A 71,437-nucleotide genomic window follows, 5' to 3' on the forward strand; every position below is an offset into this window, starting at 1 on the left:
ATTTAATTTTGGATCAATTTTAGAAACATTAAAAGGGCTGTTTCTTTTTGGTAACTCTTCCAAATTAAATTCATGTCTAATATTTTATAACACTGAATCTAATAACACATATATTCAACTATTTAAAATGTGCATTGATCACTCTCAGGCAACTTTAATTTTTACAAGGCTTCTAAGCAGAACATGGCTGCATTTTTATCAGTCCTGTTACCAAAACTACCAAATCAACCATTTTAAAGAAATGGTTCAAAAAATACATGCAGGCCTTTTTTCAGGAAACTGAAACCTCAGCTTTATCAATGTTTTGATCATGTAATTCATTAAACAACTGGATAGTGATGGACCAAACATAATTAAAAGTGAACTGAAATTGTGGTTCATTTTTAATTTTGTAAGAAAAACAATTTGGTAAAAGGAATGAACACTGGCTAACAGGAATGTGCCTTTGGCTCTGGACTAACCCCTCTAGGCTGGAGAACAGCCCCATTCACTGAATGTTAATTCGCAACGACCAAAAGGGGCTTGAGCCATCCTCAGAATTCGTTTTTTTGACAAGTGACGCAAAGGTGAGATTTATGCTTGTGTATTTTGGTTTTACAAGAGAAACGACTCAAAAAACGAAGACAACTAATTGGTCCCAAACAGCGTCTTCATACCTACTCACTGCATTTTTACAGCTCATTAAAAACGCTCTGAAGATGTAAATCCTCTGGGACTTAAATTACTTTAATTACAAAGCCTGAGCAAGCTTGGGCAATATGACAATACTGACACTATATAAAACCCATTAAGGGATAGTCATACCAATCAATTATATCTACTGTATGTATCCTGTAATATTTCTGCTTTTCTTAAGCTACTTTGTGTGGCAATCAAAAAAATAAACTTGCAGAACTGCTAATTGGCAGGTATTCCTCAAGTATTTCTTTCAAAAAAAATGTTCCAATTGACTTGAAAATGTATTATATCACACTGTATATAACAACTCATTGTGAAATTAATTCTTTCAAGAGAATTTTATCCACATCACCCCCTGGCTGGGTCACTTAAAATATGTACATGCCTTCAACAAATTTCATGTTATTGCAATTTCTTAAACCGAAAAATTAAAATAGCAGCATCCTGCATAGCTTCAGGATATTGGCCCTTTACTCAGTCTTAATACTTATTCAGGAAAACAGTAAACCATTTTGGAAACCCATTTATTCACCTATTTGATTCAAGTTCACATGTTCTTTTTCTCCTGTGAATATGGGTTCAAGGCAGTGGACATCAGGACATGCCCAGAAACTAAACGCACAAAATGAACAGGGTTAAAACAAGAGGGCTGCAACAAATCTGAAAACAAAACAAAACAAAAAAATAAAACACATTCAGGAGACTTTACAGGTTTTCATTTAATCTGCAGGATTTCTGGGGGACAGCTGTAGAGGGAAGAGCTTATACAAACACTTCACTGTACATACAGTTTTACATTTGTGTGGGGACATGATGTATGGTCTTTCCTGGCAACCCCACCTCTGGATCGACTAGTATTCTGTACAACAAACAGCCGGAGGCCTTGCATCCCAACTCCACACCCGCATTGTGTTTGCATCTGTGAGGCCCCGCTGAGCAAGGCGGGTTTCAGATGGCCTACAGAGATGGGTTGGAATAAACCAATCACAGAGTGCTGTCTCATCTACTGTTAAGCTCGTAATACAATATACTCTAAGACTACTTATTACATAATAACATAAAACGTGGAATGCAGACTGCAGTGTAGGCAAACTGCAACACCAAATTATTTTCAATCTCTTCCAATGCAACTCGTCAGGCCGTGGAGCTGGGATGCTGACTGAACGGACAGCAGAAGCAGAAGAAGCTTTGCATCAATTTCATTTTGCAGAATGTTTTGCCATACTCCCTGCATCTGTTCCTCACATGGGGAAAAGAGAGCATGACAGCGCCACGCTTGTGGCGAGGCAGAGGGCCAAGCTGCCCACGTTTCACCAACATGTGTCAATTGATTTTGTAAAACCATACTTTGTTCTGATAATAAAATCAAAAGCATGAAAATAAAATGAAAGTATATATATAACTCTTTCAGTTCCATTGTATGTATGATTGGCATTTCTCCTCATTCGTTCTCATTCCTCTTCGCTCTCGTTCCCGTGCTCCATCTCTTCCTCTCCGTTAGCTTTGGAATCTGTTCTGCTGTCTGGATCCTCTTCATCGTCTGCTTGTTCCTCCTTGTCTTCTTCCATCGTCTCCCCCTCCTCCTCCTCCTCCTCCCAGTTCTGAGAAGGACCAAAAATAACCATCTTAGTGCTCAACTCAAAAATGGACAACCTAATAAAATGTGAGCAGCTTGTAAACATGCATTCCAGGTTAGCCAGTTCTCCCAACTGTTGAAGTGTTCGTTCTGCTAACTTCTTTGAGCAGACACTGGGATCTGCCTTGCTAGCCACTTTTTCATAACTTACATCAGAGTCGTCACCATCAGGAAGACCTTCATCACCGGAGGCATCATCTTCATCAGATGATTCTGTGAAGGGAACACAAAGGAAAAAAAATCCATCAGCTGATCCTGCAAATCTGTGTCCACTACATCAGTGCTGGCTCTCCCACACAAGGAAAAAAGTAGTGAGGGTAAAAAAAGGACAATACACAGACTTTTTGCTATGGCAATGCTGACAGGAGGTGCAGGAGGAAGGAATGTCACTGATTTGCTGAGGCTATCTGGCCCATCAGGTGAGCCAGGCACCATCTGCTGCCAACACAGTCACCAAGATACTTTGATACAGATGTTACTAAATATTCTACTGTTGTACACCATAACTATAAAAATGCTTATATTCTGTAGAACAGGACGACAAGGCAGATGTGATTTATCCAAAATAGAGACTATAAAAATGACAGTTTTGCGTAAACAAAACAGCCTCAGGGGAGTGGATACTGGTTGATCCTGGACAATAAGATATTACATGATGAGGCAAACTGACCTTAAAAGGCTATGTTTTTTTCATCAATACATGGCTGGTTTACATGATAGGTTTGCATGCATTTCCACTGAAAGGAAGAGAGCCAGGGATACTAAGTAGAGGATGAAAGATCAACTTGAGAGCATAGTGCCATTATTGTAAGATCTACCTATCAATTCTCAACTGCTGCATGTTGTGAGGGGGAAAAAAAAACACTGATTTTTTTATAACACCATGACAACATGCACAATTTTCTACCTGGCAGCACTATTATCTGCAGAATCTCTGGGTGCTGTACATTTATGAAGCCCAAGACTAATCCTGTATTCTGACAAATTTCTGCATATACTCTAATTATACCAGCTTACGCTACAGAATGGTTAATTACATTTTTTAAATTAGTATATAATAAATGTTACCCATACAGCAAAACAATTGTTTGCAAAGGGAAAAAAAAAAAATTTATCACACCAATTGTAACCACACATGCTGTCCACACAACCTGTCAGACAACTCTGAAGCTTCCCATCCCATTCCCATGCCGGACCCATAACAACATCCACACCGGACTGTAACAACTTCCTGTTCATCAGCTCCCTTTCTGAATGCTTTTTTAAAATGAACCTTCACATCCTGGACCACAGACAGGGGTATGGGAACTCAAAGCACAGCTTAATTATTTCCATGAAAGCCAATTTTCTACGTGTCTCAATAAAACGTTTTATACAGTAATGAGAAAAGACTGAACAGAGCTGGGCCTTGTTGTTCTTCTCAAAGGGGAGGATCTGAATGCTGCCAGTCAGGTTGCCAGGCAACAGGAGTCATGTTTGCGTGCTGTGCATCGCCAAAAGTGGCTGCATGATCGGCATCGTTGCCTTTATACATCTCAACCGATTCGGCGCAGTCTTCGCGAAGAGTCCCAGATGATTTAAGGTGAATTGACGAGCTAATGAATGCCAGTCAAAACAATGACAAAACAATCGTCTGATAGGGCAGTGATTTCACCAGAGGATAAGTGTGACCCGGAGCACTGCGGCAGCCTTAACTAGTCACTCCAGTCAATCAGGCATCTAAAATGTACAGCTGATGAGCTGGAGACCAAACTGATTTTCTCTGTGTCAGCTGCCACTCACACTGCTCAGACTGAACCATCACTGGGACTGATGGACTGCCTGAGGTTATGATTCTACACATGAGATTTGAAGGGCCTTCAGAATTGGCATTTCACTGAGAAAAAGGTTTTAACAAACAAAGACAGGGAAGCAGAAGATTAGTGAGAATGAACATAAACAGGGATACCACAAGAGGAACAAACACTTACCCTCCTCATACACCAGCTTTGCTGTGTGGTCAACATCCGCCACTGTGTTGCTGCTGTCACTTGTCGCCACCTAGTGGTGAAAGGGAAGATGGGTATTAAGAGATGCAATGAAGGATTTTGTGCAGACCATGATTCTGTTCTTTTTCATTTCAGATTGTTTTGTCCAAAAGTCACTGGCTGATTAAATGCATCCTTGCGTACAAAAAAAGGGCATGTTATACAATCTGGCGTCATGTTAAGTTTTACAAAGCATCACTTTGAAATCACACAACAGTCGCATAATGTTGCACTTGTAATATTCAAATGATTTGCAGCAGGATCAAGTGGAGCAAAAACATGTGTATTCTTTGTGAACGAAGAACAAATAAAGTTCCTGTGAAGTCCCATCCCTGCAGAGGCGCCTCCAACAGTGACTTCATTGATGCAAATAGATGGCAATTTACACATATCTTGTCAGAATGATGCATCACCATTCATGTGTGGTTTTATGCAGCAGGTTAATGATTCTAAAATTACAGTGGGATAATATACATGTGTGTCTGAATTCGTTGTCTAGATGAGGGCACACGGCCAATCTGAACCTGCAAAGAAGAATGTCTGTTCTCAAGCAGATCGCCTGCTGACCACTCTCCACACAACGTCTGTTGTGAGCTGTCAGCTGTCTGTCAGCTTTACATTTTTGGAACAGATAATCATCTTTGTAAAATCAGCAGATGCATCTTTGTCTCAATTTATTGTGATGGTAATGGCAGGGACATGGCTAGAAGCTGACAGAACCAGACAATGTGGAAAGACTTATTTGACAAGGTCACAAGTAGAACTCTGCATTTTTTGGACAGATCATTCTCCTTGTAGGACAGATGTGCTTGGGGACTGGGTTGGAGGTTTAAAATAAATACCAGTAGCAGACAGACAAATGTATTCAGTTTTAAAAGTTCACACGCATTTGTTGTACTATATGCTGTTTGCAAAGAAAGAATGGGCAGTTGTCGACTGAGTGAGGGCATGTGTGACTCTATAGATACCACTCTCCCTTCACTCTTCCACAGTCCCTGATTTGATTATCCCAAATGCAACCATCCTCTCAGCACACGCACAATGTCTTGGAGCTTACAGAACATAGTCAAGTTTGAAACCGTGAGCTGGGGGAGGCCTGGCATTTATAAAACAAAGATACAGAGTTTATTTCTGTACATCATTCCACCTACCTGTGTCATTAGGAGATACAGTTTCCCATGCAGCTTTGTTAGCTTGTGGAACATCTTCACCCTGCTCTCTATCATGTGATAAAGCACTCCCAGCTGGGTAACCAGGTCTGGCAGCTGTTGGATACACAGATGGATCAGTCAAAAGGTAAAGATGTTTCACCAGCAGAGAAAACTAACACGTCGATGAGGAGACCTCTGACAGGGTCTCACTTCACCCATTAACTATTGCTTTCATATAATGTAAACACAAGGCTATCCAGTAGATTTCACATTTAAATTGGAGTAAGGGGAAGACAATAGTTCATGGAAGTTTAAGGGTATATGTCCTGGGTTAAGGTTTCCTCTTGTTAAGATCAATCTGTACAGCAAATGTACTGTATGACCCAACAGAAAATCTGATTGATAGCTAGCTGACGGTTTCCTTGTATTTTGAGCATCAATGTGCACAGAAACTGGATTTTTAGCTGCTGGTTATGGAGATATTTTGGTCTTAGTCACACAAACTGACAGACTGTCTGAGTCAATCACATAATCTCTGCTGTGTGGTGGAGGTAATGACTGTAGATCTAAATAAGATTAAATGTGAATGTCGACAAAAGGGCAGAGATATGCACAGAAGGATGCTGGGTGGTTTTTTTCTTGTGTTATTTAAACTGCCGCATGCGGTGCTTAGTGCAATCACAAATGCATAGTGGGGAGGGCCTAAACGGTGCATCTGTGCAGAAGGCAGAACAGTACAAGTCAAAGAGGCATCAACAAACTGAAATCTGCTGGTTTAGAGCTGCAGTCCAGGCAGAATGTGACGTTGGTAAAGTGGACTTACCGATGCCAGGTATGATGTGTGCTGAATGAGTACAGCCTTGAGCCACCGTACCATTAAAACTGCCCTGTTGGAAGGAACAAATGTATCTGCTGTCAAGAGGGACCCACAACGGCCCGACTGTACATATCCGTGTGATGGGACACATTGTTTATATAATGCGAAGTAAAAAGCAGCAGCACAAACTCAAGTGTCTGCATTAGTGACTAATGTGTACAAAAACTGATCTTAAGCCAATTAAATCCTTAGTCAATCTCTCAAGCTTCAACTTACATAAAAGGGTGCCCTTGGAGCCTCTTTGTGATCTACAGAAAGAGAGATAAAGGTCTGATTTAAAAACTGTCAGTGTGACCGACGATCTGTGCAGGTTAATGCAGCTTAGAGAAAGACTGCTGTTTCAAACACAAAAAGGAAACTCATCCAAAAAATTAACTCTCACCTCTTCAACCAAAGGTAAAACAGCAGGGAGGGGTAACCGAGCAACTGTTTTCTTTATCACCACCTCCTTGCGAGTCTGAAAAACTTTCTGTAGGGGGGGGGGGGGGGGGGGGTTATTAAGATTTGCACATGCATAGTAGAAAGGTTAAGTAGTGCTCACAGCTAGATGAGCTGAATATCCAGGAGATTCAAGTCAACTTCCTTACTGTAAAACCTTTTACAGGTTTGAGCTTATGAAAGCCTAAACATTCACACTTGCTGTTTGGGGAGATTGAGTTTAAATGTTCACACCCAGATCAACTTTTTAAACTTTAGAATAGCAAAAGAGCACATGCTTAAGGGAAAACAAACTTGGGAAAATCACTTTTCCATCTAACTACACTGAATGTTACATTTCAGAGCCCGGACTCTGAGAAGAACACTTACATTTAGGATGTTGGCGTCGTTGCTCTCCAAGCCCTGCACCAGCAGCACTGCAAAGTTGTCAGTCTGTAAAGAGGCCGTCCCTCTAGGAGCTCCCTTCTCAGAGACTGTCGATAGATCAATTTCACCTAGTCGCTCCGCTATTGACATCTACAGGAGAGCAGAGATATTTACGCAGGTTTATTACATCACATACAACTAATCTGAAAGCATCCACAGCCCAATGGCAATATAACACCATGTTTACCATGTCCGCGTGTATAACGTGCATTGATTTTCTTTGTCAGCAGTATGTTTTATAAAGTCGCCCAAAAAAACGTGATTTCTTCACCTGCAATTCCATTTTTAGTTTCACTCACAGAAGTTAGTAAATGAATCAAGATATCTCCAACTACTGCAAAATGAAAGGAGTGGACTGATGCAGATATTTATTTGGTCAACGAGCACACTGCTCTCACAATTTAAAGTGTTCTTCTGATCAGTTTTAATAGATAACATATTAAGAACATGTACCGGCCCTTTATGAATGGTGTGACTCATCACTGTAGTGCTAACACTTCTACTCATTACGTTGTTTGGAGTCTGTGCCAAAAGGCCATGAGAAAGAAAAACCTGCAGCGAGCCTCTGTTTGGTGCTTCATCAACACTGAACCCACCTCTTTGGTGTCTGTATCTTTTTTCCTTTTCTCTGGTCCCTGTGAGGTTCCCTTGACCGGGGCCTGGTGACCAGGAAGCCCTGGGACCAACACTCTGCTCTTGGTGTTGACAATAGGTGTTTTCACCTGGAACAACACAATCTCACATTTTCATCTTCAGTCATGGTTACAGTTTAAATCAATCTACAGTGCGCATGGAGTGGCAAATGTGGCCATATAAAGTCTGGCGAACATGCCCAGACTGTGTGTATAGGTCTTCTTGACTCATATTAACCAGAGTACAACTGGATTGTTACCTTGGAAACGCTGGTTTCCATGGAAAGGGACAAGCTGGTCCGAACATCCCGGGTCAAACAGATGTGTCTCTCTGCTGTGTTGATCTCCTGTACAGATATGAGGGGCAAGCATGGCAGATAATATCGGTAATTATTTATCTGAAGCTGGTGACATTCAACAATTCACTAATAAAGACATGATTTATATTATGCTTTCTCTGTAGGCCACAAACTGAGCAGTCAAAACAAATCTTCATCTAACAGCTGACATACATTTTTAAATCATCGAGATTTAAATCATTTATACTGTCAAGCATTTAGTAATACTGTTTTTAATAATAACACTTTATCCCTTTATGTAGTAGCTTTGCACTAAGTTGTCAATCACAAACATAATGCCATACATCTCACTTGCTTCTCACTAAAACATATAATAGCCTTATAAGAGGATATGGAGAAGCAGCTTGGTGCAAAAACATGGCTGTCCAAGCAAATCTTTATCGCAGTTAAACCCAACCTCCTGTGTACTCACCACTTTCTCCATGACAGGCTGTAAGTGGCTGCCGTATGCCAGCAGCACAGTCCGTGTATCAGCTCCGAGGGCAGCAGCCAGTAGTGGGATTGGCACTGGGGAGTCCTTTGTGTCCGACATCTGCACTGTACATGAGGGTGACATGGGCTTCTTACAAGGCCTGTGGGGACAGATGTTTAGACAAGCCGTGAGCACATCAAGTACGCAACATTAAATAAAATGTTAATTGAGATCCAAAATCAGGACAAGTCACTAAACTGCACTAAAGTCTCCGATGAAGCAAGCAAAGGAAAATAACACCGCCCATCTCACCGACTGCATCTGATTGAAGCAGATGAAAGAAGTAAAGCATTGCTGCGCTAAAAAACAACACATTGTTCAATTGATAATATGGAATGCAGTGATCTATCGGTGACTAGTGATGTGACTTGCAAATAAAATGTATGGAGTTGTGTTAAGGTTTATCAGAAGAGGAAATAAACCGAAAGCCTAAAACTAATCGCCGACTTTGAGTTACATCAATTTCCCTTAAACATTTAGCCAATAAATCCTAAGACACTAGGATCATATTCTCGGTTCTTCAATAATGAATTCACAATAAATGAATATGAGATAAGAAGCGGACGTCGCTTCATGTGACGCTTCGGAGGAAAGGACGTCTCATGTCTCTAGAGACATATTTCCTCGTTCCTCCTCTCCCTGCTTGGTTTCCCCAGTGGGCGGGACTAAGACGCAAGTGAGGGAAACGTGGATGCAATTAAGAGACTTGAGGAGCGCCCATGGTTTGTAGGGATGCATTTTGTTCTCTTGGATTTTTCAGTCTGGGGAAGAAAAAAAAAAAACTGTACCAAGGGGAAAACGCTCCAAGTTTACAAACTCTTCACCTGATTCTGACCAGAGCAAACAAAGTATAGGTGTGAAACCGGCCTAAGAAGAGTGAACTGAAGGAAACATAAGACTCTTAATACAAACCGTCTCTTCAAATAAAATTAAGTGTTGATATATTTCATACAGCTATCTTACACTGCCATGTTTCCCAGTACAGTGTACAGTGTTTTAAGGGCTTACCCATTTAAAAAGTGCTCAAAGAGATGCAGCTGCCCATCCTTACACACCACTGCCAGCCTCACCGCCTGTGTAAAACAAAATACCACACAAACAAACATTTGCATATGGTAAACAGGTTATGTAAACAAACAATATGTCTGTAGGGCTCCCGACATAAGTACACCACATGAAGGAACATTATAGAGTGGCTTAAAGCGTGCTTACATCCTGAGGGCTTCCAAAATAAACATGGATGGATAACCCACAGTGGCAAACACTCTTTTTGCCATTTCAATAGCTCAAATTGGGTTCAACAATATGTTGAATAATGTAAGCAAACCCATATTCTTATTTCAGAATCACTATTATTAACCAGTTTTGCACAAGTCAATACAGACTGCAGTTATTCCATTGATGAAACTAAACTGTTCAGCACAAATAAATGCATCATTACACTCCTACTATAAACTAAAGCATGTCTCCACTCGGACCTCTTCCTTGCTGTTGGAAGTGACCAGGTCGATGTGTTGTGGCTCATCCGTCAGGGTGAAGGACACCACTGAATTCTTGTCTTTTCCGTCTTGTCGTACTTGCCTACAGTGGGGACATGAAAATAAGCATGGCAATCAAAACCAGCCCAACAGCAGTACCTTTTAAATGATGCGCGCGACTACGTGCCAACACTTTCAACCGAAATGAGCTCTGGCTGTTGTGTGTTTACTCACCAAACACTGAGCAACCGATCGTGCGCGGCACCGGACAGGAAATAGAGACCATTGCTGTCAGGAGGCCGCGTGGTGGCAAAGCGCAGGGTCGTCACAGCCGTGGAGTGGCCCGTGAACTTCTGCAGAGAGAACAACAAAAAGAAAGATGGTTGAGTCAATTTTGTTAGAAAGGTCAGTCATGTTTTCCCGGTCTTTAACCTTCATTGTTTCTCTGAATTTAGACAGGAAACTCACTTCATAGCGTAGATCCTTCACAAGTGTGGCTTCAAGCATATGTACATTCAATCACTTTAAAAATTGAGTAGGAATTTAAATCAGCTGTGTAAATAAGACAATCACCCTGTAAACCTCCTTGGTGTCCAAGTCCCACATCTTGATTATCTGACCGGCTGAAAGAAGCAGTTTCCCATCAGGGCTCACACACAGACTGGTCACTGCTGCACGGTCTGCCTTCCACTTACTGTGAAAAAAGAAAAAGAAAATTGTTTCTGTATTTTGGAGAAGGTTTAGCATGTTATAGGGCTCTATTTCTTCTCTTGTTGACATTATAGGATCAGGAGATCAGGTGTTCTCCATCATCTGATCCAAGTAGCACTTTACTGTATAATGTTTTCTGCCACAGCATGTTTTTCCCCTTTTTCAAATTTAAGTGAAGAGCCTGAAACTTTACAGATACATTTCACTTAATATTGCACTCGACCTGATAGAAGTAGGAAATGCACAAAACACTCCCACCACTCTCTCCAAAGCACTTTGCGGGCCACAAATGGGCTTTACTGAACATCAAGTGAGAATTCATGGCGACATTACCGTTGATGACTATACTTGCTGGCTGTGCTGCTAGTAAATCAGTCACATGAAAGAAGGTGTTAAAATACAGTTGATACTAAATGCATGATTGTAGAGCCTTCAATGATGTGAGTTGGTGTAGTTCAGTGCTTGCGAGTTGTCCTGATGTCTGTTGCAGAGCTGGCAATAGGTCGCATCCACGTGGGGAATGCGTCGGGGAGCCACTTTGATGCGTTATTTTATATAATTTTCCTCAATAACAAATATTCAATAAATGTTTGATTAAATTCATTTGAATTATGAACAAAGTTTTACTTTGTTGAGGAAAAAGGGACTGAAAAGATTTTATCATAATTGTTTTGAATCTTCTACCTCAGATTTGTGAAGTGATTCACAGTTTGGAAAGTGTAAAACCACAATTAACCATCTGGTTTCATCAACTTTCTCTCACGAGCAGAAATCTGCCTTTATACTTAAAAAAGAAATAACGATTTGACATTTATCGTGATAATTATTGACATCAAATGATGAACATTTTTTGCCATATCGCCCATCCCTACCCCCACGATGTGTTTCACATACTCTTGGAGTGTCACAATCACCCGATTTGTGTGAAATATGTTACGTACTGGTACATAACGTATAATTAGCAGGTGTATGCCGTCCTCACTAAAAGTTGTTGCAGGCAACGTGTTTTAGTGAGGACAGCATAGTAAAAGGACAAAGCCGTTTGGTGGACTTTAAGGCACAGGATTGCAAGGATTGTTAAGCTGATGCTTCCTCTAAGAGCCCATGTGGAAAAGGAAGTTCCTAAACTCTACTTCCTGTCATCCTGACTATTTACCATTAGCTCACTTCCTCTTTTTGCAACCACCAGTAGGTGGTGCTAAGAAAGTAGAAAATAAGCCTATTCACTGGTTCCAATACAGGGTATTTGTTCTCTACCACCAAATAGGGGACACAGGAAGTGATGTTTAAGTCCTTTGTGCAGCATCCAAAGCATTTGAAGATTCAGAGCCGTGTTGGCTGAGCTGCAGCGCATCACACAACGACACGTGTCAAGGTGCGAGTACCCATCCAACAGTTTTTTAAAAATACAAATACCGTCATACTATATACAGTGTTTCCTATTAATTAAAGAGACCATGGCAGCCCGCCACAGTCTTATGTGCTCCACCATAGTTTCAAAATGAACCAAAAATATTTTTACACATCTCACAACAACATTTCAGACCTCTAACGTGTGTTGTGGGCACTGCTGTTAAGCTCACACGCTCACATAATTTGGCATCCAACTCGAGACTACCACTTTTATTTTGAGGTAACTACGGTAACCGTGTGTTTCTGTCACTCATTTGTGAGATGACGATTATGCTAGCCGCGCGTAAATTTGGAGTGCACACGTATTCAAGCCTTTATGGTAAATCCACTGAAACGACAGGTTAGTGACTTTATCCTGTCAGTTTCTCTCTTTACAAAGACAAGTGTTGCAGTATGAGAGTCCTACCTGAAGAGAGGCTGTGAAGTCTTCATGTTACATGATACGAGAACCACATACGACAAATATTTATCAAATTGGGTCGGACTTGATGAATTTAGCGCGAGGATACACATGTGACAACGTCCAGTTTTCAAAATAAGGTGTCTATACAGGATGGAAATAAGATTAATTGAATTATATTCACAGAAAGTATAAAAACATATGTGTCCATTAAATGTTAAAAACAAACAAAACAAAAAAAAACACACAATAAAATGTTAGTGAATTATTTTCTATTCTTTGATTAAGGGTTGCTAGAAAAATATTAAATACATTTGTTGACTTTTGTTGCTGTTTACATCACCATTTGCACCAAAATAATGCATTTAACTTTTTCTCTGAGGGAGCATGGGCAAACTTTGAGAGTTGATGGTCTGACAATATGAAAGCAGCTGAAGGTTTACAGCAATGAGAACAAAATGACACACGTCATTAGTGTGATAGACACGGGTTCAATCCCCTACTCTGACACATCCCCCAGTGTGTCACAGAACTACACAAACCCTGTCATATTTTTCTCTATTTTCTGAAAGCGAAAGTAACAGTTACTGGCTCCACGGTGGAGGAGTTGGTCCCAAAAAGAGGAGCCCCTTCAGTAGAGTTGAAGTGGTTTCGCTACAAAAGATCAGATGTACAACCAACCACGGCAAGTTCAACGACACAACAAACTTATTTCACCACCTCAAGTAGAAGTACCCGTAGAGTACGAGGGGAGCTCGACAGCTAATGTGAGTTCTAAAGCAAATATATTTCTCAGTATTTTATCATATTGTCATTTCATATCATTATAGCAGAAATACACTGAAAAATTGTGATATTATTTTAGGGCCATATTACCCACCCCCCCAACAAAAGGCCACACATTTAGGGTGTGAGCATCATCTTGAAGTAATTCAATGGATCATGAGAAAAGATGTTGTAGGATCGGTCTAATTCAGGTCAGCAGGCGACTAATAGATCAATCACATCGTAAGGTTGGCTATGCTGTAATTCTTTAGAGCAGCATGTTGCAGTGTTGGCTCAGTCACAATCAAAAGGGGTGAAACAAGTCTTTTTTGCATATAGCTGTTTAAGGTTAGCAAAGAGCAATGTACAAAACATTTAGGTAGCAGGCCTCTCATTTGTAGCAGGCCCTGGCTGTTGCTTTCAACGGGTACAATGACAAACGCCACCGACAGCAGGTCATGTCATCTGTCGTTAACTCATTCTATACCTGCTAGAGAAGGGCGGATGATATCAACGCTTGTTTCAGTCCAGTGAAGCGCACTGTTTCAATACATTGTGTCAGAGTTTGTGTCAGATGTAGAATACCAGGTGCTGCCTCAGAGCGCCTCCTTCAGTTTGATGGGCACATAAGTTGCATGAGGGAATAATAGAGAAATATGTACACTAAAAATACATAACTATGACAACACTTCCACCTATTTTGTGCCAGCAAAAATATTTTAGATCTAGGTTTTATGGACAATGCATTTATTATTTCACTATAACATACTTCACTTCACTGTGGTTAGTGTCTGCTGTGGAAGTTCTCAGTCATTCAGGCCATAGTTATCCAAAGAAGATTAAAATCAAGGGTAACTGGACTCAATTATCATTTGTGATTTCAAAGTCATAATCAGTAACACCAGTTCACTATCGTGAATCAGGCCGTGTGTTTTGTAGTTTAGAGCAACAGACTCTGTCTTGCAACTCTTCTAAATTTTATTGTAATTTTCCCTAAAGCAATGTGTGCTTCTGGAATGTCAGAATGTCAGGGGTGGCGATGGCGCAATGGATAAGACTATGCCTTTGGTGTGAGAGTCCGGGGTTTATCCACCATTGTGTCCCTGAGCAAGACACTTAACCCCTCGTTGCTCCAGAGGCATGTGACCTCTGACTGATATAGCAATTGTAAGTCAGCTAAAAGAATAAATGCAAGTGTAGAACATATCCTCACAGTGGTAGTGATAAGCCAATTAATTAGGCCGATATCTGACATTTTTCAACAACTGTCTGCACTCGCCACACCGATAAACAAAAAAGCCTCGTCAGCGTGGCTGCTGTGGAACCACGTTAGTGCTCCCCTTTTATAAATTTTGGGAAGGTGGTGAAAAGGTTAGTTTGAAGCCCTAAATGTCCTCGGTCACCAACGTCCTTTCTAAATGTTTACATGTTTCTCCCATCCTAAATAACAGCAAATGTTTTCTAACACCATTACTGTCTAGCTTTAAATATATATTGTTATACTGTAGACAATAATGCAGTTAAATGACGTCACTTGTGACAAACTGAACCCCACTCTCCCTTACACATCAGCCCTGTTCTGAAATCTGCAGCAGAACCCAATGTGTTTTTCTATTTCATTAATTCACAAAAATTCTGTTACTGCTTAAGATAACCAATACTGTACTCATGCATGGATTAATGGAATTATAAATGACTATTTTTATTTTAGCATTATTTATCCCTGCTCTCTAAATATATTCCCATTTCATCTGGGTCTGTATGACAGACTATCTCACTCTTGCAAGTGAAATGTTAAATCTAACAGCATCCTATATACATTTTTATCAAAGCAATCAATGCGACTCAATGTGTTCTTTGGTTAGAGTCCATTCTGGCCACACATCTTATTCCCAAATTAGATAGCACTCTTAAATTATTTCCCATATTCATTTAAATGAATACAAATAAACTAGATACTGACCATCGCGCCTTGCCTGTCTGCAGGTCCCACTCGATGATGTGTGTATCATCTGAGCCGCTGTATAGTAAACTGTCTTCAGGGTGCCACTGGACACAATTCACTCCCCCACTATGGCCGCCATCCTGGCAGAGATGGAAAATGATAGTTAGCAGTGGCACCAAAATAATGTTCTTTTGACATACGTCATTTCCAAATAACAGGTCTCCCACATGCCTTGAAAATAATTTTAGGAAGTGTGTGAAATAACCTTTCCCAGTTACAATTACATTCTTAACATCTTATATTTTATTCCCCATCTATAGGATATGATAAACAAGCCAGATGTCCAGAGAAGGTTAAAACTCACCAGGGTACAGTGCAGCGCTCCCTTAGCTGTACTGTAGATGAGCACACTGCCTGCTGCTGTGCCCATCGCCAACAGGTCTGCCTTCTCCTCCACCTGCCCTGCCTCCGATTTCCTCTTCTTCCTCTGAGGTCCCTCCTGAAACACAGCACATTTGCAATGATAACGCACGTAAACATTACAAATAATGTGTGTATATTAACTGAGAAGAATGCTTGGTACTTTGGGGCTATATCTTTACTTGTATTAAAATCTCAGTCTATTACACCACCAATGACATTCTGCACCAGCACACTGACAGCTGATAAAACCAAATGCTGTCCTCTGACTGACTGCTCCTACTTGATATTTTACGATTTCACTTGTTGAACTACCTGCCGGAAAGTTATGCAAGTGGACACTAATACTACTGTAAAATATCATGGGCACATTCCGTGCAGTATTAAAAAGCATGATTATGATTCAGTATTCAAATGTATGTCCTAAAGTAAACAGTTCAACTTGAGAGGAAAGGTTTACAAGCTATAAGTAGTTACACCGTGGTAAAACTTCTGAAACCTCTCCTTTTTATAAAGTGTCATGGTGGCACACGCTTCCGAAGCTTTGGTGGGCTAATGCTAACTTCAATAACGAGTTTATATACCGTACTAACAGCCTAAATAAAATAAGAAATAATTGCTCAAGTTAATGGAGCTGCGACATGTATTCTTATGGGTTAGTTCAGCCCTGAATTCCCAAATTAAGACATTGTTCACGTTTTTTTGACTACCATGTGGGACTAACATGTGCGTCCTGCGCAGCTGTTGAAAGCTAGCTAACGTGGCTACCCTGCTAACCAAGTATGTGTCAGATACATAAAAGCGTCCGCATTAACGCATATCCTAAATTCCCCAGCTTTCAGAGCTATCTGCCTTGTGAATAGTGACACTTTTCAAAAGTGCGAACTTCTATAGGACACTATCACAGACAACTTGCTAAGGCCTTAGCTAGCTACTGTAGCTAACAGCAGAAATACCAAAGCAGTCTTACGCACCTTCACTGTCCGGCATGGTCCCCAGGCTATGCAGATACATGTAGCACTCAAATGGGCTGAAGGCACATATTCTTGGTGAAGTGTTTTGCTGTCTGTGTTCCAAACGCGAAGCCTGCCATCCTGGGCACACAACGCTAAGTACTGTCGTGATTTGGGTGAAAAAACGCAGGGTAGCTGCAGCGAAGAACTGGCTCCATCGGCCGCCATTTCTGAACCGCTGCTTGAGTCTGCGTGCGTGGTTTACACAAACCACGTGTGGCCCTCCGAGGACATGCGCGTTAGCACGTCAAAAGCACCGCCCTCCCATTGGCTGCCACCAGACAACAGGCAGGTTGATTCATGCTGCCTTCAAGTCTCCTCGTAACAGCCGAGGTCTGTTTTGTTTGAGGTTTACGGCAGTTGGCATCCCGTTGCATTGCTGTCTTCTCGGTATAGTCTTCCACAATTAAAAACAAACAAACAAAATAATGTATATATGTGGCCAGCTGATGATACACGGAGCAACTTTTAGAGCAATCGTGCAGGGCAACGTTGCCGTCAATGTGATTACTACCGTAATCCCCTTCCCCAACCACTCCGCCACCCAACCCACACCACTGCTACCCGTTTCAAAACATAGTCGGACTGGGCACTAGCAACATTGCCCAGCAACATTGCTCAAAAAGTTGCATAGCATAAGCTTAAGGCACACCTGTGCAATACCCATGCTGTCCGATCAGCATCTTGATATGCCACACCTGTAAGGGGGTTGGATTATCTCAGCAAAGGAGAAGTGCTCACTAACACAGATTCTGACAGATTTGTAAACAATATTTGAGAGAAATAGACCTTTTGTGTACATAGAGAAAGTCTTACATCTTTGAGTTCAGCTCATGATGAATGGAGGCAAAAACAAAAGTGTTTGCGTTTATAATTTTGTTCAGTGTGTACATATATACATAGGCTATATTTATTTCTCTAAAATGCAAAATGAAAAGAAAATATCCTCTACTCTTCCACTATAACTAGTACCAGTGGTACTCCAGTGTAAAAGATTTTCAATTACAAGAAATTACAAGAAAAAGACCTGCATTTTAAATATTACTTAAGTAAAAGTACAAAAGTATCATTAGCAAAATGTAGGCTTACTTGAAAATATCAAAAGTAGAAGAAGGCCCCATCCGTTCTGCAGAGAAATGGCTAGCATATCACTGAATATTTTATAGATTGTTTATATGAATTCATTACTGTGTATGCAGCATTTTACTTCTGTAATTGGTCAAGGTGGAGCTAGTTTTAAATACCTTATATAGCCTACAGTTAGCGATATTGTCCAGTGGTTTCCAATCCAGTGCTCGGCCCCTCCAAAGGGTCACAAGATACATCTGCCGGGGCTGGTAAGATGCTTATTGGGGTACGAAAGAAGAAAAAGCAAAGTTTTACTACAAACCTCTTGTAGTATTTTTTCAAAAACCTTTTAACAATCTTTTCTTTTTGTAAAATGTTACCTCTCTGGTCTGATTAAATGAAACCATCTGATAAGTTTAGAGGGGGAAAGTCCGTTTGTTAGAACCTCACAATGTGACATGGGGGCCCAGACAAAAAGACACCACAAGTCAAAAAGGTTGGAAAATAATATTTTATTCTTAACAATGTATTTTGTAAAAGTCATATGTGTTTTGTGCAAAATATTCATCTGAAAACTAATAATAGCCGTCAAGCATATGTAGTGGAGTAATATTTCCAAATAATTTTGTATTGGAGTAAAAAGTAGAAGAAAAGTAGCAGAAAATGACAAAAAGGTAAAGTAAAGGTAACAACATTTTATTCAAGTACCATATTTAAGTTAATGTGTCTTGTTACATCATCTGTCAGTTCACTTTCCCAGCTTGACCCTGATGACACAGTTACGACATTTTAACAGTACTTGAACGCAGCAACGACACATGAAGTTTTCTTCTGTAAATCCATGTGCAGAAGAATACAATTAGCGACACAACTACTTTTGTAGACTTTTGTTTTTGATGTGTAATATGCAAATTAATTTCACATTTGCATATCACACAAACCAGGCCATTTAATTAATGTAAGTGAGGCACTTTTGCACATCGCATAAATGCGAAAATCTAATTTCTTCAAGAGAAACTCGATATCTGGCGCCGTTTGAGGTGTGCAATCATTCATTCTCTAAAACTGGAATGAGAGCTTGGAATGAGGTTGTGATATCGCCCTCTGCTGGTGGACTTAAATCACTACCCCTGTCGCTCAGTTATGACGTTGTTCACGTGCGTTTTTCCAGCATGGTGACCTCCTTGGACTGTAAATACAGCTAGGCTTTGGAGCAATGAAGACGAACGAATTGTTAGTTGTTACACTGTAAATGGAGTAAGTGCAGTTTCAACCAGGTAACGTTATACTCTTATAATCAGGATGATAACACTTTGCAGGGATTCATATTATTTAACAACTACAGCTGTCATTCTCTTGAGTTTCATCTGCTTTTAAATCACATAACTAACCGGTAGTACATAGTCTTTACTTTTACTTTGTATATTATGTTATAATCTGAAGTAATGGCTGTGCAAGTGCCATTTGCTGGACTTCTGTTTATGCACAGACTGGTGAGAATTAGCACATTCAGTCAAAGACATCTCAGGAACAGGGACATGCTTGTAAAACTCCAGAAATGTAAGAGGGAGATCCGAACTTTTTCAACTGGTTCTGTGAAATGTAACGAGAATGAGGGAGAGAACTCAGACTCTCACACCCAGCTGAGCTCCAGGCAAGCACTGCTGTCCAGAAGGAGGCGGCCCCTGTCCCCCCTGGAGAGGATCAGTGGCCTGCTGCCCCCGGATGCCCTGAGCCCTGAGGTGCGGCAGCTGAGGGGGCAGAACCAACAGGACCCTGCAGAAGACACAAACATCCTGGTGCCGGTCACACACTGCACACTAGAGGAAAGTGGACATGAGGCAATCCTTAGAAAGGATGATTTAGAGACCCATCCTGCACCAGATGCAGTTCTGGAGCCAAACACTTCAGAAACTCAGTTGAACGGAGCATTTCATGAGGAGAAAAGGTTGATCGCACCCACTCTTCCTGGGGAGAGAGGGCTCGCGTTCGGGGAGCTGCTCGTCGCTGAGTTCCGCAAGAAAGGGCAGGTGGAGTTCAGGAAGATGTTCCAGCTTCAGACAGGGACACGTTTGCAGAGCAGCTGGGGGATCATCCTGCATGACGACATAGCCGGGCAGCCTGCAGGTAGCTTCCTGAAGACAAACAGGGAGGTTCCCATCCTAATTCGGCGGGCCAGTCTGGAGGATTATGTGCTGTATATGAAGAGGGGGCCAGCCATCGCCTACCCCAAGGTATGGTGTTTGTTTGTGTGACATAGACGCAGTTTTAGCGTATCTCAAGGTCATTTTTTCTTCTCACAGATATTGTGCGTGTTGTTTCTGCCTGTCTTCTCAGGATGCAGGTACCATGCTTATGATGATGGATGTCACAGAAGGAGACTGCGTGTTGGAGTCAGGCTCTGGTTCCGGGGCCATGTCTCTGTTCCTGTCCAGAGCAGGTCTGCACCAGCCATAGTGGCATTGTCTCACTTTGGCTTTTTTCCTATTAAGATTGAAATGGAAGTGTAGCGTTTCAGAGTTTAGATACACTACATGGCAAAACACACTCGTCCCAGTCTGTCGGTCTGTTCTATACACACACCATCTACTGCATGTCTGTCCATCCTGGAAGAAGGATCCCTCCTCTGGTGCAATGATAGAGGGTGTTGTATGCTGTACAGATTGTAAAGCCCCTTGAAGCAAATTTGCGATATTGGGGTATATAAATAAAATCCTTTTATAGTCTTCTGGCCACTCAAAGCACTTTACACTACATGTCACATTCACACACTGATGACAGAGGCACAAACTGCTCATCAGAACAGGAACTAACATTCACAGTAATTCAGGATTCAGTATCTTGTGATACTTCGATATGCACACTGGAGGGACCGGGGATCATACCACCTGATTTGTGGGCAACCAACTCTACCCCCTGAGCCACAGCCGCCCCAAATAATTCTAAGAAGAGGGTGTGAACTCCAGACTTTAAATACATTTTCTAGGTAAATCTTTCCACCAATCAGAGGCGGCATTATTCACTGTACAAAGTAAAGTTCTGCTTAAATTGAAGAAAGAAATATCTTGTAAAATTGTAAAATAAGACTTAATGGGGGGATAAGGGGAGAACTCACACTCACAAAAGGCAAAATAGCAATTCAAATAATTGCATTCAAAAAGCAGATTTATCAGGATGTACTGGTAGTTTGTGTGATGCAGGAAATGGCTGAGGTGAAATGTCATGTTTCCTCAATCTACTGCTTCTACAAAAAGTGATCTTGGAAAGGAATACTGTACGGACGTAGTGTTTTCCTGGATGCTATAATGAAATGCCGGTCGTGTGTGTGTGTTTTTCCCAGTTGGCTTTAAGGGCAGCGTGCTGAGTGTTGAGGTCAGGGAGGACCACCTCAGTAGAGCTATGCTAAACTACGAGCGCTGGAGGACATCATGGAGTCTGCGACGAGGGGAAGAGTGGCCAGACAACGTCCAATTTCACAACGCCGACCTCTGCGTGGCCTCCTCGCTCCTGGCTGGTCGGGGATTTCATGCGGTCAGTGTCTAGTTTTAAAGGTGGTTTTACACAGAGTAATTCCTAAACAGAGACTGTGACAGTGTTCAAACTAACGACAATACAACATCACATGTATCATCATCATATGTATTAGGACTGTGGGTATTAGATTTTGTGACACCTGCTCATTCATCGGACTGGATTATGTCTGTTGCAGGTTGCTCTTGATCTGATCAACCCTCACCTGGTTTTACCCACTGTGATTCCACATCTGCACCCTGGAGCAGTATGTGCTGTCTACCTCGCCAAGTGTGTATCTCCACTGTTTCAATGTCACCTTTCAAACCAGACCTAAGACGAGGGGCTAAATTAGGTTGGACACACTGGGCTCTGAAAAAGTGCGGTGGCTTCATATGTAGTTTATTCAAAGTTCCTTGAAGGAAAAGTTTGACACTTTGGTAAATACACTTAATTGCTTTGTTTCCAAGAGTTAGATGAGAAGACTGATACCACTCTCTTATCAGTGCACTCAATATGAAGCTACAACCAGGACATGGTTAGCTTAGCTGAGCGCACAGACTGGAAAGAGCTAGCCTGAGTCCAAAGGTTATAAAATCTACCCTATATAAAATTCACTAACTAAAATGTAATACCTCATTTATTTCATTTCATTTCCATTTAATAAACACAAAGTTGTGGTCTCCTTGGGTCCTGGTGACGACAGGACTCCACTAAGTTATTGTAGGTACCAAATCCCTATCTGCACATACGTAAAAGTGGACCTGTGTGTTAAAGGTTACCATAAATGTGCCTATTTAAAATTACTCGTGTGTTGTTGCTGACGCTTGCAGAAAGGCTGACAAAGCGTCATTTGATGCAAAAGGTACCCTTCTACATCCGTATGAGACGCACTGTCTAGACCGGAAGCGTTAGTAGCAAGCTAGGTAGCTAGCTAGGTTAGTATAAAAGGTATTGTCAGCTTCCCAAAATCCCTTACCCTAACCATCATAGGGGTGTGTGCCTAAACCTAAGTCAGCGATTCTATGCATGTTGACCGGCTTAGCTGTGCACATCGGCCCCGGTAGGAGCTAGGATTAGCCTCCTTTGTGTTGCTATTTTGTTAGATTGTTGTCATTATTAGAAATTAAAAATGTACTGTTGAATAAGGTTTTTCATATCTTAAGTAAATTCCTATTACATCATAGTGAACAGTTAAATCTCCAGTGATTAAAAAAACATTTTGTTATCTTACATCATAGGCAGCCAAGCAAGCTGTTTCCAGTCTTTGTGCTACGCTAAGCTAGCCAGCTGCTGGCTCCAGCTTCAAATTTCATGGACAGACTCTTGGCAAGAAAGCTTAGTTCCCTAAATGTTGAAGTGGGGAGTGTCTTGATTTAAATACTGGATAAAGAGTGACATTTGGGAGGTAAACATGATTACAGCAGAGCAAAAAGAAAATGGCAGTCATGCTAATTAGTATCTTGACAGTGCTAACCACACTCATGCTGGCCTTGGACACAAACTGAAGCATTTGTAATTTTCACCTGTGTGCAGAAGTCCTAATGAACTGCATTTTCACTTTACAAGAAGTCTTCACATCATTCACGTAAAAGTAAAAATAGCTAAAGAAAAAACAGTCTCACTGACTATCCTTCTATGATACAGTATAACACAGGTCATCGACCTGCTGGACGGGCTTCGATGTTCGGCGCTCCCTTTGCTGTGTGAACGCATCATCGAGGTTCCAATCCGAAATTGGTTGGTGGCTCCGGCTCTCCAGAAGAACGGAAGGTACTGCGCCAGGAAAGCGCCGATCCTGGATGAAGACCAGAGGGAGGAGACATCGGAGGAGAGTGACAAAGGTGACATAAAGTAACATGACAGACCACTGCGCTTGTGTTTGTTTGCCAAAAATGTTAATGATTTGGAGTATTCCCTTTTAGTTGAAGTTTCATTGGTATATTTCAGCAGAGGTGACCACAGAGGAACACCCAGCCTTCGGGAGTATTCCCTACATTGCCAGACCTCATCCTGAACAAATGACCCACACAGGTCAGATATGACCACAATCCTAGTCCCAGTCTAACAGTTTATAGATGATGATGTAAATAAATGTTCAATGTCTACTTTTCCATTTTTCAGCATTCCTGGTGAAACTGAGGAAGTATGTGCAGTAGCTGGTCGGCCTACCTTGGGACAAAAAAGATTGTCACTTATCAACCAAATGACCTTTACTGTAAATAATTAAAATAAATGTCAAAATGTCCACTTTGGTGTATTTTAATGAAAAGTTTATGAAATTGACTCTGACGCTAGTGAACCATTACTTAATGAACAACTCCTAATCAAATTTTTTTAGTAGTTCCTTATGGAGGATGGGTTACTAAAGAGCAGACTGGGAAATCTGTTATATAGGTAGTAATGAATCATTAGGTAATTAGCTCATGAATATCTAAAAAAGCAGGCTGTAATAAAGATTGTCAAAAAGACAAAAGTTCAAGCCTTTATTCAAAACTCAAGAGGCAGGTTTGGTCATTAAACAGGCACAGTGGCAACAATACTAAAAAAACTAAACAAAATAAAACAACACACACCCAGTAGAATCCCAGTATGTGACAGACTGTGTAAAGGACATGTGTTAATCAGCTGAGAATTTCTTAAACCATCTGTGAATAAATAGCCATCATAACCCCCCAGAAGTGCTTCAGTAAATAAATATATAAATAAATAAATAACAATAACTCCATGTAGGTCAAACAAACCTTTACAATACTCTTTGGTGTGCCACATTAATCTTACTGCATGTTTCCTGCACAGTCTGGCATTAGCTCATTCTTCCAGCTGCTTACAGTCACTTTTAACAGCTAAACTTGTTCCAACCAGCTGTGTTAAAGCAGTAGCAAGTTACACTTTTCGCACTTTTACGTCAGTTTAACTGTGGTATTAAAGAGGTGAGGCAGTAACACACAATAGCTCGGCCAGCACAAAGAGTAGTTGCTGAGGTCATGTGATGCTCTACTCCTCACTGATCCAGTCCATGGAGGTGTCATATGTGGACCCACAGGAAGACTCATCCCCTGACAAAGAGGGAAGAGAGAAACACGTAGTTTAGTACCAGTCAGCTACCCTGTTTTAGGCCAATCCTGTCAGTCCTGTAAAGACATGGTGGTTTTGAACTCAAGACAACCCTGATCCTTATGGGAGTTTTTTCCTTAAACTGTCTAAAATAAGTAACGAATGATATTATTATTATTTTGGTTTGTATCAAGAGAATTTCAATATTTTGCAAAAAAGTGTATAGTATCTGTGTGTGTAAAAGTGCGAAAAGGTCTGGAAAAAAGCTAAATTTCTGGGTACACAGACACATCCTCTGAACCTGCATTATTAGGAGTCGTCAACGTGCTAGGATAAATTCCATTCCTAAACATAATATTCAAGCATCTTTTGTAATTGTCAGTATTCACAGGGCACCACCTTTGCCAGTTTGACTTTCTAATCCTGCTTTGTGAAAGACCTCCCAGGTGGAATCCAGCTAAATCACATCTACACTTTATCCAGACACAAATTTTGAGAAAGTGAGATTTGATTAACACAGCTGCTGCTCCAGGCTGACTCTTAAATTCATATTAAACCTAAAATCCTGCTGGGGTGATTTCACCGCTGTGTCTGTCCTCTTTTCAGATGGCTACTAGTGTGTGTTTTTTGTTTTTGTTTTTTAAAGTTTGTGGCTCCCCCTACAGGATCTGGAGTCTCTTTGTCCCTTAGCCTGTACAAGTGGGAAGGAGGTAACTGTTAATGCACAATAATTTCTAAGAGCATTTTAAATTACAATACGTTGGGGATGCTATGTCACAGAAAGACTAACGTGGTGCTGAGGTCACACTTAGGGCTATATCAGGGTGTGAGTGTGTTTACATTTTATTAGGGCTGCCCCCTAATAGCTGACCACACTGCTAATCGATGACAAGAGTCTTAGTCCACCGGGTTTTGATTGGTCGGAAAATAGTTGCAGAAAACCCCCCAACTACCTCAAACTCCATTCTGGAGCTGCACTGTGTTGTTACAGTTAGGATTAAAGAGTCAGGGGGCCAGTTGCAACATGGACCTTTTCTCTTATTACACAGAAGTCACTAACAATATAGGGCACTTAACCGCTAACTGCTGCTGACTGTAGCTGCCATTAGATAGCTCATTTAGCAGTCCTATTAGCTGACTCCGTCTGGAGTGGGAGCTCGGAGCACCTGGGAAGTGCTGGTGTTTGTTTATACCACTAGTACAGGAGCTATGGACCGGCGGGAGGTTGAAGTTTTCAGGCCTGGGCCGACGGTGGGACTGGAACGGCCACCGGAACCGGAGCCACTTGAGCAGGCAACGGAACCGAACAGGAGAGGTGTGAAGTGGGAAAAGAACGAGTTTTAATGTAACGAGTTAATTTGTATGTAACGTTATACATCATCCATCGTACTGATAAGTCAGCGAGTATTTAATTTTGTGAAGTTGGAAGTTATTTAGTCCCGTGTTTTTAACAATGGCACTTGTATGATGTTATACTGTGTTGAAATAAATTTTAAAAAATGTTACGAAATCAGATTGATTTCCAAAGAGACCAAAGATTTTCCTTGTTGACTAGTAGTTTGTTGTAGCTATTTAGTCCAGCCCTAGACTTTACCCAGCTAGAGCTGAAGGTGGAAGCACACTTGTATTAATGATACCTACTGGAAACCTCAGCACAGCAGCAGGAGGAATGCTGTGCCTGGCTTTTAGTCTTCACCGCATTCCTACAAGAGGCTACAGCCTTGGGTGGGGTGGTCTCCAAAATCAGCATGGAGGAGAAAGGGTGTGAAAAGGCAGGGTTTGGGGCCTGCACAGAAGAGCAGCCCGGGCCCGGATCTAAACTGGTGCCACCGTTACAGAGGGCACAGGAGACCGGGGAGGCCGAGGGCCCGCGGGGAATACGTGTGTGGTCTCGGTCACCATACTGTCGCTGGGCGCCGCTGTGGTGCTCTGACCGCTCTCGTTGCCACACGACGTGAGACGGCATAATGGCCATCACCTGCAGGAAAGTGACAGGGAGACACAGACCAAGACATAAATAAATACAGCTCCAACAGGAAAGAAAACAGCAGAGATGGAACTTCTGGCATTAAACCAAAGCAATAAAAAACTGCACTGTGCAGCAGAAAATTCACAGAGAATAACCATTTATCAGTCTCCTCAGGCAATTATACTTGTGTACCTCTTCGCAGCAGCGCCTGCTGACAGCAGCTCTGTACTCGATGCGAGCCCACAGCTTGTCTCGCTGCTTGAGGAAGCGGGGAAACTGCTTCCTCCAGTTCTTGCCCAGTGCCCATGGGAAAATCTCATACTTGCTCTCCTCCTCGTCCTCCTCCATGGTGTTGGCAAGATACCTAGAGATGGAGCACATGAGCCAAACTTAGGGTCACAGTTTTGCCTGCAGTGGCACACAAGGTTCACACCTCATGAGAATGATTCAAAAGCAGAAATTAGATTTTTTTTTTAATTTTATTTGCAACTTACAGTGCAATGAATAAATTCTTTCTGGTGTACTCAGCAATACTGAAGCGGGCCCTTTTGAAGTACACAAAGGTCATGGCTAGAAGGTACTGAATTAGGGAGAAAAGTTAGGAGTCAGTTAACTGTAAGCATCATAAAGCCTCAGAGAGGCTTAGTCGCTTTCAAAACATTTACCTTGTCACTCATTTTACAGCAACAGTCCATCCACAAAAAGTCCTGGATCAGGCCATCATCTGTAACCAACCGTCATTATTTAAGTGCCAAGTATTCTTCACACCTTCAAGTTTAACAGTAAGTATTTATAGGGCTATTCATTTACCAAAAAGTCTAAAGAATGATGCCATTTCCTGCCGCTGGATGACAATAGTTGGGGTCACGGTCATTTTGGCATAACACATCTCATTCCGACACTGGCTGGCCTGGCTCTTCCCTGGTGGGCCCTGGGCGTCCTGGCTGTTGGCTCTTTTGAGCCTGAGAGCCCTTCTGATTTGGAGGGAGTGTGAACTGTTGGGTTTGACCCGGACAGTTACCGAGGGGGGAGTCTGGCACCACCTGTGTGTGTGCTTCATCATGCTTCAGTTTAGACCGTCTGTAGTGAAGAGGTCTGTGGTAGGTTCTGAGAGGAGATGCAGAAGTAGGAGGTGGGGGAAAAAGTTTATAAATAACATTAAATGCTGAGCTGCATACCAAACGTAAGGTTCCCCTCATACTGCTTGTTTAGCACACACAAAACATAATTAGGTAAGTTCAACCTGTAATAAGTTACACAGCACCAGACACCAAGCTAGCTGTCAACCAACTTTAACGTTATCTCATTGTGTGTATTAACGTTAACGTTACTTCCCAACTGTTAGCTCTGGCTCAATAAACTTGGCAAACCGAAAGTTAGATAAAGTAACTTAGGTTGTGACAGAAGTTTAAACGACAGCAGCTAACGTTACGGTTTGAAGTGAAAGTTTATATCAACCTAAACACTTAACAACGTCCCTCACCTCCGCAGATCTCCCGTTGGACGTCAGTGAATGAAGCAGATTTGAGCAACTAACGTTAATTTACTTAGAAAACCATCAGAAGTTGACGGATTTCAGTGTTGCTAACATCTGTATCAGTGACAGGACTGAATGCTAACAATTAGCAAGTTAAATAAGTGAAAACTGAGAATAAAGCAGTCATCAATCAATCCAGGCACTGACCAGGGAAGATGGTAGTTTCGGAACGCGCTTTAGGATCCGCGCCAATCGCCCAGCACCTGCACGCGGGGACGCGCAGATTAATCGCGCCGTTCTTCCTCTTCTTGGTCAAATAACGTTAGGCTAATGGCTAACCACCCCTCCACTCTCTCCTCCAGCCTATAATTACAATCGAAATATAAAAGCATGTAGAAATACAGACTCACATAAAGACACTTTTAGATAAAGAGAAAACTAAAGAATAGACCAAGTAAATAAAAATGTTTTAAAAATAAGTTTTTTAAATCATTACTGAAAACCCACTTTTATCTTTCCACAATCTAGTCTAATAGTAGTTATCTAACGTTAACGTTAGTAAAATTAAAAATCAGAATTCTCTCTCATTATCATAGTATCTTAGTTAGGATTATGGAAAGCAACTTTCAATTTTACCTGTTGATTGATCAATTTGGTTGGTGGTTTTAGTGCTATTACTACAATTTAAGAGAAAATGCAAAACACAATTTTAGTCTGTCTGTTACTTTTCCAACTCTCTATAGGTCTATTAGACATATTTTAAAAGTTTTTTTTTTTAGATCAGTAGGCCTAGTTTCACTCACAATAAATAAATAAATACATTCCTTTATAGGATAGTCAGCTTATTTTAAGTAGTCTAATTACATGGAAGAACAAACAGTCCACTGTAGCAAGTTTTGTGCAAAAAAGCATACATTCTAAAAAATATCTATCTATTTTAATACATTTTGCTTTTCATTACATTGTGTTATATAAAGCCTAAGAGGAAATATTACTATAATCCTTTCTTTTTTGTTTTAGTGTCTGCTACAGAGAGGCAGTAATTCAAGTTATTTATATTCTTATTTATATACTATATATAAATTTGCCTCACTGTTCCAGTGAAGCGATGCTATATATATGAGTTAGAATAAGATCAGCAAGTCACCAAAATAAACTACAAGTTACAACTGCATGACTGGTATTTAAACATATTTTTAGATATTCTGTCAAATGGAAACATTATTAGTAATAATAATAATAATAATTATATAGTAATAATAGTAAATTCTTAGTAATTTTTATATCAAATAATGGATGTTTTATGCATGTAACTGCAACTACATTTAATGCAATTGAAAAGAAACAATGACCTTTTTTTAGAGAGTTGATTTTTTGCTTTTTTCAATGGAAATGGCCCTACGGCTAAATAAGGAGATATTGTTTTGCAAGCTATTAAAAGCCACCTGAGGCCAGCCCGCATTACCCAAATGAGCTTATGGTCTTACAAGAAGGTGAGTTTTACATGCTTTAACGTGGCATATGTGCATGCTGAGGAGTTCACTGAAAGCCTCACTAATCCTCTCAGCTGCTTGTCCTTTGTAAGGTACAGAAGGATGTGTTTCAGAGCACGCTACAGGGATATTTTTATAAACAAGACCATCGAGTCTAGGATTGATTTAGGCTATCTCTGACAGGTGTGAGTAAAATGGATTTATCAATATTTTGTTTTGGTAGCATCCTTATGGAAAAGGATCTTGTCAGACTCAACAAACTCAGCCATCTGAACCTGACAGATAGAGCAGGTGGCTAAGGACCTTGGTTTTTCTTTGCGTTATTATCTGAACTGCTGTGTTGGTGTCTCCAGGAAGACTTAAAAATCTGTGTGTATTTGAAAATATCTGAAATGGGTTGCTCACCATCCAAAGGTAACAATTTTGGGATTCTGGGTCCCACGAAGAAGGGGAGAATGCTGCCCCCTGCACCTCAAGAAAGCCCCAGAGGTTCCCACTTTCAAAATGGAGAGGATCGTAATTCAAACGGATCAACAGATGGGGATACAAAAGAGAGGAAATCAGCAGGACAAACCCAGGTATTTCAGAAAGAGGCTCATATGACACCGCAAAAAACGAGATCTGTGACTGAGCTAGCCCCTGAAGCAGTAAACATGGATAAATTGGGGAATCAGGGAATGGACAACAACACGATTTCACAGAGAAAAGAGAAAAGTGTTGAAAAGCAGGATGTGACAGAAAAAAAGTCTGTCAGAAAACCAAAGAAAAATACCAGAGGTTTTAAGGTGCTAAAAAAGAAAGACAAAGACAAACCACCTACAGAACAGAAAGTGGACTTTCCAGAACCTTTGGTAAAAGCTCATCAAGCTGCTTATGCCTTTTTAAATCCTAGCATTAACAAATATGACATTCTACTCGGACTTTTGGATCAAGCAACCCAAACACAGATTTCTGTGCAGCCTATGGTTGCTTTTATGGCTCTACGCTATGGGGAAATAATTCAGGGGCTGGAAGAGATGGCAGATGAGGGAGAAAAAGTTTTAAAAGAATATGGGGAACATCTTGCTTGGCCAAGCCAAATGAAAAACCTCTCATCTTCTCCACCTCTGAAGTCTGGCTCTGCTAATATTGAGCCCCCACCGGATTTGTTGCAGCAGCTGCTTCAGTACACCACACAGAGAATGCAAAAAGTCAGCCAGACTGTTGGTGGAATTGGGGACTCAGTTTTGGAGGAAGCAGTGGAGTACTTTGCCTCTGTCTCAGAACTTTTAGAGCAGAAATTGAAAGTCAAACGTGCAGTAGAGACTAGGCTAATGCAACTCTTATCACGCATTGAAATGGCCTCTCTGCGCAAGCCTGGGCCAGAGGATTCTGCTCTCTTCAGTGAGGACAGTGGTATTGGGGCTGAGAGTGAATCCCTTGCTGGATCTGAAAGACGCCAAAGGCGAGAGAGTTGTGAGTCCAGTGGGACAAATAGAACTACTCCTGTCAGTCCTATGGGGTATACCTCCATGAACATTAGGCAAGGAGTATCAAGGCAAAAGCTTGCAAGTAAAATAAGTCCAAGTGTTTCCCTCACCTCACTTAACTCATTAGGTTCTACGTGTACTATAATGGCTAATGGCCATAGAGACTCAGGATCAGTTTCGTTAGATGATGGGGGGGAAGATGACAATGACGAGGAGATGGACAGAGGCATGGAAGATGTGCAAGTAGGGTTTATTAAGCGATCAAATTCTTCACCTGTAGACCGTGAACAACAACGCCCACACCGCCTACCCCCAAAGCGCATAGAAAATCCTCAAAATGTAGAAATGACCCTCAAAATGAAAAATGCTATAAGTGGTAGGATACAGTTTGTCCCAACACAGAACTCTAGTGCCAAAACAAAGGTAGCTGGCAGCCCCAAAACTAGTAGACGTCAGTGGACGGATGAGGAGGAACAATCTCCGAGGAGGCCTCAAACAACAGCACCTATTCGGAGGGCAGTGGTAAAAAAGAACCCAGTGGCTAGGGAGCAACGTTCCAGGTCAGAAGAATCCCTCCGGAGCAAAGGTGAAGATCCTACTCTGCTTGAACTAGACAGAACCCAGAAGGATTTAAACCAGAAGTTGCAGAGGATGAGTAAAAGCAAGGGAGATGGCAACATGAGGACTGCTCCATCTAAACAAAATCAAGGAACCTCACCAGCACAATCTCCAGCTATAAATCGCAAACACCCTTCACTACAGAAGAACAGCAATCCCCAGCCACTTAAAGACAAAGCAGGCCTTAGAAGGCGCAACAATAAAAAACAGGAGGTAACCAGTGATGTTGAAGAAGATAAAACAAAGGACAAGAAAACATCCAAGGGTCCTAAAAAATCCACCCCACCCCCTAGTCCTCCTTTATCACCACGACCATCTTCGGGCCTTTACAGAGGCAGGAACTCTGTTAAAAAACTGATTGATACTTTCAGTCAAGGGATAGAGGAACTAGATGGTCCTAAAGCTCTGGGGCCTCTCAAAGGAGTACGGAAGTGTGGTGTTCCTGTGTTGCCTGGTTTGGGAAACGTAGAAGCCGTGCTTAGCACTGGGATAACCAGCTGTAGATCTGAATTCTCTTCATCTGACAAAACCTATGACTTTGATTTGGAGAGTCTTCCTCCGCCACCGCTGGAGGTATTAATGGACAATTCCTTTGAAAGTGCCCAGAGTCTTTCAACTGGTGTAGCAGATGAAGGGGCTACAAAAGTCAGAAAATCACCACTTTTAAAAAGGGCTGCAGTATCGCAACGGCTGAGGGCTTCGGTTCAGTCAGTGACAGTGCTGCCAAGTAAAGGAGGCCTGCCACAAGCATCCAATGTTATTTCCCTTGCTAGAGCAGATCAAAAAGGCACAACTTCTCAGAAAAAGGTCAGCTCAACAGATGTTCAACTGGAGGCAGATCCAGGAGAGGAAAAGGATGTCTTGTACCAGCAAGCCAGAGAGATCATACACCCAAAACACTCTTCAGACCCTTCAACAATTTATGAAGCAACAAATCCATCTGCCAGTCAAGAAGAATCAGCAGACATCCAAGACCACCTTTCAGTGCCTGGAACTAATACTACAGTGTCTACAGTGCCTCCTTCTTCAGTAGTCAGTAGCCAACCAGCTGCCACCCCACCCATGTCTAGGGGGAGAATGTTACCATCCACACCATCTACACCAAGCAGTCTACATCGAGGACTTCCCAGTGCCCACAACTTCAAAAGGCAGCCCACTCCACCCTCTTCAGCGAGCCCACCTGTTAACAGGAAGCTCCCCACACCACCAGCAGCTCAGAGGAGGCTCCCCAGCCCACCTGTTGCAAAGCAGAACATTTTAAACTCAAATTCCTCCTACCCTTTCAAAGCACCATCTCCACCAGCCTCACCAAAAATAAACAGATGGTCAAGGGAGAACAGCAGTGAAGACTCATCTAGCGCTCGGAAGATCAGTAATGCACGTTCAGTCTTCTGCCCTGTGTCTCCATCCCTGTTTGAGGCCCAGCCTTGTCCAGTTCCTCGCCCCCCTCAAGCATGGACCTCTACCGGTGTCTCTTTTCTCTCACGTGCTTGGGGGAGTCGTGGTAGGTTTCCTGTATCTGTTCAAGGACCTCGTCCCTTCATCCGACGTAGCCATTCAGACCGAAGGCCAAGTCTAAATCTGCCACCAAGATCACCAGTCATTTCAGTGGCTGAGACTTGTGGGAGTGAGCCAGCAATATATTCACAGGGGTGAGTGTTTACCATGTTTCTGTTACACATTCTAAATCCTTAAATCCTTCCATAATATACTAAATTCCTGTAAATTTTGTAAGTAATTTGTTGGTATGTAACAGTTAATTCTTAACAAAATTTCTCACAAGAGGCAATGCAATTTGATTCTAATTCTAAGGAAAATTGACAAGTCTTTGTTGTTAAGTACTCATTAAATTGATTTTTTTTAAATGTTATATAGAAGACAGTAATGTATATTGGTTGAGTTTATAAGAAGCAGTTAATATGAAAGAAGTAAATGTTAATTTAGTTTATGATACACACTTTTAATTATATACATATGTTTACCACCACACTGAAATCTTTTTAGTTTTGTTTGTTGAACTTTATATTTAGAGCCCAGACAGCAGCTGCAAGGACCCTATTGTAATGCAAGGAATTATCATTGCTCATTGCTCATTCCTCATATACCACAAAACTAGTACAACCCTGTCCAGGAAATAGGAAAGTAATGGACCCATAAATTAAAGTGTTATCATGACCAGCTGTTATGTGACCAACTTCTCTCAAAAATGGATACAGTTTAGTTTTTTAGTCATACATGTACTTATACAAGAATGACCATGGTGGACATATTTCTTTCAACCACTACTGCAATTAGCTTTAAATGTGACTGAAAATGTTGCGAAACTGCTATATTATGGCCCAAACATAACTACCCATCTACTGTGTGTACACAGTATAATAAATCAATAATATGTCTTCTGAGATATGACTTTGTCTGAGATAAGAAAAGGTAGTTGCCTCAAACACAGTATATTGTTTATTTAAAAATATTTGACAATGCTGTTATACCACATTATTAGATTATCATGCAATGATTATTATACCATGTCATCTTAGACTTAAAGATGCCATGCTCACAAGATATAGTGAGTACATCAAAAATAAAAGACAATATTGAATTAAGTATTGCATAAAATATATAGAGCCAATCTTTTGAATCTCTCGCCATTTTATTCCATCTTTTATGTATTTATCTTCCTGTTTCTGTATTAAAAGCTACATTAATTTCTAAATGTTTAGCAATATCAAGGGCTGTTTGTCACAGATGTCTGTAACACTCTAAAACTCTTATATTTAAAGTGAATATGTAATTATATGGGGTTTTACAAGGTAAAGTGAGTCACTTTATGAGCTAATCTCAGTAATGTACCAATTCTGTTTATAACTGAAACAAACCCACCTGCCCCACTTCCTTAATTGCTAATGACAACATTCACCATTCATTTTTACAGGTTGGATGATGGACCAACCAGGGAAGATGAATTATGGTGTAGCCAATCAGACCTCAGAGCATCACGCTCTACATCACACCCGGACCTGTGTGTTGTTGGACAGGCCTTGCAGAGAGACTAAAGGGGCCAACGAAGGGCCAGTGGGATTATGGATTAGCGGGCTTTACCAAGGATTTACCACGATGTTGTTTATTCCACTGGGAAGAGAGGAAGAGCTAATTCCATACACTTCACTGCTATTACACACACCTTAAAAACACATGTTTAAATTTGTAGTGATTGGAATGGATGTGCATCTTTGCATGTATACTTGTATACATGTACTGTCTGTTCAACATGATCTTCGCTTTGTTTGTGCATAATAGTTATACATATTATGACACAATTTCATGTGCACAATATATGGTACTCATAGAAAACCTGGCTTCATAACTTCATACTTCAAATTGTATACCCAACTGCTAAACATATAAACAGGTGTTTTGGAATCATGCATCACACAAGGTTGTAAGCGTTTACTTTCAGTTCATTCCGTTAAGAAGTTATATCTACAAAATACTATGTAGTGTCTTGGTGGCTCAATGGTCTAAGGTGTCTATCTCAATATTACCATTACTGACAAATTAGCCATATCATTGAATGGACTGAACAGAAATCAGTGTCATAAAACAATTGCATAATTTGAATCTTATTGTAAATGTGTCTTTGGTTGTTGGAAATTATGAATCCAAGCAATAATGTCACCATCAGTAATGAAATATCATACGATTGTTATTAACTATTCATCATTATTTCAGTGAGAAGTCATTGCTCCCTGTTGTCACATGCTGCAAGATAAAAAAAGGTCAATCTCAGTTTTTTTTAATCAGTTGTTGTTTTTCTGTGTTTCATGTAAAAGTTTTTTACAATTCCTTTATTAAAAAGCACATTTGATCATTTGCTCATCTATTTTGTGTCCTTTATTAGTAAATTAACAAGTTAATTAATCATTTGTTACAAGTACACTGATCTTCATGTGTAAAACTTTAAGATAATTTCCACACAACAAGAAGAACGAGATTTGGGAAATGCTTTTAGATCACTATTTAATAGCCTTTCTTTGTGTGCTACCGAGAGGCAGGTGGTAATTTTTAAATATTGTAATTAAGACTTGCTGGTTTAACACTTACACAAGTCAAACACGTCACCAACGTTAGAAGTGATGCTTTTGGCTAGCTTTTGTTCACAGGAAACATAAAGAGAAAATATAACCCCCCCATGAAGAGACACAGCACATTGCCCTTTAACAACCGCCAGTTAAATCACTGTCACTACTCCAGAGAAAAGGTGAATACCAGGGTCACCTAATTGTACAGGGAGAAGCAGTAATTGTGATCTAAAAGTTCACTGGGCAGTGGTAATTGTTGTTCAGGCCTTGAGCACACTGTCAAAATCTTTATTTCAAATACCAGATATGTGGAGGCTGGAGTTTTTTATAGGATATTCAAAATTAAAGTATCCAACAAATACAGAATCTCTAGTAACCTGACAGCACATCACTTCATGATTATGTCTCATGCCACATCTACAGTGCCATCAACTCTTAAACCATAAATCCTCACACTGAGACTCACTGTACATAATATTAAACATGCAAAGTGCTTCTTACAACATTACTGAAAGTGGATAACAATCATTTCTGCACCTTGTTTCAGGCTAATTAAGAGCCTGAAAGTGGAATAATTTTCTGGCTAGTACCTGTGACTGAGCACCGGTCTGTGCATATTTTCTGTCATACATTGAAATGAAGCTGCACTGAAGATTGTTTTTCCTTTATTGAATAAATCATCCATTTCCTTCTAACAATTTATATCCATAAAGAAATAATGCAACAGTAGAATACTGTTGGCAAGCAAAATCTCAACACCATCGTGCAACACTTTGATGTGAGGATCAAAGGAACTGCGAGAGAACATGATAAGCTTATTCTTTAACAGGGTCAACAATTGTTTTCTTTCATAATATTTACAGTGTATAGCATATTATTTGAGATTAGTCTTCTGCACTGAACTTTCTAGTCACTGGACTGAAGGTTTAATTTAAATTATCAGACTTTTAAGTGTATAAATTCAAATGTGCTTATGGTCATTTTTAGATTTATAATGCTGACAAATGAAAACTGCTAAAATGTAATGGTAGGACAACAGAAAATCAAAACATTAGTAAATTCCAAATATGTATGGGTATAATTAACTCATGTCATAGTATTTTTACTTTTTCTTCTGAGCAATCATCCTGAGAGTACTTTCATGTCATATTTTTTCAAAGAATATCGCCCTCCCTTTTATTTTGTGTTTTGGAGACACTTGAAAGCTGCAAATATTTTTGTTGATAGTTCCCATCATGGGAACTAAAGCTGTCAGATGATGACTATTGAGATGAATACAAACTTGCAGCCTGGGCACTTACTTGACCGTAGCACACTCAGTCATAATGCTCTCTCTGCCTCCACACGTCAGTCAGTGGAGCTGTTCCAAGGTGAGGGAGAAGTGCTCCTGGTTTCTCTTCACCAAAAATATCTCTGATGCTGATGATCTCTCTCTGGAACAAAGAATAGATTTTCTTCTGCCCAGCCTTTCATGTGTCTATATGCTTTACTGAACCCTCTATGTTTATATATTGAGAGTCAAATGCATTGAAATTCATACAAAAAGTACAAAAAAATAAAAATACAAAAAAGCATTTATTTATTGTGACATGTGTCACTGGAACATACATTCTTCCATAAGTGACCTATATTAGAATCATTGCAATACAGTTATTAAAGTCTGTACTGTTTATTTGCCATTTTGACACATAATAAAACATAAAGAAACAATTTCACATATATTACAGTATTCTTAAAATTGAATTCAGTTTTCTCAATTTTTATTCAATATTCTCTACATTTCATTCGATGTTTTCAGAATATCCTTCAGAATTCTCAGACTTTCAGTCCATATTCTTATACTTTTCAATTCAATGAATCCCATAATACCATGCATTGGAGTTCTGACCATCTTGTGGAAAGTTGGGTGAGAGATTTTTCTTATAAAGGATATGGGGACATATAAACATTAAAAGATAACCAACACAGAGAAATGACTGATTATGGATCAGTGCTTGTTTTGTTTATCTGTTTCTGTTTTATACTAGTGTGTTTCTTTATCATATTTATATATTTTGTCATGTTTCATTGCTATTTTGGGTAGAGCCAGGGTAACTGTAACTGTATGGTCAGTTTGTTGTTAGTATGCATCAGTTACTGTAAAAAAAAAAAAAAAAACTCAACTAAACTAAATCCTCTACAGTAAAAGGCTGCTGTAATCAAATTGGTGGAACTATCTGTCCTCAGGTTAACTCATTTGGTAACAAGGACAGGCTGCATGAAGCCATGCCTGCAGTGAGATCTGTTCTCCACTAGAGGAGTATCTCACTCCGCAATTCAACAGTCAAATGGGTGGAATTCACAGACACAGATGGAATGCAAATGTAATGCAGCATAATCTCACTTTGTTATCCTTACAATAAACATATACTATTATCAGTAAGTTCTCCAATGTGTCAGACAATCCACTGAATGAGATATGCTGCTCTGGAAGCAGAATTTTCAGAAAATGTAAGGATGACAGGTGTGATAATATCTGTGATAATTCTGCTGGGTCTGAATCCTCTCCTGAGAGACATGAATATAAACGTGTGGATTATACCAAAGGAATTACACTGAATACAATAATCTTGTTGACATCTCTTTGTCTTCGTTTTCCTACTCTATATCTTTCGATATGCCCTTTAGAAAGACAGATATAGTGCTTTTTGATTTATGTTGGGTTGCTTTTTGATGGAAAATGTTACATTTATTTAAAAACTAACTGGAATATCCACACCAAGCAAGACCATGCAATATTTTACAAATTATATTTGTTAATGAAGCCTTAGTGTATTTAATGTTTGACAGCTTAGTAGGTTCACATACATACATATTCAGTCAGAAATTGTAGTTATATTCTCACCTTTCAAATGTCACCAAAGACAGTCCTACTAATGAGAAAATTAAGTAGGTTTAATGTTTAGGTAAGTCGGTAGGTACATTTATTTGTCACAATATAACAGGTTATATAATGAAATTGAGTTTGTAACTCCCTTCTGCTACATAGCAGACAGAAAAAACATAAAAACGGTAAACAGAAATATACTAACTATGTATATATAACTATATATAACTATAATCAGTGGTCATCATTTTATTTTAGAGCGTTTGCATGCTAACATTTGCTAATTAGTACTAAACTCAAAGTACATCTGAGGCTGGTGGGAAGGTCGTTAGTTTTGCTGGTATTTGGTCATTAACCAAAGTATTGTACAAAGTAATTCATTTTAAGGGCACCATTATGTCTCTACCAATATTCATGGAAGTCAGTCTAGTAGTTGTTCAGGTATTTCAGTCTGTTACAAAGTGGTGAACTAACCAAACACAGACTAACATGCCGTTAATATGGTTAAAAAATGTTACCGTGCATGTAAACCAGCTTCATAGCCAAAACAGAGGCATCAATGTTCATTGAAGTCTTGATCAAAACTTTATTCACTTGGCTTATTATTTTATCACAGATTAAACTGCTAGAAAGCCCCAGGGCAAAATAAGCTGTTGGGCCATCTGTCAACCAACCATTCTTTCCTTTGTATGTGTTCATCGCAAGGCTAACACATAGAGATAAACGCACAATCACACCTAAGGGGAATTTAGAGTCACAAATTAACCTACCTGCATGTCTTTGGATGGTGGGAGGAAGCCGGAGCTCCTGGAGAGATCCCACACAAACACAGGGAAAACATGTGAACGCCTAATTTCCTTGTAAAACACACTTAATTCAAACTTGATAGAACCAAACTAAAACTCACCAAAACCATCTAGGTTACTATGTCCACTGTTCCAACAATCACCAACTCTGGTTTGCTCAAAATAAATACATTATTCAAAGAGTTAGATGTGAAAATATTCTGATACTGCCTCTCTGATGCCCGACCTCCCTTTCTCTTGACACCTCTCCTGCCTACCCCACCTGAACCTGTTTTGTCTTTGTCGTCCCCGGAGTCAGTGTAGTGGTTGGAACAACTTTAAATCAACTTTAAATCAACTTTAAATCTTGTTACCAGATTCCCTGTCGTCAAACTGTCCTATGTGAGGCTGTGTTTGGTCCTGGTCTGGCCGTGATCTCTGGGAGGCTGCTGAACTCGCTCGGTTCTGGAGCCCATTCTGGCTAACTGAGCTAACTAGCTCTAAAATGTGGATTTACATTTGATTTAGCATGAGGAGACAGGAAAACTCACCCAACTGGCCTGACCTGAAGAGAGTCTATGTGGTATTGTGAAGAGGAAAATGAGAGACACCAGACCCAACAATATAGATGAGACCGCTATCAGAGCAACCTGGGCTTCCATAACACCTCAGCAGGTCCACGGGCTAATAAATAGTAGTGCATAAATAAACCTTTTTCGGACCTTTTCAACTTTTCAGAAGGTCGGCATTTCTGTATTATACATTCTTTATTCTAATATTCTTAGACACAAAACAAAAAAAACAAATAAAGGCATGAAATTTCACTTTATGTGTAATGAATGTAGAATATATGAAAGCTTCACTTTTTTTCACACAAAATTCTACTTTCTGAGATGCACCTGTCTAAACATCTCTCCCTCTATATATATATTCATGTATAACCAACCAAACAAACAGCGGAGGGAGGCTTTATGCAGACTACGTTGAATGCATTGTGTGGGAGAAGCCAGGTGTGCCTTAGGCCGGCCTAAGGCACACCTGTGCAATCCCCATGCTGTCTGATCAGCATCTTGATATGCCACACCTGTGAGGTGGATGGATTATCTCGGCAAAGGAGAAGTGCTCACTAACACAGATTTTGACAGATTTGTGAACACTATTCCAGAGAAACAGGCCTTTTGTGTACATAGAGAAAGTCTTACATCTTTGAGTTCAGCTCATGATGAAAGGAGGCAAAACAAAAGTGTAAAATTATTCCGGTGCTTCTGCATGATATGCAATATATGCACATTACTGAGATTTTATTGAACATTTTATATTAGACTGGAAGGAATGTAACAATAACAACAGCAAGACTGGAAGGCTAAAATGAGCTCTAGAATGTTTTGATCTTTTGTAGGCGTGCTGTTTTAAAGAGAAAAACCAGGTACACAGTTTTGTCGCTGAGGCAGATACATACAAAATTTACAATTAACAACACATCTACACTCCTCCCAGTAAAAAATGTGGAATGTGGAAAGTTACTCATTGGAGGTAAATTTTGAGTTAAATGAGGTATTAATGTTCATTATTTTGGTTTATTTCTCTGTTAATGAGATAGAGCTAAAGTGATATTTACTAAATGAGTTCCTCTCATAATCACCTACTCCACGTTGTTATTCCATGTTTGAACAGCAGCAGTCAGGAGGTGAAATCAACATTTGCCAGCTCTTCAATGGATGTCTTGGCTCCCACATTTGTCTTTGTTTGTCTGGATCTGACTGGTTCACATCAGTTCACACAGGACAGCACTGGGAAAACTAACAAATTTATAATGACATATAACTGACAGTTAATTCTAATACATGTACAAATGAAGACTCTCTAAGTTATGTGCCTGCAACATGTTTGTGCTGCCTCACACAACTTCTGCTTTTGCTTTTGCTTGACCATGCGAATCAACACAGACTTTATTTATTTAAGTAACAACATCTAAAACTCTCTCCATCTTGCTGAGCTGGCCCAGATTCCATTCATTACATAAAATCCAATACCAATGCAAATACAAAATACCAAAGTCCACAGTGTCTCCCTTTATCCTATTTACACAGCCTGACTCCTCCGACTGGCTTACAGCTACTGAGCTCCCTGGTCCAGCGGGGCTGAGGAAAAACATGACCCACCAGCTGCCATGGATGGCTCTTATCAGGCCCTGTGTGTGCCCAGTGCTGGTCTGAACATGGCAGCTCCCAGATAATACTATCAGATAACCGTCTGCATCAAATGGCCCTAACCTGAAGGTGAGCTCCAGCTGGGCTGCACTGATGCAGAGATGCAGAAAACATGGCCTAATGGGAGGGGTGAGCATGACCAGCATACAGAGACTTTTAGCAAGAGGACTTGCTGAAACATCTAATCTGCATGCCTGCATCACTGATTAATATCAGATAAAAGCATTTCTCCCCCTTATAAATCACTACTAGTTACTTTGAAAAAATGCTGTTACACTTAACACATGGTGGAGGAAGCAGTGATTATATCCAGACAGAATGATGCATGTCTGAACAAGCTATCACGTCACCTATGATAAAGAGTTAGTTGACTAGCAATTTGTAGACCCAGCTGTTTATCTGGCAATATAGTAATATCAAATAAATAATAATATATAATAAATAATGTATCAAGATTAATAATAACTTGCAGTCATTTTTATTTCTCCACTTTACAACAAGAAAGGAGATTACGATAGTTTTTGCAGGATACGTTTTCACTGAATAAAAAAAAAGTTCTTCTTCTTCTACTTCAAGACTTACTTAAAAGCACAACCTGTTGGCAGGAGCCCTGCAGAACATTAACAAACATCACCACTGCATAAAGTACTAAATTATGAACACTGCGACCGAGAAAAACACATTTGGAAACCGACATGTAAAGAAATAAGGATGCAAAACAAAGATGGCAGTAGCCAGGCATTAACCTTAAAATGTGTGAGAAAAATGAACGAAACTGACGAAAACTAAAGTGTCTTTAGTTTTTCTCGACTAACGTTAGACTCAAACTAACAAAAATCAAATGACTTCAATTGTTTAAACTAAAACCAATGTCCATTTTCATCAAAAGATTAAAACTAAATCAAAATCAGGTGCCAACATTGTACTGAATCATCTAGCATGATCTCATAACTTGCCTTGCATCTGTAAGCCATTATAATGAACATCACACAGTATTCAGAGTCTCTTCAGTTCTTATCCAACACGTTCAGACCTTTTCTTGCCCTTTCTGTGTTTTTTGTTAATACCTCTACATTTTGCATCTGTCTTTATGTATTTATTTCAACTTTTGTGAGGCACATTGTGTTACATCTTCCTTTTAATTTAATTTAAAAATAGCATCAAGGCCATTACTGCTAAAACAGATACAACAAAGTTTAACGATGAATGGGGTCTCTTTTCAGGGACACCAGTGTATTTTCTTTTTGTTGTGAATTATTCAATAGAAATGGAATGAACCATATAACAATAAGAAATGCTTTCAAAATAATAATAAATGACTGAGCTTTTTAAAGTATGTCAGTCTTTCATTCTATTAATATGCCATATGTGAATGAATACACAAGAGGAATCTTCATACTACTTGCATATACCACTGTCTTTCATCTGCTGTAGATCAGCTGCTTCTTGTTTTGTTATCTGCCTGCCCTCAGGCCCTCACTCGCTTTCATCTTTTAACAATGTTGCTCACACTGAGGCTCGTCATGTAAATTTTTGCTGATTGCTTGCTTGGGAACATTCAAACTGGTTACCCCATGTGTTGATATTTATGTAAATTACTTGATTATTAGAATATTTTCCTGCAAGCGACAGGTATCGGAGACAGGCAGAGAAAATGACTGAGTTTCAGAGTTGTTAGGGACTGTACAAAACTTATTAGGGTGGGGGGTGGGGTTATGCATTTATTCTTTTTGCTGAAGGAGTAGTGTTTTGAGAGAACAGACTTCTTTTCAGTTTTTTCTCACCTCAAATTTATATTTCAGTACCACAGTGGCCTTTATTTTCCCCATCACAGTCAACTAGCTAACATGACCAATATGTTAGTTTGGAGAAAAACAAGTGGATCTTTATGGATATTATTGATATCTTCTATCATCAAGATGGCTAATGTTGGCACATTGGATACCTTCAGCCACAGCCTACATATTTAAACCTCAGTCAGACGCACACTCAGATGAGGAGTCTGTTGTGCACCAAAATCGGCGACTAGCAGATGTATCATACTGGTAAGTGCTTGTTAGTCTGTAATTGGCAGTGGCTGACCCAGTGATAGTGGCCGTGAAACATAGGCCTACAATAATGCCTGCTGCGATGTTACAGTGTGTTCACATTTTCACATTGTTCTCACATAGAAGATGGTGGAAGGAAACTCAGGGGTCCGGTTTACATCCAGAACCTGCACACTCTACCATGTTTTCTGTCAAAACCTTCACTACACTAGTGCAAACTCCGCGCTGGAGGTTTTTAGGTTTCTTTGCCTGTGGCATTTGCTAGACAGCGATTGGGTTTCCAATTTGTTTCGCACCAAATCTAGCTTGCCCGGCTTACCTTTGAATCTCTGATTTTAGCCTTCAGTAGAAGAATGTGAAAACGGCTCTGTAGTAATAAACTTTATGTGTGGAGGGGATCTTTAAGGAAATAAAGAGAAACATCGGAATGCTGTGGTTGTTCTGATTAACTGCTTTTTTGTTTATATAGATGTCTTTAGTCTTTTTGTTTTTTTCTCACCTTTTCTATTTTCAAATATGTCTGAATGGATTATTTCCAATAAAATTCAAGATATTTGTCTGTTTGTATAAATGACAAAACTTTGGGGAGGCACTTTCTTTTAAAAAAAAAAGTTACATACGATTCAATACGATCCCTTAGATATTCCAATCCATTTTTAATGAACTGTTGGAACATCACGTTCACAACTTGGGAGTGAGATCAGGTTGGTTGGAAAGTATATATTTAGCCAGAAGATGTTCTTGTCAAATGTCAAATACTGAGACCATCCTATGATTCTAAAACATATTCACTCGTCTGCAGTTGTATCAGTTACATAAACTTACAAAAGTTCTTGTAATAACACTCAAATTGGAATATTAAATTGCATTAAATTAGATTTCTATGTAAATCTTCTCATTGTGTGATAATCATGTGTTATTATCATGGGGGAGATTTTCATGCTGTGCTCTAATATGAACTGTATGTGCACTCAGGATATCCCTGGGAGTCATACAGCTTGTAGTAGAGAAAGCAAGGCTGTGCACATTCATCAGCTAGACACTGCAAACACACATATACACGCTGTGCTGACCAGGCTGTGGCTGAAAATTGCTGTTTTAGTTATGCATGGATGTTGCAAATAAATAAAAATTCCCATAAAAATCCCATAAAGCTTTTTTTATAACTTATTGCATATGCTTTCTAATTGAACATGAAGAATGATATTGAGTTACACAGGTTTGTTAGTACAGTGTTCTCAACAAAAGTCCGCTAAATACTGAATTATTGCTTAAGTGACAAAGTGAATTGATGATTAACAGAAAAAAGTTCAATCAGTAGCCTTAAACTGATAACAAGCAATAATGAAAAGAAAAACCAGAGAAGGGAAAAGGAAGGGCAAATAGGTCCACCTTGTTGGTATTCAGAGCAGAGGGAACGAGCAATCAGCATATATGGTGTAGACCTCTAAGCTTAAAGATGCCCTAAGAAGTGAGTTATATTGTATAGGTTATTAGATCAGAGCTTGTGCATACATCTCTGGGATTTGTACTCACAGACTGCATGAAGGCTAGGGTCCCAGCACAGGGCTGGCATGCTCTGCATCTCAATAATACCATTAGCATTCAAGGTCTGTAAACTCTGCTGGACTGAAAATACTGGCAAACTAGGAGTGGGCTTGATTAGATAAATGCAGTTAAACACTGTTTTGTTGCATGCTTCTTTCTTTTGATAATAACTATAGTTAGTCTTCTGTATTGAATGAATAAAGTAACTTAGCTTTAGCATTGCAGAGGAGCTGCATTGTCTTTGTTTTACCACTGTGGTGCTGAAAGTGCTAATACCTTGCAGGAAAATGGGTGTAAACATGTTCCTGTGCACCAGGTGGCAGTGTTAGCAAAGGGATTCTTGCCATGGTATCTTACACTTCTGTACTATTGGTGATTACTTCCAGAAAAATATAATTTTCTCCGATTTCATGTTTTGCTACATTTAGCTGCTCATATTAACCTCCTCATATAAACACATCACCTTTTTTCACTCATCCATCCACCACTTTTTTTTTTTTTTTTTTACAGATGAAGATGTGCAAGACAGCAGGTGGTAAATGAAAGAAACTTGCATGTACAACATCATTACACCTTTACTCAAGAGCACAAATTGAGTTGTTGTTAAAGTTGAAAACGCATGTGAGAGCCACTCTGTGGTTCTTCTGACAGAGTGTTGGAGGAGCCTTTGTGAAAGGTCAGGTAAGCAGCTGCTACATTGTTCTACTCACCAAATGTCACAATGTCCCAGGGGTCGACGTGAGTGACAGGGGACCTTACCTGGTGGGATAACACCACTTCTGGTAGAGGACTGTGCAAGGGTCACAGGTGATGGGAGTGGGAGATAAGAGGTGCTGGAGTGGTTAAGACTAATCATGGTTCCCAGACTGGTGTTTAGCTTTGGCAGGATAATGAGTCACTGTTATTTTTTCATCATCCTTTGTATAAGGGACTATAAACCATCATGATATGGCAACTGAAAAGAAGATACAGTTTTTAGATATATTGGTAGTTTAAACCTCTAGGTGGACGTTTCCCATGGCAGCGGTTGACAGACGTGTTATCAGCTTCCATGTTGCACTGCTAACTGGAGATTCTAGCCCACAAACATTGAAACAAGGCAGTTTTCCCCATTTTTGATTTACAAAAATTCATTTAACCCATTCTGTTGTCTAGTTTTTATCCCACACTGAAAATGGAAGCAAGCAAACTAGGCTAACATTAGCATTAATTAGAAGTTACTTTTTTAAGTTACTTATTTTTTTCATGTTATTTCCACACCTGCTGAATCATTGGCTACTTTTGCGCACTCAGTGTTGTTTGTACTGCATTATACAATAGAGGGTGTTTAGCTAACATTAGCTGTCCAGCTGTGGTGATATAATACTGTCAAAGCATTGGGTAGTCCTGCACATCACATGATTTGAATCATGACACAGAGTAACATACAGCGTTGTGGGCTGCTGAACTGCCTGTGTGTCCGATGGAACTGAGGTGATATTATGAACAATTTTTATTGCCCAATCAAACAGATACTGCATCAATTATATGACGACATTATCAGTAAAGTTAGGTAAAAAAATGATGCATCACAGTGGAGCTTCAAGCTAATAATGCAAACATTAGCATACTAACATGCCCGCAATGACAACTATAACATTCTGGTGGATGCTGAAGCAGGTATAATGATTATCTTGTTCACCATCTGATTTTAGCGTGTTAACATACTAACATTTGTTAATTAGCAATAAACACAAAGGACATCTAAAGCTGATGGGAATGTCATTAGTTTGGTATTTAGTCACATTAAGTCACATAATTGGAAGTAGGTTATAGTACAAATCAAAATGTTGATGATGGTAGCAGATGAAAAATGAACAGTTTACCAAAATTGTTGTATATCCTGAATCTGAAATTTCATGGAAATCCATTATTTGAGATATTTCTGTTTTGACCAAAACTGTGGAATATTGGACTAGTCCCAGCCCATCTATGCGGCTAATATCTAGAAATTATTCTTTCTGGTAATTGACCCTTCGCTAAGCCATGCCCGAATACGCAGCTGACCAATCACAGCGCAGTATAGGACTCGCTCTAACTGAGGTCCGACTCTTTCATGGCTGCGCTCCATTGACTCTAATGGAAAAGGCGTCGTTTTCTAGCTTTGTTTTGCTGTATTTTTCCAAGATATGGTCAAACACTGTTCCTGGGCCACTTATAATAGTTACAAACACTACCCAAAGAGGTTGAAAGGAGAAGTAGGACCTACAATTTAGCAGTTAGAGACAGAGACAGTGGCAGCGCCGTGATAAAAGTCTGACAGGACTTCGCAGCAGTAACTAAGAGGGGCGTGGCTTAACAAAGGGTCAATTACAATGTTGACCAAATAAGTACACAACCCAAAATAAACACAAAGCACATACAAAAATAAATTATAACTATATATGATATTGGACATGACAGGATATATGCATAGGGCTGGACGATATGGCCAAAAATATTAGCACGATAAAAAGTTTCATATCTTTCGAGATCAATAATTATCACGATAAGTATCAAATCGTTATTTCTTTCGAGTTTAAAGGCAGATTTCTGTTCCTGAGTGAATGTTTAAGAAACCAGATGGTTAATTGTGGTTTAAACTCTTCTTTATGGTCAACACTTGATGCCAAACAGTGGATCGCTTCACAAATCTGAGGAAGAACATTCAAAACTATAGAGTTGGGGTATGCGCATGATGTCACGGAACGCAGTTACGCTCACTGAGTGGCAGAAAGATGAGCAGCAGTGTTAGCTTGAATCAGCTAAAACACAAACAACACATCACAAATGGGAAAGAGCTGGACCACTGGTTCTTTGGTAAGCAGTAAGGATTACTGTCGAGACCGACTGCAGTTAATATGACCAAATAATCACTTCTTTTACTCCCGGTTTGCCAAAGCAGCCATGGTAACAGATGTTTTGCCACTCAGTCCAGCGTGTTCCGGAAGGGGAAGTGACATCAACGCCTACCTTCTATTATGATAAAATCTTTGTCAACAAATATGCACGAGTGAAATTAAGCTAAAGCTTTTTTCAGTCCTTTTCCCTCCACAAATAAACATCTTAATAAAAAAAATAAGCCTAATATAAGCCTAAGTCATGTATTATTCAAGTGAATAAAATCAAACATTTATTGAATATTTATTGAACATACATACAATAATTATTACAATAACAATAATATAATTATTGTTATTGTTTTATTGTCCAGCCCTATTTATGCACCATTAAAATGAATCTCTAAAAGCATAAATTTACTTTTTATTTAATGTGATGTCATCCAGAGTTAGTCCGTAGGGAAAGAAAGAATTCCATTATTTTGGGAGTTTTAATGGATTCTGGTCTAAGAATTTTCATTCCTACCTGGGAGGACTCTGTATCCTTGAAGGTTTTTTGTGCACACAAGTGCTCAAATTTAAAAGACTAGCAAAATACAAGAACTATTGGCAGTTCCAATACAAGATTAAGAGTAAAGGTAATAGCTTTCAAATCCTTGACTGAATCCAGTAACACATTAATGTAGAGCTGGATCACGAGCATGTCCTCCCTCCTCTCAACCTTCAGCTAGTCTCTTCAGCCTTGTAGTTGCTGTCAAACCTTTATGCTTCTTCTGTTTCCTGTCACCTGTAGTGTCACTATTAAAACGATGTTTCAGGACATGTGACTTCCATTATGTGTGCACTGTGCAGATTTTTGACCTATTGTTACTATTAAGATATCAGTTAGTGCAGCTTTAATATTCTTACCTTTGAATTTATATTAACTTAATACTCTCACAGCGCCCTTTATGGCACTGTTTTATTATGCCAGATTTGGTGTGACGATATCACGCTTTGAGATCAAGTGATCAGAAAGATTCTCAGATGTTAATGAGCACGCAGCTGGTGCTTACTTAAATCTGTTTCACTTAAGCATGCTCATGATCCAAATACAAGCTAATACAAACAAAGAAAACGAGCAACTGCAGCCACACTCTTTTCACTCACTCACTCTGTCTCTCATTTCACGTTTGTGTCCTGATCTGAAATATTTTGTGAGAGCTAATGCTATTATTATTGACCATTTTGCCCTGTCTCAGGGCTAATGATGATGATCTGCCCCTACCAACCTTAAATGCATGCACTGGCTGCAGCGTTAGGATTGACTTACTGTACCTTGTGGCACCAGGCTTCCATTCTGCTGCAAAAGTTGTTTTTCATCTCCCTTTATTTTTCATCAATTAGTGTGGCAACATTGACATTTCTCCTAGTGTGATACTTTGAAAGTTGCGTCATATGCAAGTAGAAGTCAAGCCTGTCCCTGTGGGAGCTATAACGCAAGGAAAATGTATTATTTAACCAGATTTGATCCATTGAGATTCAAGGAGCTCTTTTACATGTGAGACCAAGAATAGTAGTAACACATAGTGTTGTAGTCAAGACTGCCTAAACCGAGACCAAGTCAAGACCAAGACCAGAGTTTATCAAGACCAAGACCAGAGTTTATCGAGATCGAGACAAGACCAAGACTTTTAGGGGCTGAGAGCAGTCGAGACCAAGACCGAGGGAGGGCGAGACCCAGTCAAGACCAAGACCAGTTCCCTACATGACACACAATAAACTGTAAAACGAGTTCATAGATATTTCTCAAATTGATCTGAAAGATCCACATTCCCATAAAAACACCCAAATGCAAACACTAAGAGCTGAAGTCAACGTAAGCATCTTTATTCAACACTCGTTTTCCATGTTTACCATCAACGAACGTCACCAGGGGTAACATTCATTAACGGCAACAACACATTTTTAATTAGGGTTATTGGTTGCATTTAGAAGAAATACGTTTTACATCCAATCAAAGTTAGGATGTTAACAAATACATCAGACAATGCAAAAGCAATTTATTGATTCCCAAAGTTATGGTCTTGACTGGTCCTTAATGTCCGAGACCAAGACCAGACCGAGTACAACTGCAGTCGAGTCCGAGACGAGACCAAGACCATCAAAAAGTAGTCTTAAGACCGGTCTGGAGACCAAGACCATTCTCAAGTACTACAACACTAGTAACACAAGAGTTTTAACAGAAAACATACAGCGCTGAAACAGCTTTTTGCAGACTGGCACAGATGAACATGAGTACTTTCTATGTTATGCTCTTTCATTGTTTACAGGCTAAACATTCCCCTGTGGGGCCAGCCTGTGCGATTCTCAGTGAGATTCAGGTAGCATTATAGACGCAAACATCAAATAATACTGAATTAATCAAGAAAAAATGGCAAACATCAAATTAATTAGAATCATTACATTATTAATAATCCTACCCGACTTCATCAAACCCCTTCAGAGTTAAATACTAAGTGTTTGATAATGATCAGTGGTGGAAATGGCAATTTTTTAATTAATGTTACATTTACTAGAATGACTTCTTGTTACCTATGTTCAAAGTCACAATATACACGTTCTGTGCATGTTCGTTGAACGGGTGTATTGATTGAGCTTTTTACTGACAATGGTTTTATTTACACCTGTGTACATAACGAGTGTAGCTGTCATCAACTCTGCGATGACAACACTGTTCTCTCCCGAACGGCGTTCCTGTGCATCCGCCCCCCTATTTCCACCACAGTTAAAAAGAATAGCAGTACACTACTACACTTGAACCTGTACGTGTATCAAACTTGATGAACAAAACACATGAATGAACTGAATTTGTGTCTGTAAAGGGTCAGTAAAACAGGTTTGAATCCAAAAGCATGACTCTGACACCAGGCTAAGATAAAAAGTTTGAGTTTATTCAAGGTCGAAAACATGCAAAAGTCAAAACCAGGCAGGCTGGGGAGATGAGGCGAACGTATACAGTAGGGGATCAGACTGGAGAGCATGTGTCCAAAAGGCAGGCAGGAGGTCAGGCAGGTTCAGAAAACGCTATGGGGCAGAAGCGTATATGTGCATATGTGCAACATATCCTACTGGGCAGCTGTGGAAGTGGGAACAGGCCTGCAGGTGATGGGGAATGGCGGGAACACAGGGGTTAATGCAGGGCAGGTGGTGTGGCAAGATCTGAAACAACAGGAGAGTAGTAGTAGACAGCAGGGGGTGAAAAGCAGACAAGGAAATTGTGTGATTAGAAACTGCCTGACATTCTGACAATGCTGTTCAACAAACACTCCAGAAAGCAGGCAAAGTCACCCATAATTTCCTTTATGACATGTTAAAAATGAATTTTAAACCTTTCCCTGTGTTCTTTCCTCTGTTTAATGTCAACAGACTTTACGATGTCTTAATGCCTTAATCACAAATTAACCTCATCAAAGATGATTAACATTTTACATAATCAGAGTTCTGGTTTCTGTTCCAGCATGTTCTTCCTGTCCCCTGTGATCCACCTGTAGTTGCTCTGCTTGAGGCAGTCTCCCTAAATAGCATGACTAGATACTTTCAACAAATTAGTACTTGCCACTAAACCCACATGTTGGCTATTCTACTCTCAATGCCAAGCTCATTATGGGGCTCCTTTTCAACAGTAGACCCCCCTCTGTTCACTCTAATTAACACTTCTCTCTCCTCTGGCATTGTGCCCTCAGCCTGTTAAAGGAGCAAAGTTTAAAACCCTGCTCATCCTTGTTCCTGAAATCCTTAACAATCACAGGCCCATTTCAAATCTCCATTTCATCTCTTAAGTCCTGGAAGACACTCATTTAAGTGATGATCTATCCAGCAAAAGAGGGTCCTCTATAGACCCAGAGTTAACATTACTATTCAGTGATGTTGGAAACATGGTCCGATCTATAGGAGCATGTATTGTATTTTGGTACCTATTTAGAGAATGGGAGATCTGCTGGATTAAGATGTATGGCAGAAACCTGTACGGGATTGACAGTAAGACATAGGAGCTCCAGAAAGTCGTGTTATTGCTAGAAAGTTCTTCTTAAATAACTTGGCAGGAAACATTTGTTCCAAGTGTGAAAGGACACATGTATGTTTGTATACTGTCCATATTATCTATCCCTATCCAGCAATAGTCAATATAAACGGTTTCAGTCTGGCTTTGGTCTTTCAATAGCTGGGAGATTGCACTCAAAAATTAATTTGCTACTTCCTTCTCAGTTTTAAAAAGTTTACTTTTTTTTAACGCAACAAACATGCATTTTCAGCCTGGTAGTTTCATGATAAGTTCGGTTTGATTACTAATTTAGGTGCACCACAAGGTTCAGTTTTACAGCCATTGGGCCTCATGCTTGAATGTTCTCTTAATTTTCCTCTTATGCAAAGCAATAAAAAAAATTGTCTGTGAGATTTGTGAAAGATGTACTAACAAGTCTGTTCTTACCTACCCGAGTATGTTGAATTTGCTGTGATCTCAAATTTGATGCATGTGCAAGGACATTTGCAATTAGCATAGGGAAACACACCAATAAGCCCATATAAAGGCAGCAGCTGTGTGCAATGCACAAACCAACAAGCCACTGACATTTGACAGACAACATTAAACGCACACAAGAAAAGAAATGTCACCAAGGGCAGCAAAATAAACAACTCTTCTCCTCTGCAGAGATAGAAACTTTACTTTGATGTTTTGTTAAGAAAAAAAAACAAACACTAAAGCTAAATCTTATTTAAGTAAATAAGAAAAGCGCAAAGCATGGCAAAATCACTGCAATTAATGCTGTTAAGTGCAGAAAAAAAGGAACAAAATGGTTTGATTTGAAAATGGACATACAGTCCCCTCCAAAAGTATTAGTAACCAAGTTCCTTTGTTTTTGTTGTTCACTGAAGACATCTGGGTTTAAGATCAAAAGATGAGTATGAGACAAGAGTTCAGAATTTCAGCTCTTATTTCCTGGTATTCACATCTAGATGTGTTAAACAACTCAGGACATACAGTGGGTACGGAAAGTATTCAGACCCCTTTAAATTTTTCACTCTTTGTTTCATTGCAGCCATTTTCCAAAAATCAAAAAAATTTCTCAGTAATGTACACTCAGCACCCCATCTTGACAGAAAAAAACAGAAATGTAGAAATTTTTGCAAATTTATTAAAAAAGACAAACTGAAATTTCACATGGTCATAAGTATTCAGACCCTTTGCCGTGACACTCATATTTAACTCAGGTGCTGTCTATTTCTTCTGATCATCCTTGAGATGGTTCTACACCTTCATTTGAGTCCAGCTGTGTTTGATTATACTGATTGGACTTGATTAGGAAAGCCACACACCTGTCTATATAAGACCTTACAGCTCACAGTGCATGTCAGAGCAAATGAGAATCATGAGGTCAAAGGAACTGCCTGAAGAGCTCAGAGACAGAATTGTGGCAAGGCACAGATCTGGCCAAGGTTACAAAAAAATTTCTGCTGCACTTAAGGTTCCTAAGAGCACAGTGGCCTCCATAATCCTCAAATGGAAGACGTTTGGGACGACCAGAACCCTTCCTAGAGCTGGCCGTCCGGCCAAACTGAGCTATCGGGGGAGAAGAGCCTTGGTGAGAGAGGTAAAGAAGAACCCAAAGGTCACTGTGGCTGAGCTCCAGAGATGCAGTCGGGAGATGGGAGAAAGTTGTAGTAAGTCAACCATCACTGCAGCAATCCACCAGTCGGGGCTTTATGGCAGAGTGGCCCGATGGAAGCCTCTCCTCAGTGCAAGACACATGAAAGCCCGCATGGAGTTTGCTAAAAAACACCTGAAGGACTCCAAGATGGTGATAAATAAGATCCTCTGGTCTGATGAGACCAAGATAGAACTTTTTGGCCTTAATTCTAAGCGGTATGTGTGGAGAAAACCAGGCACTGCTCATCACCTGTCCAATACAGTCTCAACAGTGAAGCATGGTGGTGGCAGCATCATGCTGTGGGGGTGTTTTTCAGCTGCAGGGACAGGACGACTGGTTGCAATCGAGGGAAAGATGAATGCGGCCAAGTACAGGGATATCCTGGACGAAAACCTTTTCCAGAGTGCTCTGGACCTCAGACTGGGCCGAAGGTTTACCTTCCAACAAGACAATGACCCTAAGCACACCGCTAAAATAACGAAGGAGTGGCTTCACAACAACTCCGTGGCTGTTCTTGAATGGCCCAGCCAGAGCCCTGACTTAAACCCAATTGAGCATCTCTGGAGAGACCTGAAAATGGCTGTCCACCAACGTTTACCATCCAACCTGACAGAACTGGAGAGGATCTGCAAGGAGGAATGGCAGAGGATACCCAAATCCAGATGTGAAAAACTTGTTGCATCTTTCCCAAAACGACTCATGGCTGTATTAGATCAAAAGGGTGCTTCTACTAAATACTGAGCAAAGGGTCTGAATACTTATGACCATGTGATATTTCAGTTTTCTTTTTTAATAAATTTGCAAAAATTTCTGTTTTTTTCTGTCAAGATGGGGTGCTGAGTGTACATTACTGAGAAATAAAATGAACTTTTTTGATTTTTGGAAAATGGCTGCAATGAAACAAAGAGTGAAAAATTTAAAGGGGTCTGAATACTTTCCATACCCACTGTATCATCGTTTGTATTAGACCACACCATTCTTAGGTGAGCAAAAGAACAAATAATCTTAAAGTAAACAACATTTAATATTTGGTGGCATGACCCTTGCTTGCAATAACTGCCTCAAGCCTGCAATATCACCAAACTGTTGCATTCTTCATTTGTGATGCTATTCCAGGTTTTTACCGCAGCTTCTTTCAGTTCTTGTTTGTTTCGGGGTGTTTCTCCCTCCAGTCTCCTCTTCAGGAGGTGAAATGCAGCTCTATTGGGTTCAGGTCAGGTGATTGACTTGGCCAGTCTAAAATCTTTCACTTTTGTCCCCTGATGAAGTCCTTTGTTTTGTTGGCAGTGTGCTTTGGGTCATTGTCCTGCTGCAGGATAAACTTCCTCCCCATTATTTTCAAAGCATTTCTCCATAAATTGGCAGACAAAATGTTTTTGTCCACTTCTGAATTCATTCTGCTGCTACCATCATCAATAAATATTAATGAGCCTGTTCCAGAAGCAGCCATGCACGCCCAAGCCATGACTTTACCTCCACCAAGCTTCACAGATGAGCTTGTATGCTCATAAGCAGTTCTGATGTTTTAGAGGTTTTCTTCACAGCTCTCACCATATTTCTGTCATCAACTGCTGTTGTTTTCCTTGGCCGACCTGTTGGACGTCTGTTGCTCAGCACACCAGTAGTTTCTTTCTTTTTCAGGACATTCCACATTGCTGTGCTTGCTATGCCCAATGTTTGTCCAATGGCTCTGGTCGATTTTCCTTCTTTTCTCAGCTTGACAGTAGCTTGCTTTTCTCCCACAGACAGCTCTCTGGTCGTCATGTTGGTTTAGCCTCTTTAACAGGAAATGCAGTCTTTATAGGTTTGAACCAAGGATGAAAACTTAGACTAGTCATGCAGAGCTATTTAATGTTTGGACAATCAACCTAAAAGGCAACACCTGGGCAACAAGAAACATCTGTCAGTCACATGTTCCAATAGTTTTGCTCACTTGACAAATGGGTGGGTTCAAACAAAGGGTGGTATGTCCTGAGTTGTTTAACACATCTAGATGTAAATACCAGGAAATAAAAGCTGAAATTCTGAACTCTTGTCTCATACTCATCTTTTGATCTTAAACCCAAATGTCTTCAGTGAACAACAAAAACAAAGGAATATGCCTTACCGTTAACAATCTTTATTTTAGTTTTCAGACGCATCTGGCTCCAGTGTGCCATCCACCTTTCAGAGCGTGCCTGGACCATCAAGAACCGAGCAGAAATCATCTCGGACACTGCTATTAGAGATTCAGCATATCATATCCATTTTTTCACAAAATGTCAATGAATGTGGCATAGTCTTAGCGTTCCTGATTGATCTTACACTAAGCTTCATTCTTCAGCATGCTTCCCCCAGTAAAACGGTGCCATTTCTACCACTGGTTATAAATAGTAATGGGCCTGCAAAGTGCTGTTATACTTTCCTCAGAATGCAAACTTTAGGTAATGTTTTCTTATGATCTTTCACATTCCTGAGTAAGCAAAAATGTTTAAAGCACGCTACAGTGGAAGCTATGAACTTGATGAAATGTGTGTTTTCACCAACATTTCCTCAGCCCCGGAACAGCAGCCACACAAACAGGAATAACAGAGGGTGGCGTAGCCTTCCCCAGGGCACCACTCTGTACAACGCACACACATCAACACACTGTGAGTTTGGAAGCTCTATTTGACTCCAAGCTTAGACTTAGATGTGTTTTGTAAATAAATTGACGCCAACTGATCTGCAGTTTTGTCAACCGCATGCCTGGAAGATATGACTGTTCGCTGTTTGTTTATTGTCCATGGAGATTTTACTTGTGTTAGTGCAGCCGACTCTGAGAAAGTGGTGACTCGCAGACAGAATAATGCTTCAAATCTGCATTAAAAATACATTCATTTATGGTGAGCCTTTGGAGAATTCTGCTTTTAAGCAAAATAAGAACAAATGTGATTAACATGTCATTTACTCGAAGTTTTTAGCGTGCAGCATAGTAGAATCATTTAAAATGCACACTGTCAAAAGCATAACTTTTTAATTTTATAACGTAAAGCCAAACTGGATGTTCTCCAGTTCTCCAGGCTCTCCAGCTGAGACGGCAGGTGGTTCAACATTTCTTGGTTTGTCCCCAAGAAGCTCGGTGTCTTGCAATGCCATGCCCTAATCTGCTGATTAAAATATCAGACGGGTTTACAGCTTCTCTGACTTTAGATAGATCAACAGCATTTCACGCAGTGGACAGAATACAGCAGAGAGCCCAGCCTGAGATGTCAGATTATCCCACAGCAGAGACGGACTGTATTAGTTACAGATAACATGCTTCATTTCTCTGTCTGGCACTGTGTACCAATTGCTGAGAAAAGGACTGGCAAGCTCTGATGGCAGGAGTTGCCAAAATGACTCCCCGTGTGACCTCACGAGGTGATACAGACAACTGCTGCCAAACCCAGAGGTAGGGTTCTCAAGAAGATGAGGGGAGGCAGCAATAGAGGCATCAGCAGGTATAGACTGAATAACACTTTCAGATATTTCCTGAATGCAAAACCTGGACACAGAACTGTGAGTTGAATTCATATTTTGCAAGACACAAACATATCTGGTGGCAGACAAAACAAGCATCTACAGCCGTGTCATGAATTATGACTCTTGTCCCTCGAGAGCAAAAGGAGGAACAGACTCTAGAAAGATTTTGTGGTGGATGGGCCAACAAAACGAGGGGCCGCTGTTCATCACCTGTTTCCATGGTCATTCCCTAATCTTGATCAAGGGGTTATCAGTGTTACCATGATGACAAGGTCACCTGACCTTAATGAGGTGGTCATTTTCACCCAAACTATGATATATTTGTAATCTTAAAGTACTCATTCAAACCCAAAGCAGAGCACATTTCCTAACCAAACATCAACCATAGCGCTGTTACATCATAAAACACATTTATTTTCCAACAGGGATTTGTAACAGTTGTGGAAGGCACAACATAGCAGTCGGAACAAAGCAGTCGTCCTTCTGATACAGGCGTCAGATCAGAAAACATGGACAAACAACGTATTTTCTCATTTAATTTGGAGGACTTGATGATTAGAAGTTATTTTGGGTGTTTGTCAAAACATTATTCATTGTTTTACAGCCACGCGCTTTGTAATGATTGTGCATGGTGAAAGCATATTTGGGCCAGTGTGTGTCATGTGATCCTGCAATACTGAGTGTGGCCACTATGCCAGACTTGCCTCACAGCCCAGTGTTGTTTCTGGGGGCTTTCTCAATAAACCAAAGCATTTGGACAAACTGAAACTGTTATGGTCGGCAGTACCGCTTCTCCATTGCCTTGTGTTTCTGCTGTGTCTCTCCCCTCCTTTGTGTTTCTGTCTTGTTCCCTTGTCTGTCTTCTCTGTGTGTGTGTGTGTGTCTGTGTGTGTATGTCTGGGTGTGGTGCTCCGACTCTCCTCTGCGCCTCTGATCACGTGCACACCTGAGGCTCATCCCAGCAATCAAGCCCTCTGCATTTCCCTCCCTCCCTCCACGCTTCGCAAGATTATCAGTTCACTTTTGTGGTACTGTGCTATGACTTCCTCCTGAACCTAGTGGATGTCTTCTACTTTCCTTCCTATCCTTGTTTCTGACTGTGATTTTTGCCTGTTCTCCAGATGCTTGCCTCCCATGGAGAATCATGCCAGTCTGCCTCATTGCGTTTCCTGTGTGCTCAGGCGCTCTCACTACATGCTGGTCTCGCAGAGAAGACTCCAAGCAAGATTCAGTATTTTACACATTTTTGCAAGTTGTAAATAAATTGGAATATTAATTTTTACTTCCGCGCTTTGGTTCTAGAAAATCATTACACACAGCAAAAACATTAAGCAGCTGGTGTTGCTACGAAAAGTCAAAGGAGCGCCAAAGTTATTACAATTCATCCAGAGGGGGACATAAATGTCTGTCCATGCATCTTCCTGTTGTCAAGGACCAAAGTGGCGGGCTAACCAACCAACCGACCAACAGACCTTACCTTCTCCAGAGCCACAGACAGCAAGGTGCAGAACAGTCCATCAACATTAAAACACTCATGTGACTTTTATCACCATAGAAAGTACAAAAATCAAATGATTTTTATGAAACACCATATTTACTACTATAGTGGATAAATATAAATACAAAATGTACAATATTACAAATACTATGTTTATTCTAACAATGAGTAAAAAGGTTCAATTATTCAATACAAAGTGGCAAATGCTGTCCTCTTTCAACTCTATACATACTGAATTTCCTGTTTTAAAAAGAATTCTGTTGTGTGAGAAGCAGCATAATCCCTGGACTCCACCCTCTTAAGGGTCAGTGTCAGCCCCCCTTTTTAACAAAGACAACTTCTCAATTTCTGTATTGGAAAGGAGTGATTTTATATGCAGCACATGATGAGGATGCAGATATTATAGCACAGCTGCAGTCAACTTTTTCTCTGTGCTGCCATAGCAGTCAGCTGTCAAGAGAGTGTCTCCCTCCCTCTGCATCTATTCAGCCACAGCTCATGGCCAGCAGCAGACTAATGAACAGGATGCAAGACAGAAGGCCAAAAATTCTTCATGGCTTGACAAGTTATGGTAACTTTGCATCTGCATCATTTATGTCCAAGACCCCTACTTGGCATCATCCAGGTCCAAGGGAGAATTGGTTCAATGTATCAAAATAGCCAGGTCTTTGTTCGGGACTAGGGTTTAGATGACTGTAATAATGTAATAATAATTATTGCTAATCAAGCATAGCGTTAGTTCAGGTAGGCAATGAAGTCAAGCTCTGCTCATTCCAGCACATCAGCTGACAGCTCAGCTGACAGCTCAGCTGATTCCTCTCTGATTCCTCTCTGATTCCTCCCTTCAGTCCTTCGCAGTCATTGGCAAATTCCAAACAAGACGTCTATTTAAGCTGCCGTAGCCTACCTTCCCGTCCTCGCTGCTTCCTATGCAAAAGCTCATAACCCACCGCCACCCCAGCTCCACTTTTGCATGCACAATAATTACCGTTACGAAAAATATTGGCAGCACTGGTTGCCCATGTTTTGGTGGAAGCAAAGCCCTTTAAAACTGTGACCCTACGCCTCTTCAGTCCTGGAAACACGGCCGTAACCATCAAAAGGGGGGCCATTGCAGGGTTCCTCCAGCCTGTCCAAGCCCTGCAGCCCACAAAGGCCGCAGCCCTGCCCGAACAGACTGTCAGCAGCCCCCACACTGTTCCCAGGCACCTGCAGGAGCTGTATGCTCAGAGTTGTGCTGAATTAGGCAGAGAAGAACAGCTCCAACTAGCACAGCTGTTGTGCACTTATGACAGCGTGTTCTCCACCAGTCCTAATGATCTTGGCCGCACCAGCTTAGTACAGCACGATATCATAACTAGGCCGGGTTTCCCAGTCAAGCAGCCACCACGCCAGATGGCATGGGAGAAGCAACAGAACGCAGATGACCAGATACAGCAGAGATTGGGAGCTGGACTGGCCTGCCGGAGTCACAGCAGCTGGGCATCGGTAATAGTGATGGTGCGGAAAAATGATGGCAAATATCGCCTTGTCTTTTCCGCCACCAGGTGGCTTACCTGGGCCACATCGTCTCAGAGCAGGGTGTGGCAACCGACCCCAGCAAGGTTCAGAAGGTACAGGAGTGGCCGACGCCCACATCAGTCCAGGAAGTCTGCCGATTTGTCGACCTCGCATCGTGGTAGCCGGATCGAGGAAAAAAATCTCCCCTGCGCTTCCCAACTACACTCTGGAAGCCGAGCAGGAAAGGTTAATACATGTATGCACATGGATGGGCAGGGAGGTGCTCTCCCTACCTTATGGCTTTTCCACGTAGGCACGTGGAAGGGCAGAGAGGTGTGCTCTCCCTGCCTCATGCTTTCCACACAGGCATGTGTGTGTGTGTGTGTGTGAGTGTGTGTGTGTGTGTGGGGGGGGGCTGCTCTCTCCACCTCATGGCTTTCCACGTAGGCATGTAGTTGGGCAGGGAGATTCCAGAACAGAGCCATACCGCCAAATATAACAATATCAGTCTTTGATGAAAGTTGTCGTGACTGAACTATTATTTAATAATTAATAAGAGAATATAACTTATAGATATATTTGCCTCTGGGCACCACTCTTGAAACAAATTGCCAGTTACCTAATTCAGTCTCATAAAATATACTAAACTATTAATTAGCAATTTTGGTTAATAATTAAATTAATAACTATAACAAAGTTACCATTAATAGTTGAAGGATTTGGAGTTGCAAAGCATGGCAATATATTCATTCTTACACAATAAGAAACCAGCATGTGTATACACAAGCATTTATTTACAAGGTAAAAAAAGCAAAAACACATGTGGTCAAACAAAGAACAAAGGTACAGGAGGAACATTAAGTTGCCTCATGCATATGTGGGGTTGTTTAAGGCCAAATGGAAGGAATGCAAAGACTGTGTCTGAGTAAAGCATAGCATAGCATCTCTAACCAATTTAGCAGTGGCTGAGAACTGTGGTTGCATTATCTCATGTTAACAATGATCACAACAATAAAACTTCAATGGAAAACACATCAGTGTATATTTACAAAAGCAGTCCTGTGCTTAGGCAAGTTATTGCTGCAGTTGAGCTATGTGAAAGGAACAAAGTTGCTTTGATGTTGCTAACTGTTAGCTGGCAAGTCCATTTCGGATGGAGCCAGGCAGTGAAGAATCGTTTAATTGCACTCTGCATATCAATACGCAATTTTTTTTTGTTGTTGTTGTTGTTGTTGAGTTAGATTTGGGGCTACAGTCAAAACATTTGGGCTGAGCCCCCAATGTTTCAACAGCCTGGAAACGCCCCTGGTCGTGATACAGATAAGAGGCTCCGGCTGCTCTATCTGTACATGTGGAAGAGTAACTGGTTGCAGGATCTTAAGCTGGACCTTGTGTCACTGCTGTAATATCAGAGAGGTCTGCTTGGTTTCCGGTCTGAGCAGACTACGCTGGGAGGCTGTTGTGCTGTCGAGATGCGCTGGTGTCCTTCAAAAGAGGAGCAGAGCCAAGGGAGAGAGGAGCTGGGTAGAAGAGATTGGAAAGAACATGGACTACAGGCAATGCGGCTGTTTTTATCATTGAGGTGTCTTGAGGTCACAGGTGCTTTCTGGAGGGTTCCTGGGAAAGTGAGTGCAACTTCTCTCCAGTATTGAGGCAAGCATTCTATGGACAAACATGAATACAGGTGAGACTGAATTTTTGAGGCCAACACAATATGAAATTATTTTACATAAAAAGATCAGACAACGATATATTGTAACTGCTTTTAAAACATGCAAGACATAACATAAACAAGGGGGGACTGAGTATACAGGATCCTCATGTGTAGAGGGCCCACAAAGATACTAGAACAAATAACTGCGCATGCGGGAAGGGGCCCATAGAGAATGTTTATATACAGGGCAGATTTTTACACGACACCTCTGGGTCCAATGTTTGCGCCAACACATGTACTAGAATCAGAATGATAAAAATATATGATGAAAAAGTTATAAAATAAAAATTATTTTTTTTCTCATAGTAGATTATTTTCCTTACACTTACCTAAACCTGATACATTTTCTCTTATCTTTCTTTTCAGCTCAAACACAGGCACATTGCTGACAACTTGATTCCTCTGACTTACCGTGTATGTGTATTGTATTCTGGTTTAGTATGCGTGTAAGTCACTACCTCAGTGTTGTCAGGGTTTTGCAAGCATGACATTTTTTGCTGTGCTTATCCCTTGCCTTGCCTGCAGTAAGTCAATAAATCCACTCCTATATTGTTTGTACAAGTGACCAGCTAGATGCACACCTCAAACTTGGCTGGCTGCTTCACTGACTGGTGTGTTTATCAGTGTAAACAAAGAAAGCAGCCCTATTGGGCTCTATTCAGGAGCCTGTAATAAAGCTGCTCCAAGAATACGCCAAAATCATTATAGTGATTGAAGTTTGTGATAGCAGGACTGTCCATTTAAGTTCAAGTTAAGCAAAATAAGAAAAGCAAATGTTTATCATCAACAACAACTTTGAACAGGACAAGAGCCGACATGCGCACAAGAGCCGAGCCGGCTAACTTAAGTGGGTATAAAATAATGAAATAGACGAAATAATAAAATTGTGTGGTGCTTATGCCAGATGCCCAGTACACCACTGCCTGAAGGGGTACACAGTCACAAGATAAGCCAGAGGGAGTGGGATGAGTGGATGGAATAGAGAAAAGAAAGATCATATTTTGTCTATACCGGGTATCAGTTTTTACTCTTTTTTTTTCCTGGAAAAGTTCAGAGTCATTTTAAGCCTTCAGGTCTCTGACAAATACAAATTAAACATCTTTAAGAGGGCGAATCACTGCTCTGTCTTATGAAGTCGTGCGTGGATATTGCTTGGTTTTAATGAGTCTAAAAGGTTGATAAACACTGTACAAAGACAGCTTTCTGGCTTTAGCAGAGAAAACTAATTAAACTCTTTCAAAACTCAGTGAATCTGGTGATTCTGTGCAATACAAATATTTTGCCCAAAGACAAAGAAACACAAAAACTCAGAAACTCATCAGCAAATAGGCATCTTTATCACATCTCATAAAGCCCACCATACAGTAGGCTATAGATACTTATAGAAAATAAATTTAAAAAAGGCAAAAATAATAATACATTGCAATAAACATATACATAGATGAATGAATCCCTTCACATGTTGGGAAGACTCTTAATATTATGAAAGAATTGGATCATAGAACCCCAAGTGCAATAATTGGGAGCATAGCCTCTCAGTGCAAACTTAATTTTTCCAAGATTCATAAATATCATCAGGTCGTTAAGCTAGAGGGATGAATTAGGAGGGGCTGGTTATTTCCAGTTTAATAACATTATTTTTGCCAATAATGATGTAAATGCAATTGTATTCTTTAATGTTCAGTGGTCTATGGTTGATCATTGACTGGAATATTTAGCCTCATGTGTCTGCCTGTGGTTTTTACAGATGTTTAAAAATACTTTCCCATGGCAGGTCCAGAACATGTGAGTCAGGTCTGCTGGAACACCATGACACCCATCACAAATCGTTTTTAAATTAGGTTATATATATATGAGTTTGGCTTTTGAATAGTGGACACAACATTAACTTGAATCAAACTGAGTCTGGCGCAAGGTGACCCAGCGTCCAATTTACCAGTCTTTTGTTCTTAACCAAGTGATAATCTTTAAAAGATGCAATAATGGCAACTCTTGAGAGGAAGGCAAGTGTCCAAAATAGATTTGAGCAAATAGAAGAAATATGCTCAAATAGAAGAAATATGCTCTTTCTTTCTTATTGTTTGACTTTGGAGGCACATTGGGAAATTTTGGATGCACCTGAGAATATCAAAATAGGTTTGAGTGAGGGATGTAAAAGATTTTTGGGAGGTTGTTAAAATTTGCAATCAACGTATATCTAGGTCCTTAAGATTAATAATGCCTGACTCTCACCAAAGAGAGAAGGAAGGGCCCGAACTGGTTGGGGCAAAGAGGTGGTTATTACGTACTGGGCTTAAGTTTGAAAGCTCCATCAAAGGGAGTTCTGAATTGGCACCAAATCTTTAGTAGACACCACTGTTGGTGCTGTCATCTTTAGGGTAGGAATAGCGGCTTATTTAACGGAGGAATAAACACACACACTCATCGTTAGTGCTTCAACCAGAATGGGGAGCTTGTACTCTCACTTTTTATTTCTGCACATGCGCAGTTGTACATCCCTCACAGGGCATGACTGTATCAGTGTACAAACTACACTTAAACAACATATTAGTTTTTATGTTAACAACCACTATGGGATTGGAAGAGTAAGGGGAGAGGGGAATTCTGAAGTCACCAAGGCTAGAGGGAAAGAGTCAATATGCGAATAAGAGTGATGGCCTCCGGAGAAAAAAGGAAACTATTTTATTTGAAAATGTAGCCATAAGTCCAAGCAATCCACTCGCAATAATAGATAGATAATGGATTGGGAAGGGTCACCTTCAAATTTGTGTGACAGTAGAGTTTATTTTCTTATTCTTGGGTTTCTTCCTGCACAGATGAAAAATAATTGAAGTTTTCTATGGAGCAGACGGAACAATTTAGGTAAGACAATTGGGAGACACTGAAATTGATACAAAAATCTGGGCAAAACACTGATTTTCACAGTTCACTCTGCCTGCCATAGACAAATGGATTGTCCTCCATCTCTGAAAGTCTAATTTTAATTTATTCACTTAAGGTATAAAATTTTCTGTCTGACAGATTATACGGATTACTGTAATACCCAGAAACTTAAGGCTTAAGGCCACTTTATAAACGGGAAAATGAAACGGGTATGAGGTAATTCAATTTGTATCCATCAATGAAGAAATAGTTAATACATGAGTAAAAGTGATGGATGTGGGAGAAAAAGGAAAACTCTTTCCTTTGAGAATATAGAGAATTAAACCTCGGGTCCAAGATCGTTTTGTTTAGAAATGGGGTCTATCGCACAATTCAAATCACCACACAATATAAAATGGTGCGAGTTTGACTTAAAATCCTTCTTGTCTCGCTCTACTGGCTGTCAAATAAAGGCTAAAATGCCCCAAAAAATATTTTAAAAATCTTTTAAATAAAACACAATGTAAAAACACAATTTCTGCTCAAATATGCAAAAATTGTGAGGTAGCAGCGCAATCCCTGAGGCACGAATTCCCATTAAGAACCACAAATGCAAGAACACTAACATGTATCCTATAAAATTCCCATATGCTTGTCCGCTGAACCAGGACTAGCTGCAGAACCGCATAGGCTTTGCTGTTACGGTAGTAGATACCTTCATTGAAATGAATACATTACATTACATGTACTCATTTAGCAGATGTTTTCATCCAAAGCACCTTTGAGGAACAATATACAAGCATCAAAAAAGCATCAATACAACAAGAGTTCAAAAGTGACAATAGATACTATTACAAACATAAACATTACAACTCTGCTTAGAATGATTTAAAGAGGGGGAAAAGGGAGAGGAAATTAAAATAAAACTCAATAAAAACAGAAATTAAAATTTAGTTATGCTCATCAATACGGAGGCAAGACAACATATGGTCATTAAAGGTTAGTTTGGCAGGGTAAAATCAGGCAGTCAATCACCAGCTGCTTATGAGAACCACAGCACTCAGCATCAGTCAGCATATGCCACACAGGAACATCACTGGCTCAGTCTGATCAGCACAACTCGAAGATGAGCCAGGTACAGCAGACCAATCCTTATTCCTTTCTTGTAGAGCGCTTGCTTGATACTGTTGAAAGTCACACTCTCAATATGGTTCCGCAATACCTCAGCTTATGTTGTCTTCCTGAAACTAATGAAAACACACCTCTTTTGGGTTAGCATGCGTATGAACAATGCACTCGCTTGGTCAATCTCTGGAGGAAATTTCCCAGGATCCTGGCCATGTTCACTAAATTGCTTAGGCTTCTCGTTGTTATCAATGTTTTTCAACACTTAATGAGAGCATAATTTTAGCACAATAATGTAGCATGGCTAAATTAGTTATGAATTTTAATAAATTTATGAGAATTAATACCCAATTATGAATTTTAATATTCATAAAATAAAAGAATTATTCCTCGTTTCAGGTAGTAACTTATTTAGATTCTTTTCCGCACTAATATCAGCAACAGATAGCAACAACATGGTAACATAACTACTCAAATAGAGGCAAACGTAATCAAGTAACTAAAAGATTTAATTAAACTTAATTAAAAGCTTTGAGTTTTTGGAGACTGCAGTCTTTGGTTATTTAAAGTTTGGCTTCCTGGGTTATGTCACACTTTGGTGAGACAAGGAGTATCCCTTTGATGGGGTAATGAAACACAGAGCACGGTCAGTTACCACGGTTACATGTGTGTGTGTGTGTGTGTGTGGGTGTGGGGGGGGCAGTTTAGGATTTCCTGCCTTTCCGATAGGCTGTTTGTAATCTATGGTTAATTTCCCTTTTATCAGCTTCGGAATCAACAAGGTGCCAGTTTTATGATCTTTAACCCCCCCTGCTCCTCTCTGGGAGAGGAAAAGAGGAATTTGGAGTAGCTCCAAATTTATTCAATATAAAATGCACAAATCCACACCGTTGTCCCACTACAATAATAAGTTGGATGTTCCAAGAATGTTAAGGAAAAGTTGAGTCAGGGGACAGTCTTCCACACATTCACTCCACAAAATATTTTTCTACATAATTTTTGTTAATTATTAAATGTTGTGCCGTAACAGTATGGCACAGGGGATGGAAATGTCATTGTTTCCATGACTTTGGTTCAACAATTCAAGGTGTCCACCGGATGAACCTTAATGACTGTGGTGTTCCCCTGACTTTTCATTCAGCTGTATCAACCTATGTCAAATTTTTCACATATCCAGCAAAATATTGCTACAAGTTATAGATTAGCAACACATTTTGCAAATACCTGCATGATCCCCAGAGGACGAATCCTAATGACTTTGCTGATCCTATAGCACCACCAGCTGGTTGACATCTACAACTATCTGATGAATTGCCCTGACACTTAACAAAGACATCCATGTTTCACATATCAATTATAATTTTAAGAAATTGCAACACTAACCCTTCCATTTAGCACTATCAGGTCAAAATTTCAGTTTGTATAGTACTTTGGTTTTGACCAAAACCAGCAAAACTAATGGCATTGCCACCAGCCAAAGCTGTGATTCGTGCTTACTGTAATTGTATGCAAACGCAGTTAACATGTCTGTGACTTTTAGTCTTGCTGAATTAATGTCATAATATTTCAAGTCATAAGAGAGTGACGTCAATCCAAATGATACAAAATTATGTCAAAAGAACATTTGAATCTTTTCAAGTTAAGCTAATCAGACAATATATGCCAACATCTCCAGAGTGCTAAATCTCATCATTTTCATTTCAGAGGACACAAACAGAAATGTAATAATAACAGTTATGAGTCACACGTCTGAATAAACACCTCACCTTGTGGAGGCTGTTGCCAGAGTGTTAACTGCATGTTGTGAAAGCTTGCAACAAGTTCTATTTTTTGGCATCAAGAGAATCCTATTTTTTGGTGTTGTTAAATAAGTTATTATTGAGCTGTCTGGAATTAAAGTTGATGGAAAAATCATCAGGTAAATTACTTCAAATCAAATGATGTCTCGCCAAAAACTTTAGAAAGTGTCTGACTTTGTAACAACTTCCAAGATCAGGTGAGAAGAACAGCAGGCACATCTATGACTCACCTACAGCTACTTCATCATTTAGGAATATTTTTAGAAATAACAAAGCTCATATTCATAACTTACTTCGTGTGCGTTATAACTTACTTTCGTGTGCCGGCGGCTCAGGTCCTGACTTTAAGAATACATGCAAAGTCTGTGTGCACAACTATTTTTGCCTCTCTTCTAGTTTCTAAAAGTCATTTTACATTTTTCAGAGGTATTTCAAGAAAGGATGTCTGAAACACCCTCCTCTTTCATCAAAACACAGCTCGCTATTCACTGCTTTGCCCCAAAGAAAAAAATTAGATCTTGGTCCAAAAAGTGGAAGAAAGTAATATTATGTAACTGCTTTTAGTGCTGTGAAGCTCAAGACTCGTCCTCCTCACTATGTTTGTCTGTTGTTATGTGGGAAGAGGATGCTCCCACTTCACAGATTTTGAAGCATTGATTGTTGGTTTTGTTGGTTGTTTTCTTTCCTCAAATAATGTTAGACACACAGAACCTGCCAGCAAGTGAATAATGTCTGCCTTGCTAAGTGAAAGATGGAATGTGCATCAAACCCCCAGGCATTGTTAATTGCTGTTTATATCTATACCATAATGGACTTCTGAGGCTACTAAAATTCATGCTTTGAGTTGAGCCATTAAATGTGCTATTAAAAGTATATGTTTTGGGGCGTATCATTCAGATATCCGGTCATTCTATGTAATTCACTAAAGCTTTTCTAGTGCCTTTCATTGACAGAGAATCATATTCAACTTCCTGCCCTCAATTAGCACTGAAAGGTGTGTGCTGTCAAGGCTGCAGTCCCCCCTTGTTGGGCAGAGTGAAACAGACAGAATATCAGTTTACCTTTATAAATAATCTGATAAAAATGTTTTTACAGTAAATAATAATTCAGCTTAGAGGAGCTGGGTAAAACAATAAAAATAGTTACTTTAAAATGATGTCAACAATTTGCAGCTGCAATGCAACTTGAAGGTCCTGCTGTTGACTGAAATATGTTGTCACATATGGCTCTTTGGTCAAGACACATTGCTGTCAGTTTTATGATGCACTGGGAAGCGTTTAGCGTTTAGCCATGTTTCCATCTTATTGTCATGGCAATTGTAAGCTTTTGAAATGTTGCAACAAAAAAAAAAGTTTGGAGGGAATATACCAGGCTACAGCAAGCGTAGTTACGTCAGTAGTTGACGTCACACATGGCTGTAATAAACAAGACGTTTGGGTTCCAAACCAGAAACAAAACCAGTCACATGCACCTGAGGACCAAAAATAGAGAGAGGTCTCCACACGTTATGGGAATAACAGGTGTTGTGCCGAATTGTGCATAGGCCTACCTGCACAGAATTGCATGGACCTCGTGGGTGGTTACGCTAATTTTGCTGAGAGAAGAGGTGGATGCAAGTCTCAGCAGGTAGCCTACATCATCTGTTCTGCCAAATTATGTATCCACCTCTTAAGGTCCATTTCAGACACTTTCTGTGCACAATGATCAAAATCACCATTTATTTTTGCTGAATTTCAAGGAATGTTACTTATACTAAGTGTAGTAAAATATTAACCACTCTAAACTTTCATAAAACATATACTTCAAATAATTTATCAACACTGATGAACCCCACAAACAATGTCATAGCACCGGTGAGACGGCGACAGCGGAAACAGCTGATCAGACGTGAGTTACAAGTTCCATACGTCGGAACTTATTCAGCAAAAGTGTTTCGATCTCCCATTTAGCGCATTAACAGTTTTTTGACAAAGGCAAAAACCACCTCAAGCAAGCGTAAAAACTTTTTTGTGAAATTATGGATTTTTTATTTTATTTTGTCGTTTCCATCAACCTTTTCTAATGCGATACTTCAAAATGTGCATAAAAAAGCGTTGATGGAAACATGGCTAAAAGCAGGCCTAGTATAAATAACAGAAAAGTAAAAGTAAGGAGGTGGTCACGGTGAATGGAATGGTCAGGAATCTGACTTTCACTCAGGAGACCGGTGGTCGTTCCCTGTATGAAATAAAAAGTCAACACTGATTCTTTGGTGGGTCAGGTAGTTGGGATAGATGGGTCAGAAACTTTCGTTTCCTGTGTGAAACAGAAAGTCAACATTGATTTTTTTTTTTGTTATGCTAAGTAAGTTATGTAACATTACTTAACTAACGTACTTATTTTAACCCAAAACAGGATATTTTCCTTAACCTAATAAGTAGTTTTGTTGCCGAAACAAAGTTTAGAGCTTAAGTCCCCCCCATTCCAGTGGACCACCATGGGATCTTACTTTGGAAAAAATATGTATGGTAGTCAATGGCAAGAGACAATTTTTTGATCCTGTTTGAATCATGCTCTGAAATACACATAGGAGGATGGTCAATTTAAAATATACATTTAAAAATCAAGAAACTCATAGTTTGCTTCAAAACTGTTTAAGTATAAGACTGTGAAAATACATAACTACAAAGATCACAAACACAAAAGTCATGTATGTGACGTTGTAACTTTTTCTCTGAATGACTGAAGCTATTGTCAAAGAGCTTACATGAGAGGATGATGTGATAAAAGGATTGAGAGTCATAGGATTAAACACATCAGTTGAGATATATTTCTGCATGGAACATAGCTAAGTTTTCTAGCTAGCAGCAACCAAGACATGAAAGCTAGCGAGCATTACTGCGTTACAATGTTGGTGACGTATATTGTGCAAAAGGAGAGATATAGTTCACTGTTTTCACACAGAACAACATGTAACTTTACCGTTTTACAACACTGCAACTTTCTTGACGGACAAAATTATCTTTTAAATTGGCAAACATATGTGTAATTCAGGGCGCAGTTCAAACAGGATCAAAAAATAAGTTGTCTCTCACCATTGACTACCGTACATACTTTTTCCGAAATAAGGTCCCATGGGCCGGAAGCATAAGCGAGTGACTTCTCTATACCTTAACCCTACATATACAAAAATGATGCTAAAGGGGTAACTAGGGCGTTAAAAAGCAACAAATGAACAGCAGCTCCATCTGGTATTAAACAACTTGGATTGGATAAGAGGTAAAACAACTAAAGAAAAATACTTGAGCAGGAGATTCCTACGAAGGATTATATAAATATGTTAAATATACACAGTAGAAGCAAGCAATTTAGTACTACACATAATATTTGAAATGTTCAGATTCTACACGTCATGTTTTGTAAGATTCTGGTTCTTATTTTTAATAAAATAAGTATATAGTGCAAATTGGGAAGGTAGTGGTGGTCATATAGTCAATTGAAAGATAGCATTTGTGTTAACTACCATCATGGTCTTTATTTAACCATGTATGTATAGCTACTTAACCAGAAAGAGATCTCAATAGTAATGTAAATGCCATGTGAGGATAAGATGTAATAGCCAATTGGTAAAGTTTGTGAAAATGTCAAGCCTCCTGGTGTCACACAAGGCAGCACTTACTCTGCGCTGGTGTCTGCTACAGAACCCAGAACCAGTGGCGCTGTCAGGGGGGCCACAACCACCCTAATAAAATTGGTGACCACCCCAGTGGCCCCCCCTGGCGAGGGGCATATGCATAAAATGCTATATACTGTATATATTATGTAACCCCTGGGTTTGCATTAAAAGGTGCTTAGCAGCATATAAAGGCCCTTTTCCACTGCATGGTACGA

The 71,437-nt window shown here is 40.1% G+C and overlaps 4 protein-coding genes across 6 annotated transcripts; 2 read left to right on the forward strand and 2 right to left on the reverse strand.

Moving 5' to 3' along the window:
- Nucleotides 1–1,185: 1,185 nt before the first annotated feature.
- wdr43 (WD repeat domain 43) lies at nucleotides 1,186–17,038 on the reverse strand. Its single transcript, XM_038728823.1, has 18 exons — nucleotides 16,803–17,038; nucleotides 15,773–15,907; nucleotides 15,427–15,548; nucleotides 10,748–10,868; nucleotides 10,409–10,527; nucleotides 10,175–10,277; nucleotides 9,705–9,769; nucleotides 8,637–8,796; nucleotides 8,126–8,212; nucleotides 7,830–7,955; nucleotides 7,177–7,323; nucleotides 6,752–6,838; nucleotides 6,586–6,617; nucleotides 6,316–6,379; nucleotides 5,493–5,606; nucleotides 4,285–4,354; nucleotides 2,466–2,527; nucleotides 1,186–2,279 (listed from the first exon to the last, which is right to left on the reverse strand). Exons 1-18 carry the CDS (start codon nucleotides 17,007–17,009, stop codon nucleotides 2,130–2,132), a joined length of 1,971 nt encoding a protein of 656 aa, XP_038584751.1. The 5' UTR covers nucleotides 17,010–17,038; the 3' UTR covers nucleotides 1,186–2,129.
- A 2,024-nt stretch (nucleotides 17,039–19,062) lies between these two features.
- trmt61b (tRNA methyltransferase 61B) lies at nucleotides 19,063–23,669 on the forward strand. Of its 2 annotated transcripts, none has more exons than XM_038729258.1 (7): nucleotides 19,063–20,143; nucleotides 20,247–20,349; nucleotides 21,250–21,440; nucleotides 21,619–21,710; nucleotides 23,067–23,263; nucleotides 23,370–23,453; nucleotides 23,544–23,669. In XM_038729258.1, exons 1-7 carry the CDS (start codon nucleotides 19,355–19,357, stop codon nucleotides 23,576–23,578), a joined length of 1,491 nt encoding a protein of 496 aa, XP_038585186.1. In that variant the 5' UTR covers nucleotides 19,063–19,354; the 3' UTR covers nucleotides 23,579–23,669. The 2 variants fall into 2 exon arrangements, with proteins under 2 accessions (XP_038585186.1, XP_038585187.1); XM_038729259.1 differs by having other exon boundaries at nucleotides 23,373–23,453.
- Nucleotides 23,670–23,889: 220 nt separating this feature from the next.
- spdya (speedy/RINGO cell cycle regulator family member A) lies at nucleotides 23,890–28,143 on the reverse strand. Of its 2 annotated transcripts, none has more exons than XM_038729260.1 (7): nucleotides 27,929–28,142; nucleotides 27,256–27,552; nucleotides 27,111–27,169; nucleotides 26,940–27,025; nucleotides 26,638–26,809; nucleotides 26,118–26,454; nucleotides 23,890–24,478 (listed from the first exon to the last, which is right to left on the reverse strand). In XM_038729260.1, exons 2-7 carry the CDS (start codon nucleotides 27,506–27,508, stop codon nucleotides 24,417–24,419), a joined length of 969 nt encoding a protein of 322 aa, XP_038585188.1. In that variant the 5' UTR covers nucleotides 27,509–27,552; nucleotides 27,929–28,142; the 3' UTR covers nucleotides 23,890–24,416. The 2 variants fall into 2 exon arrangements, with proteins under 2 accessions (XP_038585188.1, XP_038585190.1); XM_038729262.1 differs by having other exon boundaries at nucleotides 24,399–24,482; nucleotides 27,929–28,143.
- A 1,640-nt stretch (nucleotides 28,144–29,783) lies between these two features.
- On the forward strand, nucleotides 29,784–35,306 carry pcare1 (photoreceptor cilium actin regulator 1). Its single transcript, XM_038729346.1, has 2 exons — nucleotides 29,784–33,154; nucleotides 34,435–35,306. Exons 1-2 carry the CDS (start codon nucleotides 29,808–29,810, stop codon nucleotides 34,553–34,555), a joined length of 3,468 nt encoding a protein of 1,155 aa, XP_038585274.1. The 5' UTR covers nucleotides 29,784–29,807; the 3' UTR covers nucleotides 34,556–35,306.
- The last annotated feature ends 36,131 nt before the right edge of the window (nucleotides 35,307–71,437 follow it).

The sequence above is a fragment of the Micropterus salmoides genome, unplaced genomic scaffold (assembly GCF_014851395.1).
Source record: "Micropterus salmoides isolate LMB-PRFRI ecotype aquatic unplaced genomic scaffold, ASM1485139v1 Ms_hic_scaffold_19, whole genome shotgun sequence".
NCBI lineage: Eukaryota > Metazoa > Chordata > Actinopteri > Centrarchiformes > Centrarchidae > Micropterus > Micropterus salmoides.

What these genes read in the sequence shown, in the direction of transcription:
- pcare1 (XM_038729346.1), top strand. Translation starts at nt 29,808, where the DNA reads ATGGGTTGCTCACCATCCAAAGGTAACAATTTTGGGATTCTGGGTCCC. An exon ending in CCAGCAATATATTCACAGGG is followed by an intron (nt 33,155 to 34,434) that starts GTGAGTGTTTAC and finishes TCATTTTTACAG; the next exon opens with GTTGGATGATGGACCAACCA.
- trmt61b (XM_038729258.1), top strand. Translation starts at nt 19,355, where the DNA reads ATGGCTGTGCAAGTGCCATTTGCTGGACTTCTGTTTATGCACAGACTG. An exon ending in TGTGCTGTCTACCTCGCCAA is followed by an intron (nt 21,711 to 23,066) that starts GTGTGTATCTCC and finishes TCTATGATACAG; the next exon opens with TATAACACAGGTCATCGACC. An exon ending in ATCGGAGGAGAGTGACAAAG is followed by an intron (nt 23,264 to 23,369) that starts GTGACATAAAGT and finishes GGTATATTTCAG; the next exon opens with CAGAGGTGACCACAGAGGAA.
- spdya (XM_038729260.1), bottom strand. Translation starts at nt 27,508, where the DNA reads ATGATGAAGCACACACACAGGTGGTGCCAGACTCCCCCCTCGGTAACT. An exon ending in GCTGTAAAATGAGTGACAAG is followed by an intron (nt 27,026 to 27,110) that starts GTAAATGTTTTG and finishes TCCCTAATTCAG; the next exon opens with TACCTTCTAGCCATGACCTT. An exon ending in CTGCTGTGCTGAGGTTTCCA is followed by an intron (nt 24,479 to 26,117) that starts GTAGGTATCATT and finishes CCTCTTTGTCAG; the next exon opens with GGGATGAGTCTTCCTGTGGG.
- wdr43 (XM_038728823.1), bottom strand. Translation starts at nt 17,009, where the DNA reads ATGGCGGCCGATGGAGCCAGTTCTTCGCTGCAGCTACCCTGCGTTTTT. An exon ending in CTTCCAACAGCAAGGAAGAG is followed by an intron (nt 9,770 to 10,174) that starts GTCCGAGTGGAG and finishes TGTTTTACACAG; the next exon opens with GCGGTGAGGCTGGCAGTGGT. An exon ending in CTGATGGTGACGACTCTGAT is followed by an intron (nt 2,280 to 2,465) that starts GTAAGTTATGAA and finishes GGTCCTTCTCAG; the next exon opens with AACTGGGAGGAGGAGGAGGA.